Here is a 68,253-nt window from a genome sequence, read left to right on the forward strand (position 1 = left end):
GTTAACGGCATGTGCAATTTTGTTGTTGAATTCCAAAAACTAATCAATTGTTAATCCACACGGGTATTTGTGTTAGTATTGCAAGATCTATAAAATTTACAGAATGATTTATGTGATAAAAGATGTCATTAAACTGTGAGCATCTTAACAATAATTTTTCTTTCGATTGATTTTCATTGAAAAGCGATCACTATTTGTAACATGGTTGAATAATACTACATTGTATTTAAAAATTAATCACCTGACTTATTCTTTTGACAATTACGTACATACAGTGAATATATCTTGGGTATTTATATGCACAATCACAAATTGTAATATCTTCCTGGTTTAAATACATTTGAAGTAATTGTGAAATGGCCGGGCATAATGTATTGCCAGTATTTCTGATGGTTTTTTATTGCTTACAATTCAGCAGTACCCATGCAGGTTTGTTAGTTTACAATTTATGATTTTTATACAGACAAATAAACATTCATTAACCACAAAACCATGAAAACTAAAAAAAATTAATATAAAAAATAAATTCAAATTATGATTGAACCTCCTTACGAATTACAAAAATCAAACTTAACAGAAATAACAATATGACCAAGTATATAAAAATCAAAGCGGTAGGGCCAATTTCTACTTATCATTGACTGGAAATTTCAAATGTATTTATTATCTAGTCATTCAAAAATTCTCTCAAATTTCATAGCAAACTTTGGTAGTTTTGATATTGGAAAGTCAAAATTTACCACTAGCAAAAACTCTTCAAAAATAGTTGCGAAATTAAGATGCATTTAACATGGTTGAAACAAAATTGAAATATTTTTCGCTTTGTATTTCTGTTTTGAATTCTCATTGAATAGCATTATGTGGGCGTATACATTTGCAAGATTGAATTCGACTACACACAAAGGTGAAACAAAGATGTCAATCGTTTTACGATATTTATACGCAGGCTACACGAAGACTGTAGTGAGTGTCCAATGCTTTCAATGTTAAATTCCTCATTTTCAAGCACGCACATCTCTTTTGTCAAAACAACACTGTATATTGTCCCTGAACTTAGGATGTACCAAAACAAGTACTTCATATCTTACAAACAGGCAAAAAGTACCCTTCTTTTTTAAAATTTCATAAAATTTCTTTGTAAGCTCACACGAGTTGTGATAATTTTTAATTTTCCTGCATGTCTTTTGCCTCTGGTTCATTGTCCTGAGCAAAACTCAGAATGTTGTGCCAGAAAATCAAATGCATTCTCCACTGCAAATCTTTAAGAAGAAATCGTTATAGTTTCTGTGCATAGAGCCGTATTCCAATGACAGATGATCACCCCATACCTGCCATCCACAGCACACAGCACTGTGGATATTTCAATTTCTTCTCATACAAAAGCTGCTCAACAATGGCGCACGATTCCTTATTTGAAGTTGATACTGATTAACCTCAATAACCAACCCTTTGATTTTGATGGCATCGTATACACCATTAATTATAATTTGGATTGTGTTTGGAGCATATCTAAGTTGAAGGACATGCTTGGAAGGTGGCACCGCACGCTAGCTATTTTAGAGTGATGGACTACTTTAGACGAGTAGGTAGAAACTTTCTGTATGTATCCTTCTTTTATACCTCTAGTAAGGCTACTGTCCTTCTTATGACCTCTTCGTAGACGCTACTCTCTGGGAAGTCTTTTGTAGTTGTAGTAGTCATTCTCATTTTTCGTCTTATGCTACTGTAGTAAAGTGCTGTAAAGGCCATAGCGTTCTCTTCTATTGTCCGCCTGCCATATTTGTGTCCCACATAAACCTCGATTTCCTCTTCGCCAGAGTTTGTCCTTGTAATAAAAAAAAGCAAAACATCTCGAATAAAAGAAAGGCAAAATCAAGAAATGACTTAGAAAAATTATATATGTTTTACCTGTCAGAGGAGTTGCTAGTCATGTAAGAGTTTTACATCATTGCTCTCAGATCAACCAATAGAAATAATGCTGCTGCCTTCTTTTTTCGGATTGTGTCATCATTAAAGATTAAAGTATCCTATTTTGTAGGAACTGACTTGTGATTTTGATTTATTGAGATTGAAAATTCACATCTTTGTTCTTTAGAGTTTTTTTCAAACGCCAACTTGATGAAAATGCTTGCAGGCTAGCCTTTGATATGTTCGCGTCACCATGACACATGTGAAACGCTTGAGCATCTTAAAATTGGCTGTCTTCGCCGACACCGTGGCCCTACCACGATGTCAATGTACTGTTATACGAAGGCTAAACGACGGCGTTGCGATGGCCCTATGTAGTCATTGGGTCTTTTCTGACAATCGGGTATCTTCTTTATTCCTTTGTATTGTCATTGAGAGTAGTTTAATCTTTAATCTTGGTGACTTTGTGGAACGCATCTATCTCATCGATCTTGAGATAAAGGATATCACAGATACAGTTAAGTCGGCCTCATATCTTGACTTACATCTAGAAATTGATAATGAGTGTCGGTTGAAAACAAAACTTTACGACAAAAGAGATGATTTCAGCTTTCCAATTGTGAACTAATACATTTCTTAGTAGCAACATTCCAGCAGCACCTGCATACGGGGTATATATCTCCCAATTGATACGATATTCCTGTTCTTGCATTTCCTAACATGATTTTCTTGATAGAGGGTTGCTGCTCACAAGGAAGCTATTAAGAGTTCCAAATGGTGAAGTTGAAATCATCCCTTCGTATATTTTACGGACGCCATCACGAGTTGGTTGACCGTTATGGAATAACCGTTTCACAAATGATGTCGGATATGTTCCTTACGTTGTAACTACAATCCACTTCCCTTTCATGAATGTGACCTACCGAATTAGACTATTTACAGGATTTGTTATCACATAGGCAACACGACGGGTGCCACATGTGGAGCAGGATCTACTTACCCTTCCGGAGCACCTGAGATCACCCCTAGTTTTTTGGGGGGGTTCGTGTTGTTTATTCTTTAGTTTTCTATGTTGTGTCATGTGTGCTGTTTTTTGTTTGTCTTTTTCATTTTTAGCCATGTCATTGTCAGTTTGTTTTAGATTCATGAGTTTGACTGTCCCTTTGGTATCGTTTGTCCCTCTTTTTTAATCCCGATAGCATCGATGATTAGACTATTCAAACCCGTATCGACTACATCCAATAGTGAGGAAAAACGTTATTTTTTTAAGGTAGAATTCGCCAATAAAGGTTTAGATGCTATAAATATTAGCAATATTTTCCATCAAAAATCTGTACAAAAAACTATACCTGATTACTTCAAAAATAAAGCTACACCTGTTATTTCTTATACTTACACCAAGTCTATTGCATCCAAGATTTTCAACCACAAGAGAGTTTTAGAGGCTTTTAACCTCAAAGATACAAAATCCAAGCCTCCGGATTGCTCATGTGCATCGTCACAATACAATTACAGTCCAGCTGGTCATATTATTACTGGAGACCTTGGCATCGTTACCAATGAACAACTAAGAGAGTTGTTAGCCAAGGGACCAAAATATAGAATCCCCCAGCCCATCAACTGGAAAAAGAATTTCAAGTTACTGATGGATGCAGTTGAGGACTATGCAAGAAAATGGGTAAAGCGCGAACCAGACGAACCAGAACTGGATACTTTGTCTGAATGGATCAAAGCTATTCGATCATGCATTCAGAGGCGCATACAAAAACTACGATGTAATATGAGTACTAAAGTTTCTAACCCTTTCAAGAATCCGGAGGTTGTGGATGCTTTATCCTCTTTGCATGACAAATATGTCGTTGTTCCAGCAGATAAAGCCTCCAATAATATTGTCTTCATATGTAAAAAACATTATTTGCAATGTCTCACTACAGAGCTTGGAATTGATAAAACTACTGGTAATCCTACATATTCTTTAACATCATTTACCAAGGACGAAATTTTACAAAATCATAAATCTGTCCTTCTTTCTTTTGGTATCAACATCAAAGAAAACGAAGAAAACTTGCCTTCATTATACTGGATACCCAAATTACACAAAACTCCATATAAAGAACGATACATAGCTGGGTCTTCAAAATGTTCAACCAAACATCTTTCTAAAGTACTGACTACTATTCTTTCGACAGTTAAAGATGGGCTTCAAAAATATTGTGAGGAGATATATTCTACCAGTGGTGTTAACCAGATGTGGATTCTCAAAAATTCGAAAGATCTACTGCTTAACCTTCAATCACAATCTTTGCAATTTTGCAGCAACATAAAAACTTTTGATTTTTCTACGCTATATACTACTATTCCCCATGCTCAGTTGAAAGATCGACTACACCATCTCATAAAACAGAGCTTTTTCTATAAAAATGGAAATCGTAGATACAAATTTCTTGTTTTGGGTTACAATAATTCATATTTTGTGAAAAATCACACTGAATCTCCCAGAAAATATACAGAAGATGATATTATCAAAATGCTGGACTTTTTGATCGACAATATATTTGTTGAGTTTGGAGGATTTATATTTCAACAGACAGTCGGTATTCCAATGGGTACTAATTGTGCACCCCTGCTGGCTGATTTGTTTTTGTACTCGTATGAAGCTGAATTCATTCAGAACCTTCTAAAAGACAAAAAGAAAAAGCACCTTGCGAAATTCTTTAATTTTACTTTCCGATATATTGATGATGTTCTATCATTGAATAACCCATATTTCAGCCAATACTTACATCTCATATATCCAAGTGAACTTGAAATTAAGGATACCACTGATACTAGAAGGACTGCTTCATACCTTGATCTTTTTCTCAATATTGACGTAGATGGACGACTTCACACGAAAATCTATGATAAACGGGACGATTTCAACTTCCCAATTATCAATTTCCCATTTCTCAGCAGTAACATACCCTCTGCCCCTTCGTATGGTGTTTACATATCACAATTGATACGTTATTCACGTGCTTGTTCACACTATACGGACTTCATATACAGGAGTGTGCTCCTTACGCAGAAACTGCTCCAACAAAGTTATGAGGAGGACAGATTAAAATTGACACTCCGTAAATTTTATGGACACCATCACGATTTGGTGGATCCATACGATGTTTCGTTGACCAAACTAGCTAAGGACATTTTTACCACATGGTAGATTGTGTTTTGTCATAATGTCGTCTAATCTTTTAATTACCAAACGTGACTTATTCCCGATTGTGACTGTTTTGCCGAGTGTGAACTCGCATTACTATAAGACGTGGTACGGTACTTATACATCCCATATTCATGTATTTAGTTTAAATGTTTAATGTTATATTTGTAATTCTCATCGGATTTTGTCAAATGTGTTGACGTCTTTTCTATTATATTTCTGTGTTATGGTAAAGAAAATTAATCACCGCCTTCATTTATCAGATTTGATTTCGTTCAAAGTAATCAGTACGATATTTTACGTTTGAAGTTAGATTCATAACAAACCTGACATAGTTTTATAATATAGTTAATTGCTACCTCAGTTTTATATTAATAAGAATTAAAATGTGCTTTGTTATTAAATGCTATATCAGTATTTAGTTCAAATATATAATCTTAAATTAATCCTAATTCTAATGACGTCATTTTTTCGTCATTTTTCATTTTTTGATGCTCTGTTTTACTAATTCTAATGACGTCATTTTTTCGTCATTTTTCAGTTTCAAATAGGACGTCACTTGGCGTAGAGGTTTAAACGTATTCGGATGTGTCTACTTTTGTGTTTCAAATGTCTGGTTATGTAAATGTATTTCAGTTGTTTCCTGTAATTAGTTAATACTTCAGCTTTATCATGTACATCTTTTGAATATTCATTTTATTAAATTTACTGTTTGCAAAATTATAAATTACTCTAAATTATAGGGATTTTCTGGTAACTTAACGGAAAACCCTTGCCGTTTTTGGCACAACCTTTTTGATCTTTTGGTCCTCGATGCTGTTCAACTTTGTACTCGTTTCGGCTTTCAAACTTTTGTATCTGTGCGTCACACATAGGTCTTGTGTGGACAAAATACACTTCTGGCGTATTAAAATTTTGAACTTGTTGCCTTTTGTTGGCTGTTGTTCGTGTGATTCTTTGTCTATTGTGTTCTCCAATTTATTTATATTGTAGTCCTGTGTTGTCATTTTGATGTTATATTTCACATGGCCATAAAAGTGCGAGGTTTGGCATGCCACAAAACCAGGTTCAACCCACCATTTTTTCCTTTAAAAATGCCCTGTACCAAGTCAGGAATATGGTCATTGTTATATTATAGTTCGTTTCTGTGTGTATTACATTATAACGTTGTGTCGTTTGTTTTCTCTTATTTTTGAGTGTAAATTCACATTGCGATAAGACGTGTCACGGTACTTGTCTATCCCAAATTCATGTATATGGTTTTGATGTTATATATATATGTTATATTTGTTATTCTCGTGGGATTTTGTCTATATGTGTTACATTTTAGTGTTATGTCGTTGTTCTCCTCTTATATTTAATGCGTTTCCCTCGGTTTTAGTTTGTTATCCCGATTTTGTTTTTTGTCCATGGATTTATGAGTTTTGAACAGCGGTATACTACTGTTGCCTTTATTTATGACACGCAGTAATGACGAAAATAACGCGATTTGACAGAAAACTCTATTTTTTGCATTATGAATTTAACACGAAAACGAACCTTCGCATGGTCTTTTGGACAAAGATTTTGCCATCGTTCACGAAGTTTCTACCAGCGCCTGGAAACCCAATTGGTTATGATACCATCAGCGGCTGCCTTCTATCATGGGAAAAATTTGATTGATTATATAGGGAACAATAAAGCACGACTGTAGCAGGCCCCCTCTCATGGCAGTCAGTTTCCCTCTCTCTTTAGAAAACGTTATGGATCAACCACTGTATTCACACCCGAATCTGAATATTTCCTTTTCCATTCCTGCATCTGGTGTCAAATTCGGACAGCGTGACACCTGCAATAGGACAAAAACATATAAATGGTTTTATAGTTTTGAGAGTTATATCCTGAAAATTCAAGCATGCATATATAAAATTTTCTAACTTGAAGTATAATTAATTTTTTGTATGCTTTTTCTGATTGGTCCCAAAATTATTGGTCTCACAGCAGTTGATACAACTGAAGTTATATGACTTGTTTTGTTTTATAAATAGCTTCCTATTTAGGCAATAGGACAGGTTCTATTACTAGTACATTTAACATCTTGTCCTATTTTGAATTTGACATCAGGTATATCCCTTCGTTCATATTATCACTCTGGCAGTCCGTTTTGAATTTTCCTCGGAGTTCAGTATTTTTGTGATTTTACTTTTTATAATTCAAATGATCATAAAGTGGTCTGGTGCGAAGAAATAAATTTATTGGAACATTACTGGTATTGACATTTTCCCAATGTACATTTTTGATTCATAGCTATATCAAGAATCTACTCAAATTACCAAATGTGATCTATAATAAAAGAACCTATTCAACAATTTTAAAGGTATTGATCGTTAAAACTTTTCAACTGATTTTAGATAGTATTGAAATACACTGTACCCAATTCTGTCCTGCAACTTCCTTGTCCTAAAAAATTTAGTTCATATGACACGTTTCCTTTATCAGCAAAAAGTATTGCGTTGAAATTAGATGAATCCTGTTTATGTTCATAATCTCGCTCTAACTAATGAGATTTTGAATGATTTCCAATATGACAAATATCCACCATAGCCTACTTAGAATAGATTTAAGCAATTATAGGTCACTACTCACTAGTTCATGCGAATAGCCAAGTCTGCTGATATTTCAAATGACTCAGTAGTTTATGGAAAACATGTTATCAGTGATATGCATGTTCTGAATTTCACAATTTCATATCAATATTTTTTCACGACTTATCACTTTGCAAAAACATGACATTTTCATTTTTAAGCGCTAAAACCATGTTTTAACAAGGCAAATCCTACTATTTGATATTAAATACAAAATATATTACCATTCCTTCATTCCTAAATGTGCAGTTCATTCACGAAATAACTTCGGACTTAAGACCCTAGAAAAAATCTTTGAAACATGGCATTCATCTTATAGCAAAAATATTTGTTTTAGATAATATAGACAACACTTTGAAAAAATGGTCAAAACAGTATCTCACCCCCTTTGGAAAGATTACCATTTTAAAAACTTTGGTCATAGCTAAATTAAATCATCTGTTTCTATCTATCCCTAGTCCAGATGAGAATATGTTACTTAATTTAACAAATAAAATGTATGCTTTTATCTGGGATAATAAACCAGATAAGGTCAAGCGAGATCTTTTATGTCAAGATTATTATAAGGGTGGTTTAAAAATGCTAAATTTAAAAGCATTTATACAGGGACTAAAACTTACATGGGTGAGACGTTTGTATAATTCGAATTCAAAGTGGGTGAGATTAGTCTCTATTGTGGAGCAAATAAATTTTATTGAAATAAGTTATATTGGGCCTATTAAAAGGTCATCAAATAAATTTTGGCAAGAAGTTTTTGATGCTTGGAAAACCCTTAATCAAATTAGAAAACCAAGATGTATTGATGAAATTCTATCTTATTCTTTATGGGAGGTAGAAAACTTTAAAATTGGTGGTTCAAGAGTCTACTATAAAAACTGGGCAAATGCGGGAATTTGGACAGTGCAAGATTTGTTAGATGACCAGGGCAAAGTTATGTCATTTCAAAATTTCCAACAATTATATCAATTTAGGCCAAATATTTTACATTATTATGGAATAGCACACTCGCTTAATGAGTGGTTAAACACGATAAATATTGAAGTAAACGAGAGAAAAATTCATGCAATAATACCTTTTAACATAAGTATCTTTTTTGAATCAAAAAAAGGTTCAAAAGACATGTACAACATATTGAATGAAAAATATATTACATTTGCTGCAAAGGAAAAATGGGAGAACCATCTTAATATGACTGGTATTAACTGGAAAAAAATACACACTTCGTGTACAAAATATAGTAAAAGCACTAAGCTTAGCTGGTTCCAATATAGAATTATCCATAGAATTTTGGGAACTAATTCACTACTTTACAAGATGAAAATAAATAGTAACAACATGTGTACATTTTGTAAAGAAGGACCAGAGACCATAGAACATTTATTTTGGAGCTGTCCGATGGTCGCCAGTCTCTGGCATGCACTAAACATTTGGATTTTTGAAATGACAAATATTGAACTGCCTTTGAATATTATGATTATTTTATTTGGTATCTTAGAAAATGTTAAATTGAATTTTGTTAAAAATAAGATTATTCTTTTTTCAAAATACTACATCTACCGAACAAAACTACAAGAAGTTTTGCCAAATTTAAATGCTTTAAAAAACTATTTAAAGGAACACTTGAATCTAGAAAAATACATTTCATTTAAAAACCTCTCTGTAGAGGAATATAACAAATACTGGAGTCCCTGGGCCCCTATCATAGAATAAATAATAAATGTTAAAATTTGATTGAAACACCACTTATGCATATCGCAAGAACAAGTAAGACTTCAATGTTATAAGATATTTATTTATTTTCAAGCTACTATTGCACCACCATATATATTCAATTGTTGTTTTATTATATAATACTTCTTTTGTGTTAAAATGCCATTCTGTACACCTTTGTTCATACATGTTGTGCTAGTCTATTTGTTACAATAAAGAAAATTCATTATAAAAAAAAAAAAAAAAAAAAAAAAAAAAAAAAAAAAAAAAAAAATATTTGTTTTCTTAACTTCGAATTTTTATTTCTATGAAACTTGCTGAAGAATAAATATGACAACGTTTTCGTAACCTATCAAATTCATTTATATTTATATAATGATAATTTTAAAACACTATCAGTTTAACTGTTATTGTTATTATTCAAATGAGGAATTACGATAACAGCCATTTTCTGCTAAATAGTAAAATAAAATTACAAAAACACTGAACTCCGAGGAAAATGGTGGATTGAACCTGGTTTTATAGCAAGCTCAACATCAAGCCTTTTAAAATAATGCTAATCAAGAATATATTGTAACGTGTTCGCAAACCGGTCAGAACCTTTCTAACCAACCAAACCAACCACCAGACCAGACAGACACCAACAACGAACCAAAAGAATTTAACAGGAAATATGAAGGCTCAGAGTACATGAAATAATTACTAATACTGCTACTGCATACTGCATATCACACAAATATAGTTTCTAGGTCAGCGTAGTCTCCTTTATGTGTGTGTGTAAGTCGGATGGATTTTTATATGTAATGTAATCAAGTATCAGCTCAGTCTTTAGTTTGATGTTTTGAATGGAAACACAAAATAGTTTCAAGTGTATAATAACTTTTATTCACAAGACATAATATTAAAAACAACTGGAACGTGGAATAACAGCAATAAATCTCTTAAAACAACAATCAACAATTAACAATAGTCCGTATATATTAGACGGACATAAGATAATACAGCTAAAATAGCTACGCCAAAAATCAACTTTCAGGAAACACAGATTATATCAGCAACTCTCCATATAAATACATGTAAAATACTACACAAATAAATAAATCTCAATTTCCGTAACCCTCTTTCTATATCATGAAAATATATTAACAGCCACACTGAGTATTTAAAACAGACGGATACTTTTTGCCGACTTTACGCACCTTTCTCCTATTCAAAGTTGAAATTCATTATCAAACTTTATTCTCAAAACTTATAATATTTAGAAAACAAGAAAACTATTAAATTTCTGCCTCCGTTAAAAACTGGAAACCGGAACAATTAAATGAACTGCATAAATAATTATATTGCATATATATTACAACATTCTGGAACTTAAACTGCTGCTTTAGAAAAACTGTACCTTGAAATGTATGAGACACGTAAATAAAGCTGCTAACCGGCGGTAGGGACAAGCTGGAACTGACGTAAAATACTATGAATCTTACGCTAGTGTTGTGGTTTCGCGTGAGAGAAATTCCAAATATGGTTGAAATCAATGACCTAATAAGGAAACTTCCTTATAAGGTGCATATCTTTGCACTAAACGTCTGATGAAATGACGTCAATACAGCCCTATAACTGTGAAAAGATGCGCAACGTCGGTGCAAAAATAGTTCATAAGAACTTATTACAATAATCAGAATAAAACTCTCTTCTACATAAACCTTACATAAAATACTCTAACATTTATCTCTATTTTGAAAAACATACAAAAATATAACTACAGCATGTTCAGGACAGTGTACAAGTTATACGATTTCTATTGTCACTCTATTTATAATAATACTCGTGACTTCCTGTAAAAGCGAAAGTGAAAGTAACGTAAAATTAATCAAAAGCTGCCGGTAAGAAAACACACGTTTTCTATCATTCTGGAACATACAATATTAAAACGATCAAACCATGAATAGGTAATAGTATGAAATTCAAAACAGTGTAGCTGTGGCCATTGATTGACACATTAAAATCATTCATTGACTGGGACAATTTAGGTGAACGTTTGTATGTAACGACCAATGCTCACTATGTACTTTTTAAATACACTTAAACTATGGGGTCACCAAAGGTTCTCAACACCTAAATAAAGTAATTCGAAAAATTAATCAGAAATAACACGATATTTTGATTTATATCAATTATATAAATCAAAACACAAAGGTTATTCCTGATTAATTTTTCGAATTATTTTATAATTAAAGGCGTTAAGAAATCTTTGTTGACCCCACAGTTTAAATGTCTATCGTAGGTACGTCATGAACAGTGGTTGTTACAGACAAACGTTCACGTAAATTGTCCCAGTCAATGGATGATTTTGATGGGTCAATCAATGGCCACAGCTACACTGTTTTGAATTTCATACTAATGAAATAAAATACACACATTTACTGCTTTAATAAAATAATAAAAAGTAGGGTTGGAAGAACTATAGCCAAAACTATGTAGACAATATCAATAAAAATTTAGGCACTGTTATCTGTCAAAAACGTCACAATATTAAAATAAATGGTCACTTATGTGTAAATGTGTCACATGACTGTATAAAGTAACATACCATGATATAATAAACATATGGAAATTGACAAATTGTACCAAAAGAGTCAATTTTACACATTGCTTTAAGACAAAATTGCTACTAGCAAATGTTTTACATTAAAAACCCACATATGTCTAAGAGACTCATGTCTTACACGCATCTGCGGTGTAATATTTGGTACATTTAGGTCAATTTTTGATTTTTCGAGACATCAAAAGTTTCCCTAGTAATACCATCTCCTTTGCATTCGTTACAGGAAGCAATTCGTTTCTGTAATTAACTTTTGGAGTACTTTTACAGCATACTTGGAAAAATATTGTATTACAAAAACAATTTAAAGTTTATAAGAAAACAAGATGCCCATAGATACTGACCACTTCGACAAAAACCTTTCTTATTTAACAACAGACGATCTATGATGATTTTGTACGGGGATCGTACGGTCTTTATAATAACCTATTTTTTTCAAATACTAAATTGGTTTTCATACTGGACTTTTGTGAAAGATGTTGAGCGTGATTTTTTTTTAAACTACAATTTGGGTGACCTCGAAATGTCTTGTTTCTTTATTTTCAGGATAATATTTAAATCAAATTTCCATTGATACACTTCTTCAGCATGTCTTTAAGATGTTATAATATAGTTACCACACTTTCTAAAAAAAAAAATCATTTCAGGATCTTTCAGAAATGTCACCTCAAATATACACAGGTATAAAAGATCCGAGCAAGCCTTCTGTGCAACCAGACAAGAACCACAGTGTTGTCTAGGAACAAACTGTTGTGGCCCTGATTTTGGAGGGTGTTGTTGTGATGAAGCTTGTGTCGAGATAGGAGACTGTTGTCCTGATTACATAAGTACTTGTCAGGCAGGTAAGCAATGTTCAACATGACGAAGCTACATACATATCACATGATTCTTATATATTTTAGTAAATTACGTTTATCATTCTATACATTTAAATCAAGCATAGATAAACACATGATTGACGAATAAAACGAATTAATCTTATTTAATCGAAATCAATTGTAGTCGGCTTTTGAGTTCACGAATGTGAGAAGACTCGGCCCGAAGACAAGTAGGACCAAGTCTAATCGGACCGACTTATAAGACAATTCTGACTGTCTATGAAGACAACTCAGACGTCCTTATGGGGACTCGAACCACCAAAACAGACAAATCAGAGAATTTTAACTATATAAATAATTAAAAATTGTTAAACATTATACTTTACATGGCTAAATCGTTTCTTCTGCTGAATTTGCAAAACATAATAAAATAAATAGTGTATTACCTGAATAAAAATTGCTATTTATGTGTTAAATATGTTATATTTAACATCAAAGTATACTTTTGTGAAGATTGTTATTGCTACTTCATCTTTGTGATTCTATATTGTAAATAAACAAACTTAATAAATCTATTTAAATACATGGTAACTGTAGTGAACTCTCTTAACCAGATGAACTATTTGTGAGTTTCTATCTTTATTCATACATGAGTCAAAAATATAAAATTGTATATCCACGAAAATGTAAGTTTTCTTTAATACACCACGAAAATTGAAACCCAAGAATTAATCCACAATATAACATCTACCAACAAGTCTTTAAGTCCACTGGAAATACATGAACTCCATTTAACAAACTAAATACGACAATGCTCTGGCATGTTTTTTATATATTATTTCACTGTCGACTAATAATTGGTTTGCCTCGAAGGACAATCGAAACACATAAATTGCAAACCCATAATATTCATATATTTTGTTTCTAAGTATTTATTTTACCAATGTCATTACAGTTCAAATATAGAAAATAATGAAAACTTCCTAACAATTTGCTTTTATTTCCAAGGTTGATTATTTGATACCTAAAGTTATGAATTGATTGTCTCATAGTAAGATATCATTATTCGATCTCGGTGTGAATATCTTATACAAAGAAGTTCAAATGTGGTAATTTTTGTTTTTGCAAATCTGGCTATTAGTAGGTATTTGTTCTCAATTCTACAGGGCCGTGTAACCAATACAGCCTAATAGAAAATGAAGAAAAGAGGTCTGCGGGATATATTACGCATATCTCAAGTGATATACCTATCAGTGATGAAATTTTAAATGAAACATGGTACAGAGTAATAAGTGACAATGGAGAAAAAATGCCTACGTATCCTCCTGGTATATTACATTGTGGTACAATTAATCCAATCTGGCTAAATGGTGAGTGTAGTGTTGTTTCGTAGTGTAATAGTACTAGAAATGCGAAAGAAAAAACTTTGTCTTATTTCCTGGGAAAAAAGCCGAAAAAATAATCAACCAAAAAAACTTGGATCAACTCAGTTTCTCTGGAATAATCAGACAGAATTCTGTCGAAAGACAACACTGCATATGACACAAACGCTCGTGAATTCAAAAGATATTTCTCACTTTTTTAGAATTGAAATTGTTGTTTAATTATAAAAATAACACATTGTAACATGTTTGAGCCCTAAATATACTAAGAAAATGTGTTATGATTGCCAATGAGACAGCTCTCTATAATGACATAGCATTTAACAACTATGGGTCATCGTGCGGCTTTCGACAATGAACAAATCCTTCGCCGCAAAGTCAGCTAAAAAAAAAGTCCCGTAATGTGAAATGTAAATTAATTCAAATGAGAAAACTATCGGCCTATCGGCCAAACGCCAACCACTTAATTAGTTTAAACAATATTTTATTTCAAAAAGTCCACAAAATATCATTATTCAATGTAAATACAGTGATTCGGAAACAAAAAAAAACTTATATAAATCCGTTTCCATAATTCTAACTGAATTAGATGCTCTTGAGTGAGGCGCTTCAATGCAAAAGGTTGTTTTTTTAAGTTGGTGTTGAGATATACCTTCAATTGTAAAACTGGCATTATTCTCTTCTCTTTCTGTTGATTTTGTTTTTATATGGTACCTTCACATATTGAAAGATGTTAAAAGATGATACTTATAACTAAATAGTTTTTGTTTATAAAAACGGCTTCAAATCTTTACAAAAAATTATATAATCAAATCCATGTAAGATTTTTGAGCTTGTAATAATTTATGACGCATGTCTGAACATTTTTCCACATTTATTATGCATTTTCTTAAACACATACAATATTATGGTCTTTTCAGGCTCGTTGCCAAATGGTGAGGAAGAAAACGTGACACTAGTAGCTTGCAAACAGACACAAAAAGACGTTTGTGAGGAAGAAATCGACATTAAAATTATGAATTGTTCTGGTGGATTTTATGTTTACTATTTACCTAATACGACGACAAACTCAGCCTACTGCTTTGGTAATTAATACGAAATTATGACGTATTCCCTGTGGAAAAGAATTTCTTTAAAAGAAATAGATACATGGTTTCAAATATTCGATTTAAAAGTTTAAACGACCTTAGATTTAGTGTATTTTATTTTATAAAGGAATGATTTTAATCAAACCCCACGAAGATATAATGCAAAGTATATCTTTCCTATTTTGACATTTTAAATGGAGAATATATTTTGCAAGAATAAAAGAAACAGAAACATATCGGGTTGGATTCTATATTTTATATATAAAGGTCAATACAATCTTTAAATCTTTTTGAAATGCAGAAGAATGCATGGAGCTTCTACACCAACATTTAAAAAATGTTCTTAATTGTTTGACGTCGATCCGTTAATGTAATAACTTAAGTTTAAAATTTATATACTTCAGATCAAAAAGTGATACTCAAAGAAAGGCAAACAATGTTAGACCCATATGAAGTATTTGATGTAGTCTTAGTGAAAGGCCGTATTGTTATTCATGTTCAACGATTTGACCCAAATACTCATATTTTAGATAGAAAATACTAAAACGAATATCCAAATGACAAAAAGTATAAAAGAAAAACATAACAGTGCATGGGCTCGCTTTAATGAATCAGTTTTTTGTACTTTTTTATACCAGACGAAATCTAATTATCAATCGAGATGAAATTCGAAGACTGCAGACGGTCATATAATCCAACGTAAGCATAAAAACAAATTAGCGAACACGTTTCAAGATCTGTTTGAGTTCAGTATATGGATTTAATCAGGTTGTTTTTTTACCTCTATAGGATGGATTTTTTCGTATGCCAGATCTGTAAGCCAAATAGTGAATCATGATGGTTTCATTGATTTGCACTCCATTTTAACATTCTTCGTTTTTATATTAATGAGCTACATGATTAACTCATGCGTATCCATCTTCTCTAAAGGTTGAATCAAAAGTTTGTATGAGTACTTATTGCAAGTCTGAAATATACCAGCAATGAGGTGAGCTTTTTATGACGAAATATTTATAACCAAACTATAGTAAAGAAATATTATTTTGTTTTTTTGCTTTTATAATTCTTGTCAACATCAATAAAAAACAAATTTTATTTTTTTGGTCGAATTCTTAGCTAATGCCCCTTAGTTATCACTAGGACATGAAATTTAACAAAACGTTTGTAAATTTACAAACAAAAATCTCCATTAATTCATGCATATCATATATTTGACTCTCTCAAGTTACTCTATTCAGCGTTTTAAATTAGAGTAAGTTCAAAAATGTGCATCAAGAGCATCAAATATGTTCAGTTAGAGTCGAAGGCAGATTATATTCCTGGTACTTTTGATAACTATTGTTACTAGTTGTTTTCTTAAGTTCCTTAGTCTTTTCTGTTAAATTCACTGTATATCATTATATAGCGTACATTAAAAATCTATATACAAAATATTATATGAACAAACACGCCATCATTTATCGTATTTAACATATACTTAGATGGACCACTGTAACGCATGTGTATGATAATATTGACAGAAATGCAGTTCTCCTTTGTTGTAAGTTCCTTTAAAAAAATAAAACACCTTACATTCATACAGAATTTTAAATGATTTGTTTGAAAATCATTTGATCTCAAAGTACTGCAACAATTGAATCTTTTGAAGGTAGCTCTGGTATCATTGACAAACGATGATCATAAGAAGTTGCAGAAAAGTCTAAAGAACTAAATCTTTATAAAAATTAATCTATTATAAGATTTTGCGTAATTTCAACTTTTACGTAAATTCTTTCTTGTCTTGGTTTTCGAATTCTTCTTTGTAGTGACGTTTGTGGTCATCTATCCAAATATATATATATATATTAGAGGTAACCTTACTTGTATTCTTAGTAATTATTAACTTGGTTATTTAAATTATCAGATATAAACCTAAACATGAAACTTAAAGGATATGTGTCGTCAAATTCTAAAACTAGCTCTGGACTGCTAAAACACTGCTTATATACAAAAAGGGTCATAAATTATAAAAAAAAAAAATGTTGATCATTATATCTTATAATGCACATCAATTGGCTAAAAAGGGACTTGCAATATTTTGTAGGAGACGGTCCTGTTCTCTGTGACGATGGTTTGTCATCTGAATCTGGATATTACCCAGGGTGTACATGTATGTATAAATATTTGTTTTTTTTTGTAAAAAAAAGAAAAAAAAACTGCGTGCAATTTAAGAATTTGACAACCAACATAAAGTGTTGGTCCATATTTTTGTCCCCGAATATAAAATAGGATTGCATGACAACAGTGAAGCATATGAAAATTAAGATTTATTAAAGAAAGAATCATGCCAAATTAGTAAGAAAAAAACTGATTTCTTTTCGTGTTTCATGATGTTAACGATGACATTGTCAATTTCCATCCGTTGTTTTTATTACATCAGAATAACGTGTTTTATTCAGTACACTACTATTGCTCTTATACGCTAACGTATATCAAGATTCCATTCCTCGTTTGCCTTAAATACATTAAATTAAGTTTCACAGGTTTTGCAGATCTTTTATTAATCTTATCGCAAATGATTTGTACATTAATGATTACCTGAGTAGCTATATAACTATTCCGCCACATTCTCTTGCAGTCAAGTTTTTTCATGTGTTCTACGTAATTTTACTTTTTCATCAAATGTGTTTATGCAACAAACCTGAATTACCTATCCTATTTATACAGTTTTACCTGTTTAGTTCACAGCATTTGTTGAATTATTTCTGATTTGAAATTAAAACGTTGGTCTTTTTAGGAACGCATATTATAAATTGTGTGTGAATTTAGGGTAAATTACTAGTATACGAAAGTAATGTAAATATGATAGAGAAAAAATATGTTCAGCATTATTCAACATTATTCTCGCAATTGTTTTTTTTTTTCTTAGCTTGAATTCTTAGCAGTAGCTGAGATTTTTCCATGACTTAAACTCAGATTTTCATATATTGACAATTATAAAAGACTTTAACTATTTCAGATTTTAGTTTTCCTATGTTTCAACTTTCCAATACTCAGTGCAATTGGTACCATTAATGTTATTGCAAGTAAATACCCTCTGTTCTATGATGGTGTGTTATCATATCTTAGTTGAATCGCTTGCGCTAAAGTTTGTTCTTAACGAAGAAACTACTCTAGCATCGTTATGCGTGAAAATAATTGAAATTGACCTTTACCAGATATGTTAACCGATAAGATGAGTTATTTTTCCAAGGTATTAGATCTTACAGAATAGTCGTATGCAATTGTAATATAATTTGTTTGCTGCTTTTTTTGTATAGCATCATTTCCAAATGAGACAATTTTACCTAAAGTGGAATCCATACTGATAGATGGACCAACGTTCAACATACCAAATTACCCTCCTACACCAAGCCTTATACCAGTGTTCAGATGTAAATTCGGAGATATTTCTAATAAAACTTATGTTTACGATGTGAATTGGTATATAAATGAACACAATGTAACGATGTACAAAAATATAGAATTTGATAACATCAATAGCACTTACTTAACAAGTTCAGATTGGCGTGGAAAATATCAAATGAATATGCAGGTAACATTTTATATGCTTCCATTCATTTTCCTTTACTGTTTTGGTACTTAACATTCATTCATTTCATTTTATTAATTTTCAATCTTCTTATGGACAGCAACAAACTATCGTGTGCCTTAAATACATAAACGGTATGCCAGTTCGTTATATATTACTGTTGTCGTAAGATTGGTTTACACTTTCGAGAGACGTGGGAATACAAAAGTCCTGTATTGTGTATTGTTCCATTCTAGCCAATGAATCTAACTCAAATAATTGGTTGATAATTGAGTACGTCTCGTTGCTGTAGCTCAAAAGATTTGCTATTTTGATTAAGATTACTTACGCAAAGATCTTTATCAAATGAGATTGGTACATTCTATTGATTTTATTTTTTTTTCCATGTAAAAACGTGAAAAGATAAAATTTATAATTGATATAATGAACTATGTAGAAATAGGAGATATGACACACTTTCATATTTCTATAAACTAGTTTTTAAAGATGAATTTGTATATCTTATGAAAAAAAACTGTATTGATATGTCTACCGTGTATGCATATTTATTTTTTAGATGGTAAAAAATTATCACAAAAACCCACAAAATCAAATTTCAACTATAAATTCACGATTGAGGGTCTTATCTGCGCATGGAAATTAAAATAGTGCGTTGTTTTAATTTTCAGATACAAAATTTTTGAATTGTATAATTTAAGGCATTTATCTCCCTCGTGCAAATTTTGATTTCTTGTTTAATATCAGCTATGTTTGTTGTCCTTTTTGGTCTATAAGCCCGTCATCGTTTAATAGTTTAGGATTTTCTTATGTAGGTCATCGAGCTTTACTGAAGAGATATTTATTGTCGAAATACGCATTTGATGCAGAAAATTTGTTAAGTTAATGTCATTGTATAAACAAGATTTATCAAAACATTAATCTATTATTTCTTGAATTTTCTTTGAAATTTGTCATTTTTTTGGGCGATACCATATGTTAACAGCAAATATAATTCAAGGAATACGATCTTTTTATCTTTTGCAGGTCACATGCTCAATACGGGTCCGAAATACAGTTGGTGCAGTGCCCAGTCCATTTTATAAAAGCAACGTGTTCAATGCAGGTTTTTATGTATGTTTGACTCTATTCAATATTAAAATTTAGAGGTACAATTTCTCAAATCTAACATGGATTTAATTAAATTGATTCGTTGATATTGTTCAACCCTCATTGGGGGCTCTCGAATCGAAACAGTTAAATGGTTGAGTATAACTACAAGCACTGAATAAGTGACAAACTGATATTTAAACACAAAATGATGAAAATGATGACTAAGAAAATAATGTTTGTAACGTTGCTGCTTTGATAAAAAAAAAAACTCTTGTAATCAGAGATAACCGTACAAATGTCATTCTTTCATTCTTCTTATTGTTTGTATGGTAAACTTTACTAAAAGTGTTCAAAATTATAACCAAACAAAACACACTTAAGTAAGAAAACTTACCCCTCTTTTGTTAAGTTTTGGTTCATAAGATTCTAATAATAGAAGACTTGTTCAATTTCGAGATATTTCCGTTTGTTGTATTCAAACTGGACTGCATTTAATATTAACGTGAATTAACAACATGTTAGTTGATCAACCATGTTTATACATCACAGTTCTCTGCCTTCTACAAAGCCTGTATCATTCATTAATTGTATCAGTTAAAAGAGGAAATGGGCCATATGGAATGAGGCACCAACTGCATTCTTTACTCATATTTTGTTTGAAGAAACACTATGAATTTATGTTCTATTTGTTTGATTGTTGTATTTTATATATTTTTCGTTTTGCTTTATAGCCAGAAAAATATGAATATACTGTAATTGAGGGTGAACACATTGAAATACCATTTACCTCAACTGTTCCTGTCGCTTGCATTGCTTCTCATCCAGATATTCAAAAAAATTGCAACCAGAATTTCTACATTTTCCAACCTAAGTATCAACAAAATACAGCAGCATGTATGAATAATATTGCCAGAAGGGATCTTGTATTTGAAGCACAGTTTTGTGGAATCAAATTAGGAAATCTTGATTGGAATCAGAGAAAGTACCTTAAAGTCTACGGGTTCAGTGATGGTCTATATAACTCTGATGACAGGTCAACATATATCAGAGTCTCTACAAAATCCGTTTCTATTTTTAATGAATTCTGGAACGGCACGAAGATACCAGATATTAAGGTAAATAAATTAGCACATCATTTATTATTATTCTTCCATATTCCTGTGAAAGATTGGGGTTTTTTTATCAATAAAAAAGTTAGAGTATTAATATTTTTAAATTCAAGCGTCACTGGTGAAACGCACGTCTCGCTAAATCATAAACAATTATCTTTGATGAGTTTTACAAACACTGGACCGATGACTCTGCTGGGTGAGTTTGTGTTCCCCATAATATCAGACGTCCAGTAGTTGCCAGTTGCGTTGAAGTGACACATCATTGATATGTTCTATCTGTAAATTTACTGACTATAAAATGTTGAAATGTAATGTTATAATAACAATAAGGTATTCTATCCGAGCTATAGGTTGCCATAAGCTTCCCAACTGTTTTGATTCTTGCGTAACTGGCGAGTATGATTTGTCGAAACGCGCGTTTCGCGTTCTTTGTTGTAATTATACTTTCTTTGAGTTTGTTTCAAATTTTTTTTTCTTTCAAAATTTGATATTTATCAAAATCACAATTAGAGGTATACGTCGCCGACATTATTTTCGAGCTAATTTATTTGCAAAATTAACATATATTTCAATGATAGTTTAAGAGTTAACAGGTGATCATAGTGGAAAGCACAATTGTGTAAAAAGGCAGAAATCTATCAGAATCAATTTTGAAGTAACGAGTGAAAAAGTATTTATAACTAAGTATTTTTTTTAAAATGTTAACGAATAATGAGTTTCATCGATCGCGAATGTTAAAAGACAACACGTAAGAGGAGCGAAAGAGACCAGACTCATAGCTCGAGAACAAATTGACAACGCTATGGGTACAAAAACAAAAAAAAGACAAATAGACAAATAATAGTACACAAGACATAACATAGAAAATAAAAGACTGAGCAACATGAACCTCACCAAAAACTGGGGTTGATCTCAGGTGTTCCGGAACTGTACAGAGTGCCCCGCTTGGTTCAATCAAGTAATAACTTTGATTTTATGTAGGAACACTCGTAAAACATATATTTTCCTTTCATCTATCGGGATTCTTAAAATTACAAATCATTTTTTCTATAGGTAACTGTTGTAGATAAAGATTCAACCCTTACTAGTAGGTTATGTCAATCATACAACGATCCACACATAACAACATTTGATGGAAAATATTATGACTATATGGATGTTGGTGAATATGTTATGTACAGAAACAGCAGAGGACCATATTGGGTAAGTTTACATGGTTATGATGTTTTTTTAAACCACAGCGGGTATCATTCTCCTTTAGCTATCTAGCTAAGTTTGGAACAAATATATGTATATTCTGTTACAACTCGAGATGCTCATGATGAGGAAACGTATCACTAGGCCACCGAAAGCTGATTTGTTTTTGTTCAGTCTAGGTGGCCGAGTGGTAAAGAGAGCTGAACACAGTGCAGGCGGTGTTGACACGATATAGTATGAGTTTGAATCTTGATGAGGAATGAACGAAAATTTGTAGTTACCTTTCCTCGTCAATTTTTATCTAGCGTCGTAACACAGTACATAATATATATGGTTTGCAGTTTGAACATTACAGATCAGCTGAATTATCTATCGTAGAGGATATTTCAAATAAATGAAGGATGCAGTCACAGAACTTCTGAACCTTGACAGCTTTACGACAGATCTTCTCATTCGGATCACTAATTATATGCTACCGAAATATAAGCATTCTTATTGAATAAAAAAAAATTCTCAGCATTTTTGATATGATAAAGATATCTTGTTATTTAAATCGTGTATTGCATAAAAGTTCAGGAGAACTGCATGTTTTATCAGAACAACTTCAATAATTCAACTATTTCTCGGGTTTCTTTAAATAAAATAACGAATCTAAAAGATAAAAATAGTAAAACTACAGCATGAATGACTGATTTTATAGAAACTGACACAGATTCTTCTGCATTACATTTTTTTTACGTTTTGGTTCAAGTGACTTTTGGAGTTTTCGATACAAAATTGTTCACTGTGCCCTTCTGTTTACATTATTTGAAGATGATAGGCCACACATGTCTATAAATATACCTAAGTGTATATGATGCAATGCAATGATGAAAACAATTTATAATTAATTTATGTTTACCTATAATTTCATTTCTAAAAGGTTCATGCTTTATTTACGAATTGTGTCTATGGTTTGCCCGGTGCATCTTGTCATTGTGGAGTAGCAGTTCGAAGCAGGAATTCATTGTTTGTTTTTAGGACATGTGCAAGAATATCTCGAGACAATGTGTATCTACTCCAACAGCCTCACACTGAAATCCAAACATGTAATGAGAACGATCTGTCAATAGAACACAAGGGTAATAATTACAAGGTGAGCCATATATTTTTAGAACACTACAGTAGATAGTGTCAAAATTGATTTGTATGATTTGATCGGGTCTTTTGTTTATGTATGACCATGCTTATTCTCGTGTTGTAAAATAAGTTAGTGTAATTAAACATGTATACAGAGTTAATTAATATTCAAGAAAAGAATTTATTGTTAAACATCATATTGAGTTATAAAATATGTTTTCTTGGAATCCTTTTTTCATGTTACTCAATCTTTACTTACTTTTTTATATGGTGTTTTGTGTACTTTTATTTGTCTTTTTGTCTTTTTCTGTTTTATATATTGGCGAGTTTTGGATGTGTCTACGGGCCACTCGATATCTCTCGGCCGGAAGTCAGAATAAAATTCTCGGAACGTCTCTAAAGTTTTCTGTCAGTTATACAGGTCTTAACATGTTACTATCTACGTCTTTGATATGGTCCCTTGATGGCCCTTGACGACGCAATTATATTTGTTTTAAAACGACCACTGTGCACTGTGTGTATCTGGGTCAATTATAACGTGGTATTGTCTGTTGTCTCGATAACATGTAAACTAATCATGTTTGAAGATTTAACCACGGGATACTGTGTATTTCATCATACTAGACTTACGGGAGATAACATTCTGGTCAAAATATCAATATTAGATCGGAAAACAGAAAGATAATATTCTTATCAAAAGAATTTAATTCAATCGGAATCAAACAAATATATACAAAATAAATACGGTATTTATGTTTCTGGAGAAACTAACAATGGTTGAAATCAGAATATTTTCAGAGTTACAATTAAAGTATTTTATATGACAAGATACTCTGTTATGATATTTTTAAATATTCATTTGTAAAGGAAACATTAAAATTAAATCTAAATAAATTCTTGCATCCTACAAATAAAAAATGTGTATAAACAATAATCATTATATTTTTACATTAATTATTTCATACCATTTTAGTTTTTATGTTTTATGAGTAATTATTATTTATTTTTTTGTTTTGTAATGTATCCATAAAACTGAAAGTAAGATCAATTTATTAAATATCTAAATTTTAAACGGTCGTGAATAAAAATACTTGTGTGTTTTCAATTCATAAAGCATGATTTTAAATCCTTGCAGCTCACAACAACCAGTACAAATAATCTACAATAATAACAGCAAAATTTAATTACAACTATCGGTTTGCGTTCTCAAAAATTCCGAATAGAATGTCAGGAGTCAAAACATTTAATGTAGGCCGTTTGACATTCGATTTCAAGAATTAGATTAAGATATGTGATGACGCAAATGCGTATTCTTTTCCTGAGTATCAGTGAGATGCTTTCTATTTACTATTTCGTGCGCTAAAATACTACTTGCATGTAATACTATAAAATTCACTCGTGGAAGCTTATTTTCGTTTTCTAAATTCATGACACGGCAGAAAGAGCTTTACATGTGACTTTCAAGCACGGTCATCATTACTAACGGTATTCTGACCTCGAGTTGTTTCTCTTTTGTTTCTTTTTTGAGTCACTGTCCTATTATAAACTTTGACCTTTTCAAAAAGCTTAGGATTGTCTACCCAAGGAATATATTCCTCATGTTAACTTTGTAATGTATTTAGCCTTTTAAATTTTTTCATTCGAGCGTCACTGATGCTTTTTTTTGTAGACTTAACTCGTGTCTGGTGTTTTTTATATCTACATACCTTTTTATATAAATTGGTTATTTTGAAAGTGTAAGTGTGAACAGGTATTCATAAACTTCTGAATTAAGAAATTCTTTGGCAAAACTAAGTTTCTCTGTATAATGTTTGAATAGATTTAAGTAAAATCAGGAAATCCTTAAAATTTTAGATGTTTTATGAGTCCAAAATAATTCTCTTCATAAGAGGTCCCAATCAATTGCATGCCACAGGTTAAACCGCATACAACATCTACCATGAGTAAAGACAGCTTCAAATACGAGTTGAGAATATAAAGGTATTCATTTAGGAAACAAAATATAAAGATATGATAGATAAAATAAATGCATCCAGAATTCCAAATTATAAAGCAAACTGAGTGCATAAATTTATATTGCGATAGGTTTGTGCAATTTGCATAAGGCATCCGGTTAGTAGAAATTAGGATTTGCCAATGGGTTATAATCGGAAAAAATATGTACATTCCCAGTAATATATAAAATAGTCGAGCTTTAAAATAACTATCCAAAATATACTAATGAACACTTTTTATACAAATCAAGTGCACACATCAAAGGAAATATATTTTAAAGAACCTTTATATATTATTATTATATAACATTTAAAAATTCTTTACAAATTGCATTGACATTTTGAGAATAAATCTTTTCTAATATATCCAAGAATTTAGTTTTTTATACCATTTTTGTACCTAATATCTTTAAAATTTTAATAGATAAATAGAATATTTAAAAAAGCAAATACAAAAATACAAAAAAAAATATGCATTTCTGTCCACTTTCTTGAGTTAATAATAGATAAATATAAATTAATAAAGAAAAATGAAAACTGGACAAGGTCTACAAACAGTACAGTTATTCCCCTTTAATGAGATTTTTACTAAACATTTGCCATTGTGGAAGATGCAGGTGAGTGATACATGCTCTTTAGAACCTTTAGTTTTGCTTTACAAAATATTTTTCTGAAGCGTATCTGATGAAGGTCATAAATATAACGTGTTTTAATTGCACGGAAAAAGGTCGCAGTGTTGTTTGTGCTGATGAGCGTACAATGAATTATTTTGTCTGCGAATATGCAATTTAAAATTGTGTATTTTTTTTCTCGGCGTTTAGCTAGTCTAGATGATTTTTCTGATTTATGATGGATTTCTGTCTTAAAACTTTATATGCTTGAAATTATTTGACTTATCCACTTTTTATTACTAGCGTATCTCGTGAAGAATTATACCAGAATACGTATCGTTGGCTCGGAAATTAATATGATTGGCGTTATAACCCTTATGTTTATTTTTCATTATCTTTTCAAAACTGTGTATAACGTTGGTTCATTATTTTCTCTATTATGTTATAGATTACTTTGCCGATTGGAACTGAAATACAATTTACTGTTTCCTATTCCAAGTTTATAACTCGAATTTCCATAAAACCTTCAATTTACGACATCAATGAATCAACAGGACTATGTGGTCTTTTGAGTGTCACAAAAGATAAATCAGACGATCTTACACATCGTTATTTGGGACCAGTCAACAACATCAAAAGTTTTGGAGATTCTTGGCGGTATGTTCTATTCAAAATCTTATTGTTGATTTGATAATGTCTGTTACATAAATTTTTCACTTATGTTTACAATGTCTAAAACAACCCTTTGTGATAATTTGAAAAGTAGCAGGTAGTCATTCTTTCCTTTGGTGTTTTATTTATCAGGAGAGAGATAGTGTGTCTGGTTTTTATTTTGGTTTTATTTTTTGGGGACGGCAAATTAATTTTTGCATTCAGTCACTCTTCTTTTCTTGATTAAGGTCGTTGAAATGGACCCGATAGTTTCATGTTTGGTATGGTATTTTCCCGCAAGATTCTTTGCTTATCTATGTTCTGGTGTGATTGCTTTTTTTCATTTTTGGAAAGTTAACGTCCTCAGACAACAGCTCAAACACATTCCGGTCAACCTACTTCCTCCTGCATACACTCCTATTGCAATTAGAATGTTACAATTCATGGCATAAGCTTGAATTAGTTAAACTATCAATGTAATGTTTTTTATTAAAAATGGACATGTTCTTTATATTATAGAAAAATAAGATGCAAATTCGAAGTACTAAAGAAAGAAAAATAATCTTCAGATAAATATCGCATGTAAATGCATGTACAAACAAAATGAAATACCACATTGACATCATATTTTACAACAGTACCATACCGTCTGTCCAATCGTTTGGCATTAACAAATCACATTTTTTACACCACGCCATAGCAGAAGACACTAACCTGAGGCTATCCTTACACTTTATGGATCTTGTTAGGGTGTGTGTCCTCCTTATTCAATCAGAACTATAAGGATGAACAATTGATACTGATATTACCTAAGTCTTACGCCCACAATCATAAATTGGTTAACCAGATTCAATGTGTCTGTGTCGCAACTCACCTACGACTTGTTTTAGTAGTGTTAGATCTTCTGATACCAGACTAATCGTATGATGTGTTTTGATACCGATTTTGACATATTCCTAAATGTGAGAAATAAAAATGATTACTACATGGCTTTCGACGCACCTCATAACACTCCTTTTTGGTCCATGTGATTTCTATATTTTTGTTTTGTTTTATCATGATTTGTATTTTATGGATGAATTTCTGCTGAAATTATCTTTTGTTAGTTCTTTGGACGGGTTTGATGTGGAGAGAGATGTTTACCTCGTGTCTCTCTAATTATATATATATATATATTAACGTTTTGTTCCTTGGTTATATATGTTTCCTGAAGTACTTGTCCATTATTGCAATCTCTGACAATCAACATTCTAGCTTGGGTTAGTTTTAATGTAACTTTTGGATATTTCATCTCTTCGATAATTAACGGTGTTAACTATGTGAATTGCTGTTTGTTTGTTTATTCTACGTTTTGTAGAAGAATAGAGGTGGGTTAAGATATCTCAAAACACAATTAACCCTATCCCACCCACGTTTGTGTCTGTCCCAAGTTCGGAACCTATAGCCTTTGTTAGTCTTGTGTTTATTTATGTGTTTCGGGGTTAAGTGTGACATCCATTTTCACTTAACTAATTCACATTTTTATTAAGGATCATTATGAATTCATTCCGGGTGCGCACTTTCCCGCAATGTAAAAGACCCATTGGTGGCCTAGAGCTGTTTTCTGCCCTTTGTTCGGGTTGTTATCTCTTTGAAACATTCATCATTTCCATTCTCAATTCTATTTGTTAGAGTCTCGAAACGATGATCACGTTCAAAATGTCAAAGTGGTTTGAGACGAAAACATGTAATCTATGCATAAGAAATTGAAATTTTGTTTTACATATTTTCTCTGTCTTGGGACAAACATTCCCTTTTTAATAACAGTACAGAAACAACTTTTTCTTAAATCTACGTTGCTGTTATTTTTTATTTACTAATCTTAGAAAGAATATTTTTATTTTCAATATCCTCTAATCCAACAATTAATTTGCCCTCTCTCTCTCTTTTCGCTTTCTTATAATTTAATTGTCGGTGCCTACTTTCTTTATTATTGCAGAATTGATCCGATTGTCATGCCAGACGAGCAACTTTTTGTAAACGAACCTTCTTTCCAAAAACAATATATTGTCATCGACGATTCGGAGGAAAATATATCTCAAACCAATGGCACTGCGCAATATTGTGTCTGCGACAAAGAAGCCAACCCGACTGATGATCTGGATCAGTTTTATACAGTCCAGTGTAATTTGACAGACAGTACACAATATTGTTCATCGGATGAACAATCTACAAGCAATAAAGACAATTCTATACCATCTTTTGTCACGTCTTGTTATACTACTTCAAGGTTGTTATACTACTGTCATTGTTTAATTATTGTTGAAATATACGGGGTAGTTGTTTTGAAAGTGGAATGAATAAACTCAATAAGTTATTAAGAAAATCTGATAGGGTTATAATAGAAGCTGACATAATGACATTCTCCAGATTATTGTTTAATATTTAAACTGGTTAAATGTGGGAAAACGAGTTTAATATCAACAGGCAATACTTGTATTTAACCAGTTTAATGCTATGGTTCCTAACTATTTACAAAAACACTTTCATCTTACAGTTAGTCAAAATTATAATTTACGTTCAGCTGATGAAAACTATTAAATCATCCGAAGCTAAAAATTATTTTGTTAAAGAAAACATATACATATGCTGGTTTCCAAATATGGAGCAGTTTACCACAAAAAATAAAGATAAGTACCGCACTTGTATCTTTTAAAACAAAATTTTACAATTTTTTCATATATTGTACAAATAAATATGCCTTTTCATTATTATCTATTTACAATTGCATATTTTGTATACATCATTAAATTATTGTATTTCATACATATGCTATCATTATTATTTTGAGGACTCTCAGGAAGATAAGTTTTACCTAATTGGATTTTCCTCTTTAAATAAAAATTATTTATGAATTTATTTAAGGAAAAAGCGGTCTTTAACTCATAGTATACATCGACGTAGCGTGACCGATTCTGATGATGTCATCGACGTTCCATCCCTTGAATATGATGAAGATGCACTGAATATTTCTGTGAATACCACGGTAAATATGTTCTGTTAAAGGATAAGATACTTACTTGGGATTAAATGGGATTGGGTGCCTAAAGATTAAAGAAAAATGTTCTTAGCAGAGCACTAAAGAATGTTCATCATTGTATTATGCAACACAAATTGCGTCGATGTTCATGTGTAAACTTTATAGACTTAGAACTTTACATATTGAACATATACCTGGCGTATATGAAAACCACTCGGTAATCCCTTGGTATGTTTTATGTTGTTGTTTCCCAATTTATTAAAATAAAGATGTTAACAGAGGAAAACAATGTTGCAAATAAATTGGATTAATAATGAATTCTTCTGACTTTTCAGTCTCGTTATAATCTCGTTCTCGAATGATTTTCAAGACATAGGATACCAGTGGAAATCATCAATGAATTAAAAATATTAAATTCAAACTTAAATATCTAAAAAAAAATGTGTATTTACAATAAGTAGTTTAGAGTTAAAAAGTAAAATCACAAAAATACTGAACTCCAAATAAAATTCAGAATTGAAAGTCTCTAATCAAATGGCAAAATCAAAAACTCTACCACATCAAACGAATGGATAACAACTGACATACTCCTGACTTGGTACAGGCATTTTCCTATGCAGAAAATGGTGGATTGAACCTGGTTTTAAAGCGCTATTCATCTCACGTGTATGACAGTCGCATCAAACTCCATTATATTTACAAAGATGCGTGAACAAAACAATCAGACGTAATAGGTAAAAATGAGAAAAATAGGGACACAGCAGTCAACATTGTGTTATAATCTTAATCATTTTAAAAACAAACAAATATGTAACAAAGAAGCACAAACAGGCATATATCAAATGTAACAACCTCATTCATTGCTTCTTCATTATAACATGTTATTAATCTGCGTTAAATCCACTTAAAGGGATTGAAAGAGTTGAATAAACTTTTCAAATTTCATAACCAATCAAATCAAGTTAAGAAAAAAGTTTAATTCTAGAAATTATTGGATCCTAAGAATTGTACATCCTTAATTGATTTTTTTATCAATGTGTAGCAAAGGTTATCATTTTTTTACTATCAGTACCACAAGCTTCTAATGTAATTATATAAATAGCTAGTGAAAACAAAACTGCATGCATATGCACATATATGTCAATTATAATAGTCCATTATTAGAATGGCTCATACATTTTTTGACAGAAACAGTTCATTGATCTTTTATCTGAATCTGCGACATGATGTCCATTGACCAAAGAGAAGTCTTTTTGTAAAACAAATGTGTAGACTCTTGGTTTTCGATATTATATCTACAACAACTACATAGTAACATCGATCATACCTTAATAGTGTCAACAACTAGATTTGTTTTCAAAATCAATATCGGATGCAAATAGAAGTGTAATTGAAATTATTTCTGCTAAATGTAAGATATGTAAAATAAAAATGCAGTTTAATAATATAAAAAGAATACCGACGCAATTTTTTTTTTTTAAACTCATAAAAAATATCAAGCTTCAATGAAAAAAAGGTAATGATTGTTCCATGTGAAATTATAGATAAGATAATTTTAATAAAGATAATATAATGCATGCTTTAATGACTATTGTATCATGCATATCCTTCAAATTTTGAAAGGAACGAGAATTCCAGAATGGTTGGACTCAGGAGGAAGCAAATAAAACCTGTACAGAAAAAATTCAGAATGCAATACCAACTGAATTACTTGACAATGTAAATGGGCTGAGTAATGAGGACTATATAAAGTCATGTATTGAGGATATTAAAGTAAGAAACAGTTTTTAGTGGACATACATATTGTAATAATAGACTGTACATTGATTTAGTTTATGACCAGATTCTGCAAAATATCTGAGTACATAGCAATTCCGTTCTATACTTATTGTTTATATTGCAGAGCATACGACCGTACGGACTGCCGATCGATGACCTATAGTTGCATAAATCTTCTAATTTTTGACACCAGCATCATTCATATCTGCGTGCACAATTTAAAATAGTTAAATGAGTACACACAGGCAATTAATTTTTTATGCAATTTTATTTTGTTAAAAACGCAGAAAAAAAAAGAAAAACATTTGTGATTCATAAAAAATAGTGTTTCATTTTGCTGATTTTAGCTTACTGCAGACACCACATTTGCACAGGACACAGTCGGAGCAATGCAGACTTACACTTTAATGGAAGTTTCAAGAAATGAAACATTGGCTTTAACAGATATAAACAATGGGTCTCAAAGCATTTTGGAATATGTAACCAGTTTACTATGTGCTAACAACTGCAGTGAAAATGGAAATTGCACATCAAGTATTGTTCTTTGATTTAATAGAACTTTTTTCTTTTCATTTTATTCATTTATGTCTTTTATCAGTAACGGTGCACACATTTGTATACTTGTAAACATTTTTTCTGTTAGTTTATTATCGTTAGTTCCAGACGATTGTTCCGGGCAACAGTTCATTCCTTGTGTTAATGAAAATACCTGCTGACCTCGACTCCAGTAAAAAACTATACTTCCTGACGTAATAAACTTTTTTGTTTTTAAAGTAGAAAATTTAATTCTAATGGTTACTCTAATTTCATAATGAAATCCATGTGATTTCGTTATCGATCGTAATTGTATTTGATGATACTGAGTATATTTAATCTTTTTTTTCGTGTTCTGTTCATTTCATTTTTTTATATGTCATCTTTATGTTGTCTTTTAAAATATTTTATTTATAGAAATAAAGTAAAATTACTGTTCATGTTTTTCTACGTGTAGGCGTATGTTCGTGTTACGACGGTTACATTGGAGATGACTGTTCAATATCAACTTCAGTAGCTCCTTCCAATATCAGTTTACCCTTAAATGGTTTATGTGGAACACGTACTAGAGCTTGTGCTAAGACAAACATAATTGGCACGTTTCCTTCTTCAGATGTATGGTGCAGGCGAAGACATTTTCAGGTTGTACATCAATATATATCTATTTTTTTTTTAAGTAGAATATCCGGCTGGCAGATTATTTTACATATACATGCAACGTTTAATAAGCTTATTCTCGGGTGTTCATATCTATTTTTTCGTCCTATCCTTGATAAAATAAAACATTTCCTTTTTTTATAAGTAAACAATAAACGCAGTTAAAAATATAAATTGCATTCATTCTTATAAGAACCAAAATGTATGACGAAAAACTATGATCATGTATTATAAAAAGTAAAATCACAAAAATACTGAACTCAGAGGAAAATCTAATCGGAAAGTCCATACTCACATGGCAAAATCAAATGACAAAACACATCAAAAACAAATGGACAAGAACTGTCATATTCCTGACTTGGTACAGGCATTTTCAAATGTAGAAAATGGTGGATTAAACCTGGTTTTATAGCGCTAACCCTCTCACTTTGATGACAGTCTCTGCAAATTCCGTTATATTTACAATGATGTGTTATACCACTGTCAAAATTGAGCTATTTAAAGATTCTAAATGATGTTCTTTTCAAACTAGCTGCTTCAGACGTCAGAATTGCCTTTCTATGTTTGCCTTCATCAGGAAAGCATAAAAGCTGAGGATGTAAATATATTTAAAGAGATATGTGACAAAAGGGATCTTGATAGAATTGCTTGAAAGAAAAAAGAGGGACGAAAGATACCAGAGGGACACTCTTGAGCCTTTGTTTTTTTAAGAATATTTAAACTTATCGACGATGTTTTATATACACAAATGTTGTAGAGCAGATCATTACTCACTTACTTCTGGTGTGAAGATTCCATCGGGGCAAACAGTCCTCTAGTAGCAGTGTCTAGTATCTAGAAACAAATAATCTTTTAATAGTATTCTTGTTAAACAATATCTACTTAGTTTTATTGTTATAAAAACTTAATCTTCAATAACGATTTTCTAGAGTTATCTTCATCAGGAACGATCACAAAGCCAACAATTGCAGAGCAAGAATATTTTAAGTACCGAAACATGTGAAGAGTTACATAATCAAAAAGGGACAATAATATTAGCCAATACTAGAGATCAAGTTTTCCTCAGGGAGATTTAAGAAATTGTACAAATGAGACTCAACTAATTATCAATTTGATCACAAAGAAAATCCCAATATTTACTTGTATTTTTGTTGTCCAAATCGGAATTAACAACCTCTCTATTTTTTGTTTATAGATAATGAACGACTCAATGGTTTATACATCTAGCGCAGATGTTATAAAGGCTGAATATAGAAATGCTTTCATGGTATCCGTCAATTTACAATCATCCAGAAGAAAACGGTCATTACCAGATGTTTTGGCGGCGGAAGGATATGAACTAAGTCTTTCCAATGATGGCATTCATTTTGGAGAATCAGTCAATATCATAATATATGATGAGGAATGTAGTTCTTGTAATACAACAACTATGATTTGTGTAGTTTTGGTAAATATACTTATATGGATTATAATGCTATAAGATAAATATGTACTATAATCGACAGCATGTTAACTAATTGGACCCGGTCTTTTAATAAACAAATAATATCAATATATCAATCACGTTCATTCGAGATGACGTTTTAACTTCGCTGAACCAAAATTGTTTCCAAAAAGACACTTCTTTCCTACTTTTAAATGTGATTGCACTGTATAATCTTGACCTTCACATTAACCTCAACGTTTCCCATTGTAAATCCGACATCTGATTCTGTGCAGGATCATTCAATTCATTACATTCGTATCTTTCCGGTTATCTGCGTGTCATTGGTGCAATACAGTTTTCCGCGTTTTACAGTAGCATATATTTTGCAGTTGAATATCTTTTGCAGAAGAATATTTCTCTAGAATAACCTAGCAATTGATGGAAAGTTCCTAGTGGTTACCAAAATATATAAATAAATTGAACTTGAATCTCCAAGGTTACAATTCCTGTTATAACACAGTCAAATTCCACAATTGAAAATCGCCTAGTAAAAAATATCATCTCGAATAAACGAAATTGATGGTTTAAAAATATTTGATAAAAATACGGTTTCATTTTTTTACATGAAGTCGACTTTTTTTATGACCTGATAATCGTTATTTTTATTGGTGTTTTTTTTTTTGTTTTTTTTTTTTTTTTGTTTTTTTTTTTTTTTTGTTTAGCAGTGGGTAAAATGACAATAGTTTCATGAATATAAAATGCAGATTAAAACAAGTATTAATTTTGAACAACTGACATTCAATATACAATGATGCCCGGTACAAAAGATGAATATCCAAAATCGTCAACCCGAAAAGATAATTTCCCATAAAACTTGGGGGTGCCCTTAGTGAAATAAACTTTTAGTACAAATATAAAAATAAGAAGATGTGGTACAACTTGCATTGAAATAACTCTTCATAAGAGACCAAATGACATAGAAATCAACAACTATAGGTCACAGAACAGCTTTAACACAGAACAAAGGCTTTACCGCATAACCAGCTATCAAATGCCCAAAAATTGCAAAACAGATATGTCACACAGCAACAAACGATAACTACATAACAGACTCTTGACTTGGGACAGGCACATACATAATAGGATGGGGTTCAACCCGTTGACGGTACCAACCGTTCCTCTAACATTGGAGAGTAATGTAACAGTACAAACTAAAAACAAACTATAAAAGCAGTTGAAAAAGGTTTTAAAAGTGCAGATTTGTTAGTACATGCAGTTACTGACAACTAGTCTAAAGCAAACTAATAACAAATAATAAAAATCATGCATCAAAGACTAAATTATCAATCAGTACATATCCAACATTTAATGGATTTAGTGTAAAGATGTCAAAGAAAACATGACCTTGTGCAATGCCAAGATACAGATACAGATATCGACAAATTTTGAACCATGAATCTGTATATGTGTATAAAACAGTATTTAGTTTGATTTTAAATTACTGATAACAAAATCAATATCAATAACAATAAAAACAATATTCAAGTTCTTATTACAGTATTGAAGTGTTAACTTTTAGAAAAAGCTTATTTAAAGGATCGATAAGTTTACCTCCATGTCCTGAACCAAGTCATCAATATAGCAGCTGTTATTGAATAGTTCGTGTTTATGTATGTGGGCGTTTGTTTTTGTTGCACTTCAGTGTTCCTGTTGTTCATTTGTTTTCATCTTACAGTTGATTGGTTTTCCCCGGCTTTAGTTTGTAACCTGGATTTGTTTTATCTCAATCGATTAATGACCTTTGAACACCGGTATACAACTGTTGCCTTTATTTATCCGGATTGTTTCTGAATTTCCGGGCTCGGTAAATAACATCTCCGTAAACATTTTAGGGCTGGATATTTATCGCTTTTAATGGGTCACAATTGTTCAATTATACTTGTTGAAGGGCCTTGAAGACTCATTTACCTTAATGTAGTTTCAGATTGTCAAACACTTACGTTAGGTAATTAGTATGTGTCGAAGAATATCTCGTATGTATAACAAAGGTAGACTCTTTCTGTAAACAAATGATGGTACTGAAAAGGACTGTTGATGAGAGATATATGCACTGGATGAATTTATAAGTCATGTTTCCACGTCACTAAATTGGCTTCTAACATGACTGTTGACATTTTTGCATAAATTCGTCTGTGACGTCATGTTGATTGCAGATAGCTCATATCTAAATCAAAAAGCGCAAAAATTTATTCACCGGTGAATAATAGGGTTACTCTTCGGTCGATGTAAGTTATTATCGTGTTACACAATATAATTGCTTATCATATATGTGAGGTATAATAATAGATTTCATTTGATAATACACTGTTAGTCTCGATATTATAACAATTTTGGATTTATGTATAACTACTTTCATTAATACGATGAATAACTTTCTATGACAACATTTTATACATTAAGGAATCATGTCCAGATATGACAACACAAGTTACCGTTGCTACTACTGACCGATCTTCAACAGAACAGGAAACAACAACTGAACAAATATCTACAGCCGACAAAACTACTACAGAACAGGAAACAACAACTGAACAAATATCTACAGCCGACAAAACTACTACAGTGTCTGAACCAACAACGATTGAAGACGGAACAACAACAGTCCCTATAACAACAACTGAAGAGACGACAGTTCCAATAACTACAACAACTGAAGAGAAAATAACTACAACTCCTGCAGCGACGACAACGGAAGAGAGAACATCTACAGTTCCCGAAGCGACGACAACGGAAAAGAGAACATCTACAGTCCCTATAACAACAACTGAAGAGAAAACAACCACAACCCAAATAACTACAACAACTGAAGATGAAACAACTACAACAACTGAAGATGAAACAACTACAACACCTGTAACAACAACTGTAGAGAAAACAACTACAGTTCCTATAACAACAACAAATAACGAGAGAATAACCACAGCCTTTATGACAACTGAAAAAAAAACAAGCACAGAACAAATAACAACAACTGAAGAAAAGACAAGTACTAAACAAATAACAACTACTGATGAAAAAATAACCACTGTCCTTATATCAGACGAAGAGAAAACATCCACAGTAACTTCAACAACTAATGGAGAGAAAACAATCACAGTCCCTATTACGGCAAATGGTGAGAAAACTACAGAGAAAACTTCAAATGTAGGGAAAACTACAACTGAAGAGAAAACTACAACTGAAGAGAAAACTACAACTGAAAAGAAAACAACCACTGTCCCTATACAAACGACAACAGGAGACGAAACAACTACCGTTCCTGAAGCGACGACAATGGAAGATAAACAAAGTATATCCCCTTTATCAACACCAGGAGAGGATACGATGCTCTTTGAAGTGTCGTTTTTTCTTTTACACTTGTCAAATTTGTTTAACATGTCAAGTCACATATCAAAAAGTGCTTTAAACAGACTGTTATACTTCACCTACCAATTGAATTTAGGTGTCAATCTTAATTACAATGTCTTAGCAAACAACCAAACAAATTTGGCAAGCAATGCATTTTAACAAATGAACAAATGATGCAGGTTGGCCACGTTGAATTTTTTTTTCAGTAGTTCAAATAAAAATATCATTGTATTGTCAAACTTGCTAATTTCTTAAATTCATTACGAAAAAACTATGGCCAAAAGTGAATAGAATACAGTCATGAAAGAAATGAAACACACCTAGAAACGTTCATTGATAATTCCGTACATGGCTTGTTGCTTTTCATTAGAATGGTAAAGCTCCGAGTAATCAGAGTAGACTGTCCTATTTTTAAAAAAGAATACACTTTCTCTGAAAGATTAATGTCAACTGTCTCTTTTTATGTGAATGTGGAGTAATTGTGCAAACGATTGTGTAGTCAATCAAATTTTCCCACGTTAAGTTAATGAATTAGTAATTTTTCTACAGATTCGATGACCATTAAACTTTCAAATGTGTGAGACTATTTATTAGAACAGATTCATAAGCTAAAATTGATCTATCAACGATTTCCCGATTGTTTTATGATTTGGCAATTATAATTGCTGCTATGTGACAGTTTTGATAGATAGACTCGGAGTTCAAGTTTTGCTCTGTCATTCTAATAAAAACGTTTTGTTTGAAACAATACATATATAGGTTTTAGGATGCATGTTTCAATGCAGAAATATTATTACTACTATTCCACAAGATCATACATGACATTGTCAAACTAGGCAAACACAATTTTATATTTTTTACAGAAAACGACAAAATAAGATACTATGGAGGAATAGTAGGCAGTTCCATTGCTGCCTTCCTCATCCTGATTGGTATTGTGTTGCTCTGTTGCAAGATAACACTTTCAAAAGCAAGGTAATTTTAAGTTTTAGTAGTAGAACTGATTAATACATAACAAGTAAAAGTCGTTCTTCTCGTCATATAGCTATCAAAGGTACCAGGATTATAATTAAGTACGCCTGACTCGCGCGTTTCGTCTACATAAGACTCATCAGTGACGCTAATATCGAAATATTTATAATGCTAAACAAGTACAAAGTTGAAGAGCATTGAGGATTCAAAATTCCAAAAAGTTGTGCCAAATACGGCTAAAGTAATCTATGCCTGGGTTAAGAGAATCCTTAGTTTTTTCGAAAAATTCAAAGTTTTGTAAACAGGAAATTTATAAAAATGACCAAATTATTGATATTCATACATATGTGAATTACAATATTGCGTTTGCATCGATAAATCATTCTGAATAAACGTTGCTTTTTTAACGATAATTGATTGATCTTTTCACCATGATACTTTGAAATATAAGCGTAAATATGTTTACTGTCTTGCTATGACGAAGGATCGTTTTAATAAATATGAATTATGTTTAAATGTTAACATATATTGCCAGATCTAATGACAAGACAGAAGGAATAATTCGAGTCAGGAATTTTGAAAATTGGACTTTCTACTCAGGCCAATCTAAAAAGTCAGCCAAGGAGATTCCGAATGGATCGCTGAATTTTGGGTTAGCAACAAGATTTAATAGCCGCGAAAATCAACAGACAGGGTCTTAAGTTGTCAGATATAATGCTGGTGCAGCATACGGGTAATATTCGCCAAATTGTACTGGCATTAATGTATATAAAGATTAGTGAACAGCCGAATAGTGATGTTTCCTCAAAGTTGAGAACATTTCAAACTTTAACACAACCCTGCACCGTCATTAAGTTATGACAGAAGAATTTCGTATATTGTTATTTTCATATAATCTAATATAGCGTGTTCAAGAAAATTATTATAAATGTATAATAATTATTGATACAAGTTACTTTATGCTAGTTGTCATGAAATTCGCCAGCAGTCTTTGTCAAGTTTGGTTTTCATAATTTGGGATTTACTTAGTCAGTCTATGAATATAATAAGTTTGGTAGAGTTTCAAAATCTTTAATAGCTGCATCAAAAGTGTCTGAGCAGATAGTTGACGAACCAGTGATATGTCAAAAAACCTCTCGTCATTTTTCTTCAAAGTTCATCGGAAGGTATCAAGACCTTGTTGATAAATATTCCGTATCAACTTTACAAATAATACATGATGGTAAATACATGTTCTTGAAGCAGATATTCTGGTTACTGACATTGTCTGTCGTCTTAATAACGGGTTATACTATTCTTTTATTTGTCTTTATGCATATTACTTTTATTGTTAAGTCCCTACATCCCGTCATTGTGTTATTATTCCATGATAATTCTCGTATTTTTGTCTTCAATTTTTGATAATGTGCTTTGTCGATATGCCTTTTGCTGTTTCTTTGATACATATGAATTGGCTAGGTACTTATACATCCCGTTATTGTGCTTTTGTAAAACAATTTTGTATTATTGTTTTTCATTTTTGCAAATGATCTTTGTCAATTACCTTTTTATGTTTCTTTGATACATATAAAACGTGGTTTGTACTTATACATCCCGTCAATGTGTTATTGTACTATGTAGATTTGTGTATTCTTGTCTTAATTGTTGCTTATAATTTTGATATATATGCCATGTTGTGCTTTGTCTGTTGTATATTTGTATGTTTTTATATAGATTAATACTACAATACAAGATTGACTACTGTACCTCTGTTTCTGATATTTAGGCAAATTCTGTTTGTTTTGTTCACAAGTCGTTATCAAAATAATGGGATTTGATACATCTGTTAAACAATTGAGAGCTATATCTGGCTTTTAAACCGGGTTTATTCCACATTTTTCTACATTAGAAAATGTCTGTACCGGGACAGAAAGTGACACTTGATGTGTTTGAACTTTTGATTTTGCTACATGATTAGCAAATTTCCTTTTTTTTTTATTTTCCTTGAAGTTTTTTTTCACTATTTTTGTGAATTTACTTTTTGCTTATATAAGAGGAATGATTAATATTATAACAACAAAATCTGTTCTGTCAACTTTCAACTTCTTTTATTTCGACATCTTGGATTGTTAAAAGACACCCAATGTAACCTCAATGCTCTTCAACTTTTTACTTGTTTGGCTTTACATCTTTTTTTATATGAGCGTTACTAATGAATCTGGTGTAGATGAAACGCGCGTCTGGCGTACTACATTATAATCCTGGTACCTTTGATAACTATTTACACTACTAGTTTGGTGTCACTGCTAGTAGAAGTATCGTCCCCGAGAGTTTTACCAGCCTAGTAGTCAGCTGTTTGGTGTTGATATGAATGGTCATTTTTTTATAAAAGAGGGACGAAAGATACCAAAGGGACAGTCAAACTCATAAATCCAAAATAAACTGACAACGCCATGGCTGAAAATGAAAAAGACAAACAGACAAACAATAGTACACATAATACAACATAGAAAACTAAAGAATAAACAACAAGAACCCCACCAAAAACTAGGGTTGATCTCATGTGTTCCGGAAGGGTAAGCAGATCCTGCTCCACAAGTGGCACCCATCGTGTTGCTTATGTGATAACAAATTCGGTAAATAGTAGGTCATATTCATGAAAGGGGAGGGGATTGTAGTAACGACGTAAGGAACATATCCGATATCATTTGTGAAACGGTTATTCCATAACGGTCAACAAACTCGTGATGGCGTCCGTAAAATTTACGAAGGGATGATTTCAACTTCACCATTTGGAACTCTTGGTTTAATAGCTTCCTTGTGAGTAGAAACCCTCTATCAAGAAAATCATGATAGGAAATGCAAGCAAGGAAATATCGTATCAATTGGGAGATATATGCCCCGTATGCAGGTGATGCTGGAATGTTGCTACTTAGAAATGGAAAGTTCACAATTGGAAAGCTCAAATCATCTCTTTTGTCATAAAGTTTTGTTTTCAACCGACCCTCATTGTCAATTTCTAGATGTAAGTCAAGATATAAGGTCGACTTAACTGTATCCGTAGTATCCTTTATCTCTAGTTCGATCGAATAGATGCGTTCCACATAGTCACCAAATTTTGAATTATTAAGTGAAAGAACATCATCTATATAGCGGAAAGCAGAGTTAAAGGATATTGCTTACTTTTTATCTTTCTTCTTCTTCCTGAAAAACTAAGGATTTTGTTATCCCAGGCATAGATTATCTTAGCCGTATTTGGCATAACGTTTTGGAATGTTTGATCCTCAATGCTCTTTAACATTTTACTTGTTTGGCTTTACAACTATTTTGATATGAGCGTCACTGATGATTCTTAAGCCTTGGTCATACCTTAACGGATAGCTCGAACGGATGCCTAGCGGATAACTTTTTTTCAATCTGTTCATGTCCGTTAGACGTCCGTTCTTATCCGTTAGACGTCCGTCCATATCCATTGCATGTCCGTTAAGCGTACGTTTTATCCTTCGACGTCCGTTTTGTCCGGTGAAAAATTTTGAACATGTTCAAAACTTTGAACGGTCGTCGAACGGATGAACGGCATCCGTTTTGTACGGTACTCGTCCGTTTCGTTTCCGTTTTGTATCCGTTACGTGTCCGTTATACATCCGTTTGAGGTCTGGCAGATAAATTCACCAACGGACTTTTAATAAAATTAACGGTACCAATTGTCTTGCACCAGATGCGCATTTCGACAATACATGTCTCTTCAGTGATGCTCGTGGCCAAAATATTTGAAATCCAAAGCTTATATAAAAGATGAAGAGCTATAATCCAAAAGGTCCAAAAAGTATAGCCAAATCCGTGAAAGGAATCAGAGCTTTGCATGAGGGAGATACATTCCTTAATTTATAATAATTTCTAATATTTTGTAACAGCAAATTTTAATAACACAAAAAAATCCGTATGTTCATGACAGTACCGAAGTACTGGCTACTGGGCTGGTGATACCCTCGGGGACTAATAGTCCACCAGCAGAGGCATCGACCCAGTGGTAGTAATAAAATTAACGGTACCAATTTTCTTGCACCAGATGCGCATTTCGACAATACATGTCTCTTCAGTGATGCTCGTGGCCAAAATATTTGAAATCCAAAGCTTATATAAAAGATGAAGAGCTATAATCCAAAAGGTCCAAAAAGTATAGCCAAATCCGTGAAAGGAATCAGAGCTTTGCATGAGGGAGATACATTCCTTAATTTATAATAATTTCTAATATTTTGTAACAGCAAATTTTAATAATACATAAAATCCGTATGAACATGCCAGTACCGAAGTACTGAATACTGGGCTGATGATACCCTCGGGGACTAATAGTCCACCAGCAGAGGTATCGACCCAGTGGTAGTAATAAAATTAACGGTACCAATTTTCTTGCACCAGATGCGCATTTCGACAATACATGTCTCTTCAGTGATGCTCGTGGCCAAAATATTTGAAATCCAAAGCTTATATAAAAGATGAAAAGCTATAATCCAAAAGGTCCAAAAAGTATAGCCAAATCCGTGAAAGGAATCAGAGCTTTGCATGAGGGAGATACATTCCTTAATTTATAATAATTTCTAATATTTTGTAACAGCAAATTTTAATAACACAAAAAATCCGTATGTTCATGCCAGTACCGAAGTACTGGCTAATGGGCTGGTGATACCCTCGGGGACTAAAAGTCCACCAGCAGAGGTATCGACCCAGTGGTAGTAATAAAATTAACGGTACCAATTTTCTTGCACCAGATGCGCATTTCGACAATAAATGTCTCTTCAGTGATGCTCGTGGCCAAAATGTTTGAAATCCAAAGCTTATATAAAAGATGAAGAGCTATAATCCAAAAGGTCCAAAAAGTATAGCCAAATCCGTGAAAGGAATCAGAGCTTTGCATGAGGGAGATACATTCCTTAATTTATAATAATTTCTAATATTTTGTAACAGCAAATTTTAATAACACAAAAAAATCCGTATGTTCATGACAGTACCGAAGTACTGGCTACTGGGCTGGTGATACCCTCGGGGACTAATAGTCCACCAGCAGAGGCATCGACCCAGTGGTAGAAATAAAATTAACGGTACAAATTTTAACGGACGTCTAACGGATAAAATGGATGTTGAACGAATGAGAAACGGAATTCTACCGGACGTATAACGGATAAATAGGTGATGAACGGATCTGTAACGGATAAATTCCAATTAAAAATTTCGCGTCAGAAATGCCAATTAAATTTCTTAAGGTTCATGCATTCTTATTATTCATAATCAATCTTAGAGTAAGGGCACGTCCTCATAACCAAGCATCTCTTATTCAGGTCAGACACTAAAACGAGTTAAACAGAAACATTTTGAATATTTATGCGATTTACATGTATTATTATTGTCGCCTTTAATTTTTCCATATATCTTGTTCATCCGTTTTGTCCGGTACGCTTCCGTTAGGTGTCCGTTTTATGCGGTACTCGTACGTTGGATGAACGTTCGACTTCCGTTCCGTGCGATACGTTTCCGTTTCTCGTACGTTGCATATCCGTTGCATGTCCGTTATGCATTCGTTAAGCGTCCGTTTTATTAGGTCAGTACATCAACGGACTCCAAACGGATAAACATTTTGTCAACGGACAACTTTTATTTTCATCCGTTAGGCGTCCGTTCGTCCTATCCTGTAAGGTGTGACCGAGGCTTTATAGAGATGAAACGCGTGTCTGGCGTTCTGCATTATAATCCTGGTATCTTTGATAGCTTATTATAAGATTATGACTTATACATATTAATATTTTTACAAGTGTAGATTATATTTGGTTGATTTCTAATGCTAATGGCATTTTAAGGGGAGGTAACTCTGTAACAGTGCATTTTCTGACGGAATCTACATGAAATTTTCCTATATGTAAATAGTTATCAAAGGTACCAGGATTATAGTTTAGTACGCCAGACGCGCGTTTCTTTTACATAAGACTCATTAGTGTAATTTAGCCGGGACAAATGTACGGTGACCCAATCTTTTTTTTTATATTCTCAAAGTATTTTCGAAAAGCCATCTTTTCGTATTATCTTACAATTCTATCATTTCGTTTAGTTTCTAATCACATAATGCTTTTTTTACTTACTAATCCATACACAATGTGTCATTTGGTCACAACCTGTAGCTTGAGAAAATGCGGGATGACCTATCTTTTTTATTATATTTTTGAACATAGATCAATATACTGCATTTTGGGCAAAGTATGAACAAATTCTATCATTTTTATTTAAGACTCCCACACCACCTTAAATTGTTTTAAGATGAGTGAAATTAAAAAGTAATGTTGAAAATATATCAAGGGACACAATCAAAGTTGTGTTAATCACACAGATTTCTCTGTAAACCAAGAAGGTCATCTTTCCGTGTTCACATGAATTGTCGTTGATATGGTCAAAATCATAAATAATCTGTTTACAAAAACATTATTGTTCAAAATACGAATGAGTATCTACCACAGGAATCTATTATGTAATCTTAGCTGTATTTGAAAAAAAATCATTCAAAATTTCAGTTCCTCAAATCTCAGCTCTCCAACGTCAGTAACTAGAATCTTTGCTTCAAGACCATCAATTATTATTTGTAAAGTTGATACGGAATATCTATCAACAAGGTCTTGATACCTTCCGATGAATGTGACGTTCTTTTACATTCGCCTGGTTCGTCAATTTTCTGCTCAGACTCTTTTGACTTTTTAAAAAGTCTCTTGAATACCGAATAAGTACGGACATGTTTATCCCATATGCAGGTGATGTTGGTATGTTGCTACTAAGGTTGGAGGGGGGGTTGATAATTTCAAAATTGAAATCGTCTCGTTTGTCATAGATTCTGGTACTGAGATGACCGTGTATGTCAAATTCGAAGTATAGGTCTTAAATGAGACAGCGGAAGCCGTTCCTGTTGTTTCTTTAATTTCAAGTTCTGGGGGATATATCAATAGAATCTAATCAGATAAAATGACCTTGCTTCGTTCATTAAAAAAAGGAAAATTAGTAATTGCTACAGAAAAAAAATATCCAAATTACAATTACGCAATCACGTCCTGTTAAAACCATTAATGATTGACCAACAAACCAATGTTTAGAACTGATTATGTAAACAATGTCATAAGAATAGACGCTTTCATAATCAAATCAGACCTTCATAAACCAAGGCTAAATATTATAGTAGGTGATTATTCTATTTCAATTTCAAAACACAGGCATTACATTAAATCAATGGAATTTGGTTGCTAAATGAAGGCAACAGTAGTATACCGCTGTTCAAAAGTCATAGATCGATTGAGAAAAAACAATCCGGGTAACAATATGAGTATTATATTATTTTTTTTTCACTGCATCAAATTCACACTATCCAACTTTTACTGAAACAATTATGATGAAGATGGATGGCTGAAACAAATAGCTTAACTGTTTGGTCAGTTGTTCAATATGTAGCTCAGAACTTAAATTGGGTGAAATGTTTTAAGCAATATGTAAAGAAATAGACAAAAGCCTTCTGGATAAGAACAATAAATGCGTTAACCTTTGCTGTATACAATCGATTTGTGGCAGTAACATCCTCCTAAACTTGAGGATCTACTCTAGTTCGTACCAAACAGATCATCGCCATGTTCCTGTCAGATAAAGAACGCATTAAAACGTGTTATTTTCATTCTCTCGCACTGGGTCGATACCACTGCTGATGAACTGTCAGTGCACGAGAGAATCACTAGCTTAATACATGCGTCGGTACTGGCATGCTATAAGAACAAACATTTAATCAATTTGCCATTGATAGATTAAAAGATTAACAAATACTGAGGTTCCAACTCCTGTCGGCAAAGTTAACCTTGGGTGGATTTTGTTGGTATTTTATGGTCCGTTTGGTAATGTAGATTCTTTAGTTTTTGGGCATTTGTACATTCCTAAGCTCTTAGATTTTTTAGTGTTCCAGGTGATTATCAATCCAAAAAAGAGCTTCAGATTCATCAAAATCAAATCTTGTTATTTTCAATTTCATAGAGAAAATATGAAAGGGATAGAGTTGAATATAAAATGGATAGAGGTTGGTAAACAAGGAATTTGTCTGCAGATCAACTTCTTAATATAGAATAAGAAAATGTGGTATTATTGCCAATGAGACAAGAATGTAAACAACTAGCCTAGATTATTGTACGACCTTCAACGTTGCGTCAAACCCATACTGTGTAGTAAGCAAGAAAAGACCCTGGCTAGCCAAATTGTGAACACTTAAACAGAAATACTTACAGATTATTTTATAATAATCTAATTAAAGACAGAAATATAAAGAATAAAGTATTTTTTTTTTGGCAGTTTTATCAGCTCTTCAACGTTTATATAAGTTTTTGATTTCCAAATATTTCGGCCACGAACATCCCTGAAGAGACATGTATTGAAGAAATAAAGCATAGTATTACTCTTTTTTCGTATGTTATGAAACACTTGATATAACTTCTAATGATGTGATATTAATATTTGACTTGATTCAAATTTCACATATCGTATGGTGTCTGGTCTCAGAAAGATCCCAGAACTCGTCTTTTGTGACTTTTATACGCTGGAAGTTTCTAGCACTTACTTACTTATAAATACTGTTATAAAAGAGGGACAAAAGATGCCAGAGGGACAGCCAAACTCATAAATCGAAAAAAACTGACAACGCCATGGCTAAAAATTAAAAAAGGCAAACAGACAAACAATAGTACACATGACACAACATAGAAAACTAAATAATAAACTACACGAACCCCACCAAAAACTAGGGGTGGTCTCAGGTGCTCCGGAAGGGTAAGCAGATATATAAGAGTTGTTGACTGGCTGTGTTGGTGTTTTACTCTTTATTAAAAAATTGTCTGATAGCGAGTCAATATAAAAAAAAAAGAAGATGTGGTATGATTGCCAATGAGACAACTCTCCACAAGAGACAAAAATAACACAGAAATTAACAACCATAGGTCACCGTACGGCCTTCAACAATGAGCAAAGCCGATACCGCATAGTCAACTATAAAATGCCCTTTCGTTGGAGATTCGTTGAGCTGAGATAAAAAATAAAAAGTCGTACTAAAATTAGATAAATCGCATGAATAGTATGCATGATGCTTCTGTTTTTTTTAGTGCAGGGTTTATCCGGGTGTTCTTATTCATGAACTTGCATGATAACATTCTTTACAATTATCGCATGCAACAGCCCGTTTACTTTATCTTAGAGATTAACTACATAGCCTGCAATGAGTATGAATACTTTTGTGTTCTAGGGGCAGGGTTTTGATGATCAGATGTTAGTTGAATAAGGCTGAGTCTAATGTATAAGTGATTTTAATGCCAAGGTGAGATTGTCTTCAAATAAGTTTTGTAGCAGCCTGGCTGGTTGTAAAATCTGTGCTGTTTGATCTATTGTTTGCGGAACCGTATATCGGGTCGCCTTTTTCGGGATTTGTTTTACATAATTGTAAAGGTCAATTGTTGACTGTGTATAATTTTCGTTGGATGGAAAAATACATGAGAAAAAAAGTCACTGTAATGTAATGTTAAACATGTAAATAACATACACTGTTTTGCTGACAGATTACAAATAAATACGAGTACTACAAACGCGTTGTCGAATTTTCGCGTTTCTTTAACTTCTGCGAACATAGCGAACATTGTAATCTCTCGAGCGATTTATGACTTTTGAACAGCGTTTTTTTTACTGTTGCCTAAATTTAAAAGCACTCAAAATCCCGAACTTCTGAAAAATCGTGCTACAGACATATGGGGTCAACATGTTATAATTATCAGTATTACTAGAACACACCCGTGATATCACGGGTCCGTGATTGAATTAAAGTAACTATGCGCAAGCCTTATTTTAGTATTAGTACTGTCATCTGTTAAAGTCATGCCGATTATAAGATACACAGTTTTTCTCTGCTTTCAAGTCTTTCTGTTTGAACCCGTCGAACTGGAACTTATCAATTATTGGTAATATTAATTATTTGGAAAACAAAAGGTCCTGGAATGGAGTATTTTTTAATCAACAGCATTGTCCTATATAAGTTATAAGTAAAGTTGAATTCTTTGCCTCGCTGTTTTACGTCATGCCCACTAACAAATTGAAAACTGTACCTATACGCCTTATTTTTAGTCCAGATTTTTAATATTCGTATTGTTATCTTAGAAAGTCTAACTGATTAAAATACTACAATAGGTAACAATTTGACAATTTAGTAGTGTCAACCCTGTGGTTATGACCCGTGTATATAGCATATTAATCCTGAATACAACGTTTGGTGGTGCGCCTGTCAGATGCGGAACGTACAGATAAGGTAATAAGTAACAGGTGAATATACTATTGGTATCGGTAGCGGACTCGACCCGGAACTTCTTCATTATTGGCAATATTAATTACGTGGAAAACAAAAGGGCCTGGAGTGGTGTAATTTTTAATCTACACCTTTGTACTATATTAGTTATATATAAAGTTGAATTCTGTGATTCGTCGTTTTTACGTGATGACGGCTAACAAATTGGACCTCGTAATTTTAGTATTATAGATTATCACTGTTATCAACATAAAATAATAATACTAATTTTCATAATGGTAAGGATATATTGTTGACGATCCCTTTATGCAGAATATGTTACACATATCCGTGTTACGTGTAGCATGTGGTTGATTCTATATATTTTAGTTAATGAAAATTAGTTAAAAAAAAATATAAATATCATTTTGGGTTGGTCATATGAATACATTTTCTTTTAATGACGTAGAACATAGTACAGGTAAAATTAGTATTTACTAGTAGTAGAAATAGTATATGTATGAATGAACAAATCTAAAATGACAAACAAAATATTTATAACGCTGCAAATTAGATATAGAAAAATTAAATTTTCCAAAATGGTGTGACCGGGTCGTCATATATAAACAGATGCACTTTCTTTTTCGTTAAGAGCATTATTTGTATCAGTCACTACTCCAATATTCAATCATTATAAATGAACGGTTGGGCCATTTCCGTTCATGTTCATCTGATTGTCGTAAGATATAACTTGGATAGTTGGTTAACTAGTGGTGTTTGATGTACTTGTGAAAGCCTTACTACGACTAGATTTCAACGCTAAACAGTTGGTTCCAATTTAGCCAAAAAACTAATCATCATAAATACCAGGATCATAACTTTTATACGCTAGATACTCGTTTCGTCCAGAAAAGATTCATCCGTGACGCTCGAATTTAACAACCAAATGAAGTACAAAGTTGAAGATTATATTTGATGTGTGCGAGCCAATATCCTAACCATTGTACAAGTCTTTTGTTAAGCTTTGGAAGGTGAAACTACATAAATAAAGACTCTGAGATGAATGATAATGAACAAATTGAGGCCCGATTTATATGGATCCAAGGTCGCCAGTCAGCTCCACAAGAAGCAAAGCGGTGCAAATGTCCACTTTCTTTTATATGGGACGAGCTCTGACGTCCCACTGCCCCAGCTTGTATGGCAAAACAAACGTTGGAGTAATATCGGTCTAGCCAAAAGCGTGTTTAGCCTACAACAGTGACAGTGACGCTCGGAATAAGAAAAGGCCATAAAGGCCATATAATGTATGAAATTAAAGACCATTAAGGACAAGAAATATAGTTTATACAAGAAAATTATTGATCCAGTAACTAACTTGTAACGAAACAAATTATACTGAGGATGTAAGTTGGGCAGAAGTGGTAGAAATAACTTGTCTTGTTTTTCATTCGTGTGATGGGTTTGAGATTTTGATTTTGAGATTTGTTTATTTTTAATTTTCCTAGGATTTATTTAATTTTTTTGTTGTAAAAAATAAAATCACAAATTACTCTGAACATCAAGAAAAATTCAAAACGAAAAGTCACTAATCAAATGGCAAAATCAAAAGCTCAAAGACATCAAAGGAATGGATAACAACTGTCATATAAATGACTTGGTACAGGCATTTTCTTATGTAGGTTAAATCTGGAACTAGACCAACCTCTCACTTGTATGACAGTCGCATCAAATATCATTATATTGACAAGGATGTGAGAACAACAAAAACAAACATAATATGTAAAAATGTCAAAAAAATAGGGTACATCAGTCAACATTATATTATAATCTAAATCACTATAAAAAAAAATTATATTACAAAAAAGCTCAAAAAGGCATAAAGGCAAAGCACATTTTGCAAAATTAGAGAAATTCAATATGCAGGGAAAGGAAAGAAATGGAAAGGGAAATGTAAAAAGACGGGAAACCATAAAACTTTGAATGAATCGGAAGACAAAACAAACGTGAAAGTCAAAGAAGTCATATCGTAAGGGTAATGAGGTGAAAATACATTGAATATATATTAAATAAATCGAGTACGTCGGCGTCACTGATGAGTCTTATGTAGACGAAACGCGCGTCTGGCGTATTAAATTATAGTCCTGGTACCTTTGATAACTTATAAACACTTGTATGTCAGATGTAAATTAAGAGAACACCCGATTCATCGCAAAATGTCATAGATCATAAATAAAATAAAATAGATAAAATTTTATTTTACCCCTGGAACAAATATATACAGTATGTCCTTACAAAAAAGGCAACCTCAAAATAGCAGAATTGTTTAACTTGAATCTTATCCTGTCCATCAACTATGCAAGCCAACATATATCCTCAACAAGTGTATCTCAGAAACCTCCATAGGTTGACGAATGATTTGTTTCAAAATTGAAAACACTGCATGACTAACTATGACATAACATAGTGATGTTAAACAGATAACACAACATTTCAGGCATAGCTATGTTGATCTAGAAAATAATGCGAGAACTTGAGACTTGAATTAAAGACGTATACTGTATATATTTGTTTCTTTTAAAATTGTAACACGATGATGACTGCTGGACCCATATTTTGACTGTTTTATTTATTATGTCTTTTTAGTTCACGCATTATTGTAAATATAACGGAATATGATGAGACTCTCGTACAAAGTGAGAGGTTTAGCGCTATAAAACCAGGTTTGATCCACCTTTTTCTACATTTGAAAATGCCTGTACCAAGTCAGGTATTTGACAGTAACTGTTGTTGTCCATTCGTTTTTTATGTGTTTTGTCATTTGATTTTGCCATGTGATTAGGGACTTTCCGATTTTATTTTCAGTATTTTTGTGATTGTACTTTTAAAAACAAAATAAGATGACAATAAACTTTCCAAATAAAAAGGTGAGAGACGAAAACGTAGGAATGGAAGAACTTATTGATCTTCAGAAGAAAGTAATGAACAATGAGCTTGTATCTTATAATACGCCTGCGGTGGAAGGTATAGACTATGAATAAGAGCATTACTTTAGAAGCAACCTGAGTTTCAAGAACAAGTTTAGTTTTAGTTTAGTTTAAACATATTTATTTATAGTGGATTGTGAAACAAGTTTTGCAACTTATATTAATCCCTTTCCACTTTGCGGGTGCGAGTGCTGCCTTGTAGCGTCATTAGCCTGCTTTTTTTCGAAATCTACAAGGGTGTCTTTAACGTGCAAGAGATATGACTATCTCTTAACACGGGTCAGCCATTTATCGTCCCCTCCTGACGGACTATCATCGTTACCTCGAGACCATACTCACAAAAAAGAACAAGTAAAGGATGTAAATGATCATGAACGTGCGAATCACGTCGTATATAGTTAATGAAGTACCGTTATATATCAATACGCTCTTGATATTTTTGGAAAAGAAAAAACAAACAAGAATAATTTCACTATAAAGGTGAACACGGATTTGGAACTAATGAGTAGTTTGTTCGTCGTATAACCTCCATAAAAGCAAATTTTATAAAGCACAGAACCGTTTTTAGCAATATCCGAACGTTTCGAAAAAGCGATGGTATGTACATAAAAAAAAAAGATAAGAGATAAAAGTTTGGGATGAAAAAAAATCAAGTCGGTTGGCTATAGTCCGAGATTACTCTGACGTCCAACGGCTGTTTTGCCAGACAAGCTGGAGCCGTAGGACGTCAGAGCTCGTCCCTTATCAAAAAGTGGATATTTGCCCACCCAAAATAGATGCGCTGCTTCGTCGCTTCTGGGGCAGACTGACGGCCTTGGAATTATATAAATCGGGCATCAATCTGTTCATTTTTCATTCAGTGTATGTAAAGTGCGGATCCTAAAATATCATTTTTACTGTATATGCCATAAATGTCTAATGTAGAATGATAAATAAACAGACGAACTTTTTTTAATTTTTGAAGAAAATGAAGAAAAATAGTTAAAATGTATATGTTCAGAAATACATAATACTAATAAAACAAAGTAAGAGATGCGAGCGGGATTTATCGCGCCTAAAGCCATCCAACTGTGAAATATATACCAAAATAGGTGAATGTTTAGGACATTTCACGAACAGATCGTACAGGTGCTTTATAACTAACAGGTGAGATGTTGTTGCAGTAAAAAATATTCATTTTAATACAATTATTAAAGTTGTATAACGTAGAATATGTTTTGTCATTCAGTTTCTTCATATTTAACTAAATTCCACTATGATGATTTTGTAATGCTAGTCATGTTTACTGTCGAATAATGATACTATTCTTTCATTTTAACTGTGGAGCGAATCATTAGTATTGTATATGCGGTGCATTTTCACTGTATAATTATTATTTTTTTGATTTTTTACAGCTCATTTCTTTAACAATGTAGAGCAAGACTTTAGTTGATTTGCTTGCTTTTTTTATTGGATAATCATTATGATAACACCCAATTTAATTCAAATATTAAAAATACAGGTTAAACTATGCCTATTCATATTGTTTAAAAATGTCAATCTTATTTACAAAGTTTGTATAAACAATTATACAAACAAAGCAAGCAAGCCAACCAAAGTTTTGCTTTACATGCATTAGGAAATTAGCTGTAAAGCCTTAATTTAGCCGACTTGCTCAAATAATAGATAAAGTAAGAGAAAGATTTGATAAAATTTAACTTACGGATAAAAGTTTGGTTTTAAAACACTCTACTAAATTCAATAGAAATAACATTTATTTCAAATGTATTCCATTTAGTTTCTTATATAGCGTATAGAGATCTTTATCCTTATTTTTTTTTATCCATTTCCATGACACTTCACCACTAATTACGTACATCTTGATATAGATTGCACCTTTGTTTTCCCGTTTAAAAGGTTTTACACTGGAGCCCTTTATAACTTGCTGTTCGGTGTGAGCCAAGACTCCATGTTGAAGACCGTATTTTGACGTATAATGGTCTACTTTTATAAATTGTGACTCGGATGGAGAGTTGTCTCATTGTCACATACGACATCTATATGGCTCAAAAACGAAACGAGACGGGATAAAAAGGGATGAAAAAATCTACGCTACTTTTTTAATATATTTATAATGGGCTTTATATGACTCAAAATAGAGTAAAATAGTGGGTCGCATTTGGGTATAAACGTCACGCCGGATTGCCGATTTTTTGCAAGCGTGACAGGTGAAAGTCAAATGATTGTGTAGAGAAAAACGGGAAATGAAGTCTAGCGGGACACGGATAATTACAAAAAATTAGAACTGCATAGTATAAGCGGGATACGGGAATCTGACAAAACAATAAGCGGAATACGGGAATCTGCCAAAACAGTAAGCGGGATCCGGGATCAGAACCCCCCAATGAGACCCCAGAAAAAGATATTTTTGTATATTCATCCTATTGTTACAGTCATGCCTTCAATAACAAAAGTATCCGATGCATGCATTTTTTCATATTTTTGGTCCCTTTTTCAATTTTGTGGGGTCCAAATTTATAGACAAAAGTCCTTTAATATAGATATTTGGAATTCGTTGACATGCTGAATCTGACCATGTATCAAGTTTGGGGATTTTTTGCCTAGTTACTGAAATAGCCCACATAGAGTTCCAAAGGGTCTAAAATCAACAAAAATGAATTGTAGCATGCATTTCGTGTACAATGACCCAAATGTGCATGGTTTTACCTCTGTGGTAGTATCCACTCGCGGATCTAGAATTTTTCATAAGTAGGGGCCCACTGACTGCTTAAGAGGGCCCGCTGCTGTCACGCTCCAGTGATTCACTATATAAGTTAAAATCAAGGAGAAACGTAATCTGAAGAATACAATATGACATTTTGAGAATCGCTATTGTTACAAGTTTGAAAAGCTATATATTTGATGAAGAATGAATGAGGAGTTTGTATTTCAATTGGAAAATACATGTATCATAAATCCTAAAGTCATCAACTAAGGTTTTTTTCATTTGTTGCAAGTGCATTTATCACATAATTCTACAATAAAAATTCCTCGCATCTTTGAAAATTCTACATTAATAATGACTGCACTAACAGTGATAATTCATCGCATCTATAGTTAAAATGGATCGCTTTCAATAATCGATATGCTATATTATGATGCTTTTATAACACTTATTTGAAGTTTAATGCTATGTTTGTATATTATAAAGACATATCACAATGAAAATATGTTAAAACTTAACTTAAAATCCTTTAACTTGATATTTTCAAAACGTAAACAAATACAGTTTTCCCATGATCCTTTATTCTACAATAGACATACCCGCATATAACAGTAAAAATGAACTAGCTGGATTCGCACTTTATATACACTGTCATTTATCTCTTCATTTATGTAAGTTTCACCTACCTGCGAACCTTTATTTTCCATATTTTAACAGTTTTCACAGTGACCCATCGATTTCGACATTTTGACTTTCACTTTCAAATGGACGTCAAGTTACGAGAGTTCGTGGTCTCGAGACTCAAAATATGCAAATATTTATATTTTTTCACCTCCTTTATAGGAGATCGATGTTTAACATTTAGTTCCGACCACGTTACAATCGGAAGCTCTCGGACATTTAAATAACTTGCATCGTTAATGAACGAGGTGTTACATAATGGTCATTTGCATAAATCATCACTGTTTTCTCGTGGTCACGTGATTATCTTTGAACATGAAAGGCAAACTGCTGAAATCTATGGGTCACTGTGAAAACTGTTAAAATATGGAAAATAAAGGTTGGCATGTAGGTGAAACTTACATAAATGAAGAGCTAAATAAAAAATGAACAGATTGATGCCCGATTTATATAATTCCAAGGCCGTCAGTCATCCTCAGAAGCGACGAAGCAGCGCATCTATTTTGGGTGGGCAAATATCCACTTTTTGATATGGGACGAGCTCTGACGTCCCACGGCCCCAGCTTGTCTGGCAAAACAGCCGTTGGACGTCAGAGTAATCTCGGACTAGTTGGCTAAAGTAAACAATAAAGACTTCTGGTCAGATGTTAGACCTTAAAGTCGATTGAGATGCGCGGCCTAGGTCAAACTCTTTTGTACATTTGTGGATTTTAGAAAGGCATTCGATACTGTTTGGCGTACAGGGCTGTGGAAAAAATTACAAAAAAGTGAAATCAAAGGGAAATGTTTTAAAGTTGTGTATAATATGTACAGTGGCATTAAGTCTTGTGTTCAATTTAATGACTCTCAGTCAGAATTTTTTCCATGTCTAACAGGTGTTAGACAGGGGGAGAATTTATCGCCTTTTCTCTTCTCGATCTTTTTAAATGATCTTGAAGACTATTTTTGTCAGCTTGATGGACTGCCCTTAGAATTAATTAAAGAGAAACTTGAAAGTGAATTACATTTTTTTTATAAAATTTTCATTGTATTATATGCTGATGACACAGTTATCTTAGCAGAGAGTAAAGATAGTTTACAAAAAGCTCTTGATGTATTTCAGTCTTATTGTTCATTGTGGAAACTACAAGTAAATGTAAATAAAACCAAGGTTATCATCTTCTCTAAAAGAAAAGTAAACCACAATTTCAGTTTTACATTACAAGGTCAAATTCTTGATATTGTAGATACATATCCTTACCTAGGTGTTATATTTAAATATAATGGTACATTTATTGAGACCAAAAAAAAACTTGTAGAACAAGCAGAAAAGACAATGTTTTGTGTTTATAAACTTATCAGAAATGAGTCTATACCTGTTGATATCCAATTAAAGCTTTTTGACTCGATGATAGAACCAATTTTATTGTATGGTTCAGAAATCTGGGGATACGAAAACCTCAAAACTATTGAGCAAATCCATTTGAAGTTTTGTAAAAGAGTACTCAAAGTAAGGAACACTACGCCAAATTTTATGGTTTTAGGTGAGCTTGGGAGATTTCCCCTCGAAATTAAAGTTAAACTTAGAATGGTATCATTCTGGACAAGACTTGTACAAAATGATACTAAACTAAGTAGTATTTTATATCAACTGATGTTATCCTTACAAAGTAAAACTAAATATACTTTCAAATGGATTAAATATGTAGAAACTATTTTTGATGAAGTTGGGATGAGTTACATTTTTAAAAACCAGTATGCATTTTGTGATAAAATTGTTGTGAAGCAAATTTTATGTGATCAGTTTATACAAAAGTGGTATAGTGATATACAAAACTCCTCCCGTGGCCTCTTTTATTCGATATTCAAAAAACAGTTTTATTTGGAAAGTTACTTATTGAGACTTAGTGAGTTTAATCGAACGTGGTTAACCAAACTGCGTACATCTAATTTACATTTACCTATAGAAACTGGTCGTTGGTTCAATATCCCAAGGGAAGAAAGAACATGTAACTTATGTACAAATGGTATTGGAGATGAATTCCATATTATATTTATATGTAAAAATGAAAATATTGTTTTATTAAGAAACAAGTACATACCTATGTACTACACAGCTCACCCGAGCATTATCAAGTTTGAAGGTTTACTCTCTTATTGTAATACTGAACTATACAAAAAGCTATCATTGTTCATCAGAAAAGTTAATGTATTTCTTTGATTTATGTCATATCGATCCATATATATATACTGTATATCTTTTTCTCTAAAACCATTCACACTGTTTGGTTCTAATGAGCTGTATATATTGATTTAAATATGTTTAATCGTTCTTCTGTCATGTTGTTTGCATATATTGTATTATATATTTGACCTCATGTTACACGTTTATATGTGTCTGAGTGTTTTCTAATAAATCGTAAAATCGTAAAAAGATAGTTTCATTTGAAAAACTTTTTTTGCGCGGAGTCTATTAATTTGTACTTTAATCTAGAATCTAAATTGAAAATCTTCACAAATTCGAATTAGATATCGATTCTACTGCATGAAAAATTGAATCTGCAATTCAGGTTTTGGGGAAAGTACGGGAGGGGATAAAAATGTTTTTAACAATTTTGTTAAACACTAGTTTACTTTTCGAATATGAAATATGTCCCGGGAACAGAAAAAAACTAATTGTTATACCTGTGCAAATGAAAGGATGACTTTAAACCACTAATAACTGTAGATTTAAGTTATCGGTTATTAAATTGGTCGGAAGATAACAAGGTTAGTTTGGCTAACTAGTTCAGGGTTTCATATCAACATCACTTCCCTAAAATGAATCAAAGTGCTTGTAAGCACTGAAGGGTGTAGTTTGCTCTAATTCATCAGAGAGCATTGGTGGTAGTTTATCCAAATACAATTCAAAACAAAGGAAGATAACTACAGTTTTAAAGCTTGAATATCTGAGCATATAACTCATTGATACATTTCAGTTTCATGGATAGGGTGTTTAGAATGTTATGATCAATGCATTATATTTCGTGTATCTCAAAAGTAGTGATAACCCTTGGAAGATTTAGATATCAAGTCAGTACCATAGGGTTTTGATTGCATTTTATGCTATCTTTACCCAAAAACTACATTCAGCATTGGAGGACTTTTGTGGTGAAGCATGTGACAATACTAGTGATCGAAGCATTCTCAGGTTGAAGATTTTGAATAGAGGAAATAGTAGCAAGTTTTTGCCTTGCTGCAATCATAATAGGCAACAGTTTATATTGGTGTGAAATGCGATGGATCTATTACATGTTCTTCTTCTTTCAAATACTGCCCACATTCAAAATGATGACTATTCTAGTTTAGTAGTTATTTTTTATGTATACCTTGGAGTTCTTTATAATAACGGTATATTTTAACAAACACAACAGTATGATAGGACCCTTGCCTTAATGTGTTTTAAAGATCCACTTATATCTCACCACAACATACTATGCTATACGGATATTTGGTCGTCTTCTTTTACTGCGGGATTTCATCACGCTGATGAAATGAAGTCGATATTTAATAATAAAAAAAATAATGAAATTGAGAATGGATTAAACTTATTTTAAAGGTATCCATAAATAACCCTGTTGGTGATCTTTGCCATATACCTATGTGTGTTACTAGGAAACAAAAGTTGTTAAAATACAGTGTTAGAATTATAACTCGGAAAGATAAAATAAGCTTAGTGCTGACGATAGTCTTTTAAGTAAATTTTATCTGATAAGGTTATCAAGAAGTGGTCTTTCGGTGATTGACGGCGCTAAAATTGACTTAATTACCACTGATCAACATATTTAGTAAACATTTATGACATAATAATATCAACAACTGAGGTACTATTATCAATGTATTCTGTGATCTTACATATATATTGTACATTGTACATAATTTTTGCCAGAATAACAAAAGCATCAGTATTAAGTAAAATACAAACTTTTTCAACATTAATATCAATACTACACCCATATGTGACAGGATCAAGAAATAAAAATATTTTCATTTTGAGATTTTAAACGAACGCCTTTATGATCTTTATGATAAACTCTACCACCAGAGTTGTGGTGTGCATCTGTTTAGAGCTCCGAACAAACTCATATTGCATATAAAAAAAAGAATTTAATTCGAAGAAGATATATATATTTATATAAATTGAAATATGTTGTCTTTATTAATATTTGATGTATGAAATATGAATATGGAGCTTACTGGCTGTAAAATAAAACTACGAAGGTAGGATATAATTGGTTGGCGTTGTACTTTTGTGTTTTTGGTTCTAAATATTATTTTAAACCATAAAAAAGAAGCTGTGGTATGATTGCCTATGAGAAAACTCTCCACGAGAGACCAAAATGACACAGAAATTAACAACTATATGTCACCGTACGGCCTTCAACAATGAGCAAAGCCCATTCCGCATAGTCAGCTTTAAGGCCCCGATATGACAATGTAAAACAAATCAAACGAGAAAACTAACGGTCTTATTTTAAAAAAAAAAATGAATATCACTAACAACAAAATATCCAAACGAGCAACTAAGTGATATCGTCATCTTGTTTATTGAGTACAGTAGTATATTACGGATTGAAAAAAAATATCACAGTCCATGCTATCAGTTTATATATGGTGATATATACTCAAAAGTTACTTGTTTGTTTAGTAATTTATTTAAAATTGTCTTCACCTGTGATATCTTTCTTACATAATTTTAAAACATCATTTTAATTTAGTATTTCCGCACGTTCCATATACAACATTAACATTAAATCAAATTAATGTGGTCAATTTATCACACATTATAATTACAAAAAAAATCACTTCCTATTATTTCTTCCTCGTGTCCACGAGGTTCTTTAAGGTAAATTTACCATAATCCGATCAATAGTTATTGATCGATTAGCACACATATAATGTTGTCTGTCCGAGATTACGTTCTATATACATAGGTGATCATTAGAATTGTATAGGATGATCGTCAAGTTGAATAACATGCTGTCTTTGTAAACTCAACGATGTAGAACGGACCCAAACAGCACTTTATTTATAAAAATTGTGACAGTATTTCTCATTCATATCTAAACAAAGTGTGGGTGTCGACGATTGAATCACCCCGAAAGGCACACCACGACAGACAACAATAAGAGAGGATGTGTATTTCCTATTCATATTCCGTTTATAGTGGAAATAAAAAAATATTAGGACTTTCATAAATGGATAACTATTTTGACTTTTCCTTCGCTGAAACATGCAAAATTAAATTGATTGATGGCCGTTCGTCGATCCTTTGTGATTTACCTAGGACAGGTGTTAATCACTGTGTTGATATTACTTCGAGGTGTATCGGGTATGTACATTAGTTCTGTATGTTATAAACTAGTGGTCTTTTACAGTCAAAATTGATTCCCCATAATTTCTCTTTGTTTGTCACTGAAAAGCAGACATATTCGATTTTTTAACATTTAACAATGATTCAGTTCAGAGCCAAACTGCTCACATCTTTTTTCTGTTTGATCATGTCGTTTTGTTGCTGTTGTCCAAATTTTCAAATGGTTGGAACTGAATTTCCTTAACATGATAATCATTCAATTCCATTAGGATACCAAAGTTTATATATCATTTTTTTTATTATCTCTCTATATTAAGTCAGGAAAAGTACAATGTGTGTGTATAAAGTTTGAGTAGGTACAGAGTGGTATTTGTAAGCTAAAAAGTTTCAAAAATAATTTGGTGACTTTTTGTAGGGTAGCTACCTCTACTTAATGGTGATTGACTCAAACGTCAATGGTTAATGGTATATTTTGTTGTGCCACACACTTCATATAACATATATATTTTTTGTCTTGTATAGTACATTGTAAAACTATAAAACTGAATTTTGATGAAGACATAATTCAAATCACATACAATTTTATGAGACATTGTCTTATTATTTTTCTTTTATGAGACTAAATAATTGATAAACTGCACCTTCTCATAAATCTGAAACAATTAAAATTTTTCATAAATTTTATTTAGAGTAATAAACCGAGGTGGGGACGTCAGTTTTGACATTGACGTGGATAAATATCAACATTTGAAATATTACATATTTGACAGGTTGTCCTTGCCGGGTTATGAAGCATGAGATAATTATGGTCATATTATTATCATTACCACCACAGAAAGGTGTAATATTTACATACTTTTCAAGTGTGTAACCAGTACAATTATACACCAAAAACGTTGGTTTCTATTAGGTGTTCGTTGGTTTCCCCTGAACAGAAGATTCGCTTTTAATGTCAGTATTAAAACCTATAAATTCAAATCTTCCTAACCACCCTTCAATATTAGTCTCAGCTTGATTTAAGATCATCTTTGATAGACAGTAATTACCTCAGCAACCGGTACTCACTGCAGATACTAAATCTAGATATACTATTGTTAAAATGAAATAAAATCAAAATAAGTATATATTACACGGTATTTTAACTAATATCCTAAGGATCTAATGTTAAACTAGATTTTACATGGATACACTGGCTAGAAGGCTTTTTCGTATATATGTAAAACAATTTGATTAAAATGCATGTGTGCACACCTTTTACTTTAAATAAAGGTTTGACTTTTTAAGATACTTAAAAAAAGAGTTGTGGGATTAAATTGAAAAGATTATGATAACAAACAAACCGTGTAATTTTTACGTAACTCGGGAGTGTTATCGTGTTATGTTATTTTCTCGGATATCATTAATAACTTCAGACCATTGCAATGAATTATTCAATTGGTGTATCAAACACGTATAATACACTGAAATAGGGCAGACTGATTTTATCGTCCAAATATCTAATTTTATATGAAACTTATACGAGACGGAAACTGTCAACTAACAAAATGTATAGATTTGACAAGAAAACTGATATCTACGACAAAATTATCTGTAAAATTGATATTTTGATCGTATCTACCTCTCGTGTTTAAAGTGTTCCTAAGATATACTAGAAGTACCGTATTGTTTCAGCTGCATGTGTTTTATATGAAGTTTAGCGGTAAAAAAATATTGTACACACGCTATTTCGTGAAAAAGCTTGCTTCACTTCAACCGTATTTGACGAAAAAGAATAATATTTCCTCAAAACTCTGTTGATATGACAATAGTTTGCAATGATTGTTTAACAATGGCATGGGTGAAGAAGCATTATATGTCACTGTGTGTGGTTGTATACACATTTATATCCACGTTACTTATTATCCATAGGTCTCTTTAGTTAAATTTCAATTATAAAAAAGAACACTAGATATTGGATATGTATAAGTTGTTTCTGTTTCTTTTCCACATATTTTTTTTTATGCAGCTTGAAAATGAAATTATGTACCATAATTGTAAATAAGACAATACATGTATCTACTAGAAAACCAAAAGACCCCCTCCTCTTGATGTATGATGTTGACTGGTCACTCCCTAAATAATTTCACCTTATAAATTCTCAGTTTTTGAAAATCATATTGTCTGACTTTTTTCACTTGATCATTTATCATTTAAGGAAATATTTGCATATATTTAACTCGAGTCAATTGACACCACTTCATAAATTTATAGATTAAAAATAGAAAATGATGAACATAGTTCGATTACAATTATCAACGCATTATCTGTTCAAACAAACCTTCAGTACTTGACCTTTTTTGTACGATAAAAAGCTTCAAACAATACACAACAGATATAAAATTACTACATATGTTGTTCGATCCAATATGTAATGTAGTAATGTGTATACAATATTTATTAAGAGAAAATAAATTTCGAGTTTTTATTGATTCGTTAAAATTTTTTTTTAGTTTCGATCCACTTAAATTCAGTTGAAAGACGAAAGAAACACCAATACAAATGGTGACCTATACATGTACATGCACTTGGTTTTTAAGATCTTAGTTTTGTGTATAACAAATTGTATTCCCTTATTTGATGACAAATGTTTAAGACATAGCTATGAAGAAGGAAATTGGGATTCACGACTAGAGGTTACTATCATGGATATATCAAACTTAACAACACTCCTCTGACTAACACACTGATTCTATCTTCTCTCACCATTAGTTTCTATTAACTGTTAACTACCCGTGAAAAATAGCAAGATTAATATCATCCCCAAAAACTCTTAAAAAGGGTTAACTCATTACTACCGTCTTTGATAAAGTTAAATGTCTTCGAGGATTAGATTTCATATTTTCACAATTTTTACACAATTTGTTTGTGAAAATGGGAGAAAGCGCAATGAAGTTCATAGTTTTGCCTCAAGTTGGGATTTGATATTATTTTAGAAACCTTTTGTGTTGATTTTATACACCTGGGTAATTGTTAACAAGTTAAATCATACCATTTGATTTTTAACATGCACAATCTTTAGGTTTAAAACATTTTTGACAAAACGTGAACGGAAACGATAATATGTTTCTTTTGAATTAAGACCTTAAATGTTGAAAAGAAGTATTATTAAAAATTCAATATGTTCAAACTGTCTGCCTTTCATCCTTGATCCTTTAACATAATGTGAACTTGTACGTACAATATACAATATAGGACTTGTTTGACTTTGTATCAATAAAAAGATACAGACTATTTATTGTTTATAGACAAATATTTGTAAAATAGCATATAAATGACATAACTGTCCTTTGTCTATAAGGTATTTGTTAACTCGTATAGTTTACCTGTAGTAATCCAAATAAACATATCAAAAATAAAAATCTATAATTGGCCTAAATGGTTTAATTTAAACCTCAATATTTAAAAAAAAATCAATCTTTTGCTAATGATTTCATATTACTTCGTTTCTCCTGCTAAACAATTTTCTTATGTATGCACAAGAAGAGATTTATGGATAAATGAGAAAGCAAAAGATACATGCAAACCATCCAAATTACTATCGTCCAACAGCGCAGGTCAGAGATATCTGAATACCACATATAAATAATATATACTAGTATGTAGTATAACAGTATAATACATCCATATCCTTACCAATTGTTATATTTCCATTTTACTTTGACCACTTGGGTTTAAGTGTATCAGTAAAATAACCCTAATTATGATCACCATCACCGCGATATAGCCGCGGTGTTAAGCGATCAAAAACTAATCGATAATAAATATCACCACAATCACAGACAGTACTTTCTATAAATCCTCGTCTTTTTTCAATAAACATTAAAAAACATAAAAACTAGAAATCTAAATGCTTATGAAATTATTGCATCAAATTAAACTTCTTTCTCATTGATACTATTTTTCATCTGTTTATGCACATGACTCAAAAGCAGCAGCCTGCAAAATCTTAAAAACTTTCCTGACAATTCATTAAAAAGGTATTAAAAACCAGCGTATTTAAAAGGATATTAAAGTTAACCTTTTTATACTGACAACTTCAATTTAGAAACGATTTTTTTAGATTAAGATTGTATCACCTATAATTAATTGTGTTCATTTTGGTCGCCACACTAATACAATTTATTAAATTTGTCAACAAAAAAACAAAAAAAAACCATGCGAATTTATAAAATTTGTAAAAAAAAACCAACATGCGACCTGATATTTATTTTAGGTTTCATTAAACATTTAGAGAACATTACTGAGATAATGTATACTATTTTCACCTTTCCAACATTTACATTGTAGAAGTTCGTCTTCCGTTGTTTTAATTATAATTTTGGTCAAGCTATTACACATTCATATTCTCTCAGTAGGATGACTGGAACACATTTCCTTGTTTTGAAATTTAATTGGCGACTAAAAAAATTGATAATCTATGAGAAAAATCAGATTGTCTGTTGCTGTTATTTCTGGGAATGTGACTGAAATAGATTATCGTATATTTTCGTTTCCGTGTAGGTACGCGCGTTATTAGTCATTTTTGCAAAATTATTTAGGTCAACAAATCCGGTTTTCATCCCGAGCAATCAATTTTTAAAATTTATTTTCAAAATCAATTTTCAGGAGGAAAATGATATACCGAAGCTATTTATTTATCAACCTTGGATCCTGACTAACTGCACGAAATGCCTTCAACAACAGCACATAGCGCTGAATAACATTTTTATTATACAAAAAAGTATTTAAAATTGTCGAAAAAAGCTTTAAAGTAAATGAAATAGACTCCCCAAATTTTATTAACTAGAATTGGATTTTTGCATGTTTTAGATTATCCAACCCTAGGAATGAAACAAATATAATGTCAAGTTGCCCTACTTCTTTTAAAATTGGAACATGTTGAAAACACTTACATGCAACAATGTTTCATTAAGGAAAGTTTGTCAGGTATAAATAATCTTGTTTTTTGTTCTGTTTTCCAGGAGACTGCACTAACTGCAAGCCAGATCAATGTGATAGCAGTCAAACATGTGGTGAATGTGATGATGGTTGGTGGGGTAACCCATGCTTTAAAAGATGTGGTTCTCAATGTCCAACGATACAAACATTCACGGGAATATTCAGTAAAGTTTGTGATAAAGACACTGGTAAATGTAAAGGTGGTTGTAGAAACGATGTCTACGGGGAGTACTGTGATAAACAATGCAGTAGCCATTGTCTACAGCTGACAGGAAGAATATGTGACCTTGTCAGCGGGAAATGTTTACATAGTTGTACTCAAGGTTACTATGGAGAAGATTGCACATCAGCGTGCAGTAAAGGCTGTTATCCTATACTAGTGAGAGGTGCTGGTTTCGTAAACAAATGTAGTCCACAAACCGGAATTTGTGAAAGTGACAAGGACTGTAAACCAGGCTGGTGTGGAACAAAATGCGACTTATCATGCGGAACTAACTGTAAAACTACACATAGCGATTTTTTTCGGGAAGATGTAAAGCAATGTTCTTGCGCAACAGGAAGTTGCACAGATGGCTGCGAGTCCGGTTGGTACGGGGAAAATTGTGAATGTACATCAGATAATCTAAAATGTGATGAATTTGGATGCAATAAAACCACAGGACTGTGCAACTCTTGCCAACCTGGGTACCATGGGGATATGTGTGATCAGACTTGTCCTCAAAGCTGCGGACCAGAAGGGTGTCACAGAAACAACGGAACATGCATAAACTGTAAAAATTATTTATATGGACCCCAATGCCTATGTAAAGGTCATTGCGACCTTGCTGGTTGCGATAGTCAAGGTGACTGCCATTCATGTGCGCCAGGTTGGCATGGAAGTCGCTGTCTGGACGCATGTCTTGGAAACTGTAAAGAAAAATGCGACAGATATAATGGGAAATGTATTTTCTGTCGTGATGGATTCTACGGAAAACAATGCAGAGCGCGTTGTCCATTAAACTGCCACGAAACCCTCTGTGAACAAGATACGGGACACTGTCTTCAATGTGTGACGGGATTCTATTCAGAAAATTGCTCGTTAACGTGTCCAGTTGGATGTGACAGCTCTGGGTGTCAGCAACTAACAGGAGCTTGTTATACCTGTAAACGTGGTTTTACTGGAAATCAATGCGAATGCCATGGATATTGTTCGGGAGAAGGATGTATTAGCACTACCGGCTTATGTAAAAACTGTCAGTCTGGATATTACGAAACTTCTTGTGACAAATCATGTTCGAAAAATTGTAAAGATAATAAATGTGAAAGACAATCTGGAAAGTGCTATTCGTGTAAAGATGGATATTATGGATCTGTCTGTATGTGCTCAGGTAATTGCAAAAACGACAAATGCAATGAGCGCGGCGTATGCGCTGAGTGTTCCAGTGGTTGGTATGGTGAATTCTGTACCATCAAATGTTCCGTCAGCTGTGATGGTGAATGTAACAGAATAAATGGATTGTGTGAACGATGTAAACCTAGCTGGTATGGTCCACAGTGTAAATGTAAAGGACACTGTGCTCAGAATAGCGAGAATAGTTGTGGCATAGATGGAATATGTTCTGCTTGTTCTCCTGGATGGTACGGACAAAACTGTCTCCAAAACTGTTCATCAAATTGTTTGAGAGAAGATTGCGATCGATATACAGGAACTTGTAGCAGTTGCCAGGCCGGATTCTTTGATAATGACTGTCAAAGTATATGTCCTAACAACTGTTTAAGTTCCGAATGCTCAAAGAGTGGTGGAAAATGCAAGCATGGATGCAGGTCTAGGGGATTTGGAGAATTTTGCAATTCGACATGCCCGCAACATTGTGATGAACAGGGATGCACAGGCATTGGTCAATGTTATGGGTGCGAGTTTGGATGGTTTGGTTTGCAGTGTCAATGCAGAGGTCATTGTTCTGAACTCGGAATGTGTAACGAAGATGGAAGGTGAGAAATTATTATTTATCAATTTGATATTTATTTGATTAATATAAGAATAAGAGATCTGGTCAATTGCGATAACTATCCCCCAAAATTCAAATGAAGTGGATGTAAGCAAGCATAGGAAACATACGGCCTTCAACAATGAGGTAATTCAATTCCATATAGTTAATTTATAACAAAACAATTTGCGAAAAACAAATATGACAGAACGAACCTACGACAACTGAACAAAAGGCTCCCAAATTGGGACAGGCTCATACATAATGTGGAGAATTTAAACTAGTCTTTTGGCGCTAAATCCCCCCCCCCCCAACATTGGACAGTGGTGTAACCTTATATAAACTCACCTGACCCGAAGTGTATAGAGACTTTAGAGTGCTTTTTTCTTCATTTGGCATGCTTCGTCTGTTGCGTCCTTTTAACATAATCTTCTCTGCAAGTACTTTACCACACTCATTTAATATTGGAGTATTCAGTTCAAATTGTATTCAATGATCCCGTCTGTCATCCAACATGGCCGACATGGATATAAATAGAGCTAGCACATATGGGTATTATGCAAGAATTGTCTATCATCTTGAAAACCACTGTATATCTAACCGTAGCAAGATGTTCAAAATAATATGAACCGCAAAATTTGTATACAGTTTTATCATGTCTGCAACTCAATACGCATTTGATTTTAAAATTGATTGTGAAAGCCACATTTAGTTTCGGTTGTTTAACGTGCATTGTTTTCTTGTATTTACCAGTTGTAGTCGAAAAAACTGTCATCTGAACACTAATCATTTGTCATCAGAACTTAAAGGTATGCACGTTTTTTATACG

General features: G+C 32.4%; 2 protein-coding genes across 2 annotated transcripts in view; both read left to right on the plus strand.

Annotated features, from left to right (window-relative positions):
* The first annotated feature begins 298 nt into the window (after positions 1–298).
* Positions 299–40,218, plus strand: LOC139499331 (von Willebrand factor D and EGF domain-containing protein-like). Its single transcript, XM_071288004.1, has 20 exons — positions 299–429; positions 12,694–12,888; positions 14,031–14,234; positions 15,167–15,331; positions 17,418–17,483; positions 18,634–18,908; positions 19,929–20,015; positions 20,726–21,109; positions 22,160–22,309; positions 23,226–23,438; positions 26,476–26,684; positions 28,657–28,947; positions 29,583–29,703; positions 31,321–31,470; positions 31,824–32,010; positions 32,468–32,652; positions 33,863–34,114; positions 36,554–37,442; positions 38,365–38,476; positions 39,009–40,218. The coding sequence occupies exons 1-20, from the start codon at positions 357–359 to the stop codon at positions 39,172–39,174; spliced, it is 4,374 nt and encodes a 1,457-aa protein (XP_071144105.1). The 5' UTR covers positions 299–356; the 3' UTR covers positions 39,175–40,218.
* A 19,721-nt stretch (positions 40,219–59,939) lies between these two features.
* Positions 59,940–68,253, plus strand: part of LOC139517455 (multiple epidermal growth factor-like domains protein 6) — a 16,391-nt gene continuing 8,077 nt past the window's right edge. The window contains exons 1-2 of the mRNA XM_071308508.1: positions 59,940–60,498; positions 65,481–67,428. Coding sequence (XP_071164609.1) covers positions 60,420–60,498; positions 65,481–67,428 — 2,027 coding nt within the window. The 5' untranslated portion in view covers positions 59,940–60,419. The remainder of the gene's footprint in view (positions 60,499–65,480; positions 67,429–68,253) is intronic.

Source organism: Mytilus edulis, chromosome 1 (assembly GCF_963676685.1).
Source record: "Mytilus edulis chromosome 1, xbMytEdul2.2, whole genome shotgun sequence".
Lineage (NCBI taxonomy): Eukaryota > Metazoa > Mollusca > Bivalvia > Mytilida > Mytilidae > Mytilus > Mytilus edulis.

Coding starts and splice junctions, on each gene's coding strand:
- LOC139499331 (XM_071288004.1), top strand. CDS start 357: ATGGCCGGGCATAATGTATTGCCAGTATTTCTGATGGTTTTTTATTGC. Junction 12,889..14,030: donor CATAAGTACTTGTCAGGCAG/GTAAGCAATGTT, acceptor TCAATTCTACAG/GGCCGTGTAACCAATACAGC. Junction 18,909..19,928: donor AATATCAAATGAATATGCAG/GTAACATTTTAT, acceptor TATCTTTTGCAG/GTCACATGCTCAATACGGGT.